Raw genomic sequence first — 72,089 nt, 5'->3', positions numbered from 1 at the left:
GTGTAGGTGGTCTTGCTGGGGGTGGTGTTTCATGGTTTTGGGCAGCGCAGTGGTGTTCGGTTAGTGTAGTGGATCTTGCTGGGGGTGGTGTTTCATGGTTTAGAGCAGTGGTTTTCGGGCAGTGTAGGGCGTCTTGATGGGGGTGGTGTTTCAGGGTTTAGGGCTGTGCAGTGGTATTCGGGCAGTGTAGGGGGTCCTGCAGGGGGGTGGTGTTTCAGGGTTTAGGGCAGTGCAGTGGTGTTCGGGCAGTGTATGGGATCATGCCAGTGCTGGTGTTTCAGGCTTTAGGGCAGAGCAGTGGTGTTCGGGCAGTGTAGGGGGTCGTGCTGGTGCTGGTGTTTCAGGGTTTAGGGCAGAGCAGTGGTGTTCGGGCAGTATAGGGGATCGTAATAGGAGTGGTGTTTCAGGGTTTAGGGCAGAGGAGTGGTGTTCGGGCAGTGTATGTGGTCGTGGTGGGGGTGATGTTTCAGGTTTTAGGGCAGTGCAGTGTGTTCGGGCAGTGTAGGGGGTCTTGCTGATGGTGGTGTTTCAGGGTTTAGGGCAGTGGTGTTTGTGCAGTGTAGGGGGTCTTGCTGGGGGTGGTGTTTCAGGGTTTAGGGCAGTGCAGTGATGTTCAAGTAGTGTAGGGGATCGTGTTGGGACTGGAGTTTCATGCTTTAGTGCAGTACAGTGCTGTACGGGAAGTATAGGGGGTCATGCTGGGGCTGGTGTTTCAGGGTTTAGGCCAGGACACTGGTGTTCGGGAAGTGTAGCGGGTCTTGCTGGTGGTGGTGTTTCAGGGTTTAAAGCTGTGGTATTTGGACAGTGTAGGGGGTCTTGCTGGGGGTGGTGTTTCAGGGTTTAGGGCAGTTAAGTGGTGTTCGGGCAGTGTAGGGGGTCTTGCTGGGGGTTGTGTTTCAGGGTTTAAGGTAGTGGTGTTCGGACTTTATAGGTGGTTTGATAGGGTGGTGTTTCAGGGTATAGTGCAGTGCAGTGGTATTCGGGCAGTGTAGGGGGTTGTGCAGGGAGGTGGTGCTTCAGGGTTTAGGGCAGTGCAGTGGTGTTTGGGCAGTGTAGGGGGTCGTGATGGGGTGGTGTTTCAGGGTTTTGATCAGAGCAGTGGTGTTCGGGCAGTGTAGGGGGACATGCTGGGTGTTGTGTTTCAGGGTTTAGGGCAGTGCAGTGGTGTTTGGGCAGTGTGAGGGGTCGTGCTGGGTCTCGTTTTTCAGGGTTTAGGGCAGTGCAGTGGTGTTCGGGCAGTGTAGGGGGACGTGCTGGGGCTGGTGTTTAAGGGTTTAGGTCAATGTTGTGGTGTTTGGGCAGTGTAGGGGTCGTGCTGGGGCTGGTGCTTTAGGGTTGTGGGTAGTGTAGTGGTGTTCGGGCAGTGTAGGGGGTCGTGCTGGTGGTGGTTTTTTAATGTTTAGGGTAGTTCAGTGGTGTTTGGGTAGTGCAGGGAGTAATGCTGGGGGTGGTGTTTTAGGGTTTAGGGCAGTGCAGTGGTGTTCGGGCAGTGTTGGGGGTCGTGCTGGGGTGGTGTTTTAGGGTTTAGGGCAATGCAGTGGTGTTCGGACAGTGTAGGGGTTCATGCAGGGATGGTGCTTCAGGGTTTAGGGCAGTGCAGTTGAAGAAATCAAAACCTTCTCAGGGGTTTCACTGATACACCTGGTCCTTTTAAACCAACAAAGAAGAGATTGGCAAAGAAGCTGTAATATAAAAGACATCTTTTTATTCACCTCAGAAGATGGAGAAATGTGTCATACAGTATTCTCAAATCACTGTAGGAGACATTTCTAAGGAGTACAGAGAACAAGGGCCTTATATACCCACACAGGGGCTCAAAAGAAGGCGGTACAAGTACACATGAGAAGAGTTATGCACATAGATGGTCATACAGAAAATGCACAGTCAACAAGTAGGAGGAGTAATACGTTGCTGATATCAGTTAGAACAGCCTGACAGTTCTATACTAGGAGCAGGTGCATTCTACTAACTAGGCCCTTCTGTGCATGTGCAAGACTCTGGGAGAGGGAAACAGCAAATGGCCAGCACACAGCTAAATACAATGGCTGCCAAGTACAAAATGGCTTTCAGCTCATGCTAACAGATTCCTGCAATCTTTTAATACAGTGGTGTTCGGGCAGTGTAGGGTGTAATGCAGGGGGTGATGTTTCAGGGTTTAGGGCAGTGCATTTGTGTTTGGGAAGTGTAGGGGGTCTTGCAGGAGGTGGTGTTTCAGGGTTTAGGGCAGTGGTGTTCTGGTATTTAAGGGGTCTTGCTGGGGGTGGTGTTTCAGGGTTTAGGGCAATGGTGCAGTGGTGTTCGGGCAGTGTAGGGGGTCTTGCAGGGGGTGGTTTTTCAGGGTTTTGGCAAGTGGTTTTCTCGCAGTGAAGGGGGTAGTGCTGGGGGTGGAGTTTCATGGTTTAGGGCAGTGCAGTGGAGTTGAGGAAGTGTAGGGGTGGTGCGGAGGCTGGTGTTTCTGGGTTTAGGGCAGTGCAGTGGTGTTCCGGCAGTGTAGGGGGTGGTGCAGGGGCTGGTGTTTCAGGGTTTACTGCAGTGCAGTGGTGTTCAGGCAGTGTACGGGGTGGTGCAGGCCTGGTGTTTCAGGGTTTAGGGCAGTGCAGTGGAGTTTGGGCAGTGTAGGGGGTGGTGCGGGGGCTGGTGTTTCAGGGTTTAGGTAAGTGCAGTGGTGTTCGGGCAGTGTAGGGGGTCGTGCTGGGGCTGGTGTTTCAGGGTTTAGGGCAGTGCAGTGGTGTCCAAGCAGTGTAGGTGGTTGTGCTGGGGCTAGTGTTTCAGTGTTTAGAGCAGTGCAGTGGTTTTAGGCCACTATAGGGAGTAGGGCTGGGGCTGGTGTTTCAGGGTTTTGGGCAGTGCAGTGCTGTTCGGACAGACCAGGGGGTCATGCTGGGGGTGGGGTTTCAGGGTTTAGGGCAGTGCAGTGGTGTTCGAGCAGTGTAGGGGGTCATGCCAGTGCTGGTGTTTCAGGCTTAAGGGCAGAGCAGTGGTGTTCGGGCAGTGTAGGGGGTCGTGCTGGTGCTGGTGTTTCAGGGTTTAGGGTAGAGCAGTGGTGTTCGGGCAGTATAGGGGATTGTAATAGGAGTGGTGTTTCAGGGTTTAGGGCAGAGGAGTGGTGTTTGGGCAGTGTATGTGGTCGTGCTGGGGGTGGTGTTTCAGGGTTTAGGGCAGTGCAGTGGTGTTCGGGCAATGTAGGTGGATGTGCTGGGGTGTTGTTTTAGGGTTTAGGGCAGTGCTGTGGTGTTCGGGCATTGTAGGGGGTCATGCAGGGGGTGGTGTTTCAGGGTTTAGGGAAGTGCAGTGGTGTTCGGCAGTGTATGGGGTCTTGCTGGGGGTGCTGTTTTAGGGTTCAGGGCAGTGGTGTTCGGGCAGTGTATGTGGTCTTGCTGGGGTTGGTGTTTCAGAGTTTAGGGTAGTGTAGTGGTGTTCGGGCAGTGTAGGGGGTCTTGCTGTGGGTGGTGTTTCAGGGTTTACGGTAGTGGTGTTCGGGCAGTGTAGGTGGTCTTGCTGGGGGTGGTGTTTCATGGTTTAGGGCAGCGCAGTGGTGTTCGGTTAGTGTAGTGGATCTTGCTGGGGGTGGTGTTTCATGGTTTAGAGCAGTGGTTTTCGGGCAGTGTAGGGCGTCTTGATGGGGGTGGTGTTTCAGGGTTTAGGGCAGTGCAGTGGTATTCGGGCAGTGTAGGGGGTCCTGCAGGGGGGTGGTGTTTCAGGGTTTAGGGCAGTGCAGTGGTGTTCGGGCAGTGTATGGGGTCATGCCAGTGCTGGTGTTTCAGGCTTTAGGGCAGAGCAGTGGTGTTCGGTCAGTGTAGGGGGTCGTGCTGGTGTTTCAGGGTTTATGGCAGAGCAGTGGTGTTCGGGCAGTATAGGGGATCGTAATAGGAGTGGTGTTTCAGGGTTTAGGGCAGAGGAGTGGTGTTCGGGCAGTGTATGTGGTCGTGGTGGGGGTGGTGTTTCAGGGTTTAGGGCAGTGCAGTTGTGTTCGGGCAATGTAGGTGGACGTGCTGGGGTGTTGTTTTAGGGTTTAGGGCAGTGCTGTGGTGTTCGGGCATTGTAGGGGGTCGTGCAGGGGGTGGTGTTTCAGGGTTTAGGGAAGTTCAGTGGTGTTCGGGCAGTGTATGGGGTCTTGCTGGGGGTGCTGTTTTAGGGTTCAGGGCAGTGGTGTTTGGGCAGTGTATGTGGTCTTGCTGGGGTTGGTGTTTCAGAGTTTAGGGCAGTGTAGTGGTGTTCGGGCAGTGTAGGGGGTCTTGCTGTGGGTGGTGTTTCATGGTTTAGGGCAGCGCAGTGGTGTTCGGTTAGTGTAGTGGATCTTGCTGGGGGTGGTGTTTCATGGTTTAGAGCAGTGGTTTTCGGGCAGTGTAGGGCGTCTTGATGGGGGTGGTGTTTCAGGGTTTAGGGCAGTGCAGTGGTATTCGGGCCGTGTAGTGGGTCCTGCAGGGGGGTGGTGTTTCAGGGTTTAGGGCAGTGCAGTGGTGTTCGGGCAGTGTAGGGGGTTGTGCTAAGGCTGGTGTTTCAGGGTTTAGGGCAGTGCAGTGGTGTTTGGGCAGTTTAAGGGTCATGCTGGGGCTGGTGTTTTATGGTTTAGGCTAGTGCAGTTTTGTTCGGGCAGAGTAGGGTGTCTTGCTGGTGGTGGTGTTCTATGGTTTAGGTTAGTGCAGTGGTGTTCGGGTAGTGTAGGGGTCGAGCTGGGTGTGGTGTTTTAGGGTTTAGGGCAGTGCAGCGGTATTCGGGCAGGGTAGGGGATCATGCTGTGGGTGGCGTTTTATTGTTTAGGGTAGTGCAGTGGTGTTCGGGCAGTGTAGGGGGTTGCGTTGGCTGGTGTTTCAGGGTTTAGGGCAGTGCAGTGGTGTTTGGGCAGTGTAGGGGGTCGTGCTGGGGCTGCTGTTTCAGGGTTTAAGGCAGTGCGGTGGTGTTCGGGCAGTGTAGGGGGTCATGCTGGGGCTGGTGTTTCATGGTTTTGGTCAGAGCAGTGGTGTTCGGGCAGTGTAGGGGGTCATGCTAGGGATGGTGTTTCAGGGTTTAGGGCAGTGCAGTGGTGATAGGGCAATGTAGGGGGTCTTGCTGGGGGTGGTGTTTCAGGGTTTAGGGCCGTGGTGTTCGGGCAGTGTAGGGGGTTTTGCTGGAGGTGATGTTTCAGGGGTTAGGCAGTGCAGTAGTGTTAGGGCAGTGTAGGGGGTCTTTCTGGGGGTAGTGTTTCAGGGTTTAGGTCAGTGCAGTTGTGTTCGGGCAGTGTAGGGGGTCATGCTGGGGGTGATGTTTCAGGGTTTAGGGCAGTGCAGTGGTGTTCGGGCAGTGTAGGGGGTCGTGCTGGGGATGGTGTTTCAGGGTTTAGGGCAGTACAGTGGTGTGCGGGCAGTGTAGGGGGTCATGCTGGGGATAGTGTTTCAAGTTTTAGGGCAGTGCAGTCGTGTTCAGGCAGTGTCCTAATTTTTCTTTCTACCGCAATAACCATAATTTCTATGACAAAATGAACCCCCTCATTTTGTTCCTTTTTAAATAAATGTTTTAAGAGTAACCAGCTTATTCCAATCAAGATGGCTTCAAGTGTGCCATGACTGTTAGCGCTCTGGTTGTTCTTTGGAACACTCTGGGAAGCTGCAGTAGAACACAAAGGTATCAAGTGACAGGCTGCTCTTGTTGAAATATAACAGGAAGATATTTGAGATCACACTTGAAACATGTCCTATTTTTTCTTTCTCTAGCACTAACCATAATTTCTATGACAAAATGAACCCCATCATGTTGTTCCTTCTTAAATTAAATGTTTTAATCATTACCAGTTTATTCCAATCATGATGGCTTCAGGTGTGCCATACGTTTGTCATAAGTAGGACTGTTAACGCTCTAGTTGTTCTCTAGAACACTTTGGGAAGCTGCAGTAGACCACAAAGGAATCAGCTGACAGTCTCTGCCCTTGTTGGATGTACATGATTTACTGAGAATGACAGACTTCATTCTCACATGACTGAGAAAGATAATGTGAATTTACAGAAAATATGCTCTCATTTTAGCTTCAGCTTTCTCTCAAACATAATTCATGATATCCCAGCAGAATGTTTTTCACAGGGTAAAATCACCTTAGAACACACCACAAATCCTGAAATTAGCATGGTACCATCAACAAATGAATTCTAATGTAAATCAGGTCTGTTATCGCCCTTTATAGTTCTCCTTTTGGTAACCCTCAAAATCTTCGATTCACTACAATGCATTTCAATGGGGAACTATCATGTATATTGGTCCCAAGATGACTGCCAGCAATTCCAGGATGAAGTGCTGAGAGCCAATCAGATCTCACGATGAGATGTGTCGTTAGGCTCCGCCCAGATATTGAAACTTTTTCTTTTTCTAATTTCACATGAACTGCTGAATGGATTTACACCATTTAACAAAAAGGGATCTTTCTGAACCAAGGGCTACCTTTTCGCCAAATTTGGTGTAATTTACACCATTTAACAACAAGCATTTGCAATGCAATAGGTCTCGCATTTATGCGAGTTTAGGCTATTGGCATTGTAGATGACACTGCCTTTTATGTATGTTTTAAAAACCAAAAGATAAATAAACGGCATGGCCATTTACAGTGTCAGTAGCTGAAACTTGGGTAAACGTGAGACCTATTGCATTGCAAATGCTTGAATATAGATGTGTTCTGTGCACTTCCTCACATTGTGACATTCAGATGTATGCTGAGAAGTTTAGAACCACGAAACCATCATACATATAATCTGATTTCATTACATAACCTAATTCTGTTTATGATATTTGACTTTCACACGAGTGAAGATGTTAAATGCACTGAATTCATATATGTTACATTTATATTTGCACATTAGTGTATGAAATATTTTGTTCCATTTTTATTGTCCTTGTCCTCAGATAACCCCCTTCTTTGTATTATTTATTTTGATTTGTATTTGGTCAATAGATAACACAATCTTGAATATCTTCCTACTTGTACGCTTACTATACGTCTTGTGTAAAAGTTTGCCATTCAACTTGTTAAAGCATATTTAAAGAAAAGAAGTGCACACAATTGTTAGCATTGCTACGAGGCTGTTTTGCATGAGTATAAGACTTAATATCTTAGATTTGGAATCAAAAAAGTAAATAATGATGTGCTCGCCCCCAAACTAACTTTCCTCCAGCTTCTGCAGATGTGCCCCAATTCATTTCTTGTGTTTGGCCAATCTGAATCTTTTGGTCTCCCCAAACCTCCATGGGCAGCATCTAAGTTTCGGTGCTGGCATGTATTGTGACCCGTGCTCGGGAGCTCTCTTCCGCTGAAACACCTTCTTTCTATCCTCTCGCTCCTTCAAGACTGCTCCCAAGGATCACCTCTTGTTAGGTGAATCGTCATATGTAACCAAACACCAACCTCACGTTCTCACTAAATCGGTCCTGTAACTATATATAAGGAAATATTGTGCGCTGCCTTCTCTGCTAAGCATCGCCCACACATCACCTCCATAGCATTCTGTATGTACTTCCATAGCAACTCATTCAATATCTGTGTATTGTGCAAGCCTTGCTAAGGTCAGCACTATGGTCAAAATGCTTTTGTGGCAACTAGTAAATAAATAATGATGTGAGGGGAAGGCGAAAGCAAGGCGCTTTATTGCTCAATTTGGAGCGTTGTGCAGGAAACCAACAAACAGGAGGTAGATCCCTAGCATTGATCACCTCCAAAGCATGGAATGCTATGCCGTCTCTCACAGGCCCCAAAACAACACGTGCAGCTGAAGATACATTCAGTTGATCCAACACTGTAATATTGAGTATCTGCCTTCACCTTTTTGTGTCTCCCTAATGGTCCGGGAGTAAAAGCACCTGGATATCTCTTGTAGCAGTCTATGTTGCAAAAACTTAAAATGCCTCATTTAGTCAGTTCAATCCCATACAGCTCACTGAAGTGCATGTTGAGGCTTTCTTTTTCATTTATAATGTTCAACAGAAATTACACTCAATTAAAAAAAACACCTGGCTTCAGAGATATCAAGGTTACAATCACATGACATAATATGAGGGCTACTAATAAAAACACGTATTTTCCACAGAAAAAAAACATCAAAGGTCCAAAGAAGGTGAGATTATGATGGGAAAGCAAGAAAAGGGGAGTCCTCTGTCAAGTCACTGGCTCACTACCGAGTCATCCTCGTCACCTCACCTGCACACAGGGCCGGCTTTAGTGCTGGTGGCGTCCTGTGCGACAATGTTTGTTGGTGCCCCCCCAATGACCACCTCCACCAGGGATTCTCTCACTAGCACCCTTTAACAGTGACCAAGTCTCCATAACCACACCCTTTCAGATGCATTGAATTAGTTATATAGCGCCACTCATACCAGTCTAGGGTGTCCAAGCACTTTGCATCACACACACATATTACACAGAGACAATCAATCATACGTGTGAAAATCAGTGTATGGGAAATGTTACATAAGCCAAAGGACTGAAAGTGTAGGAGTCACATGTCATCCATACTGGTAGGCAGTATAGTTTAAGAGTGCTTGGTGTGGAGAAGCACAAACTCAGAGTCGAAAAAGAAACAGCAGAGTTGGGAGTTTTCTTTAATAATAAGAATCGATTTCTAGCCAAATTAACCCTTTTTGCAACATTAATCAATGTTCTAATAATGTATACTTTGCTGTGTGTATGTAGTTCTAGGATGAAAGTTAATAGCTCACTGTTCTATATTAGGACTTTAAGTTATAAATTGCAAGTAACAAAAGGATGTCTCTTTTGAAAGCAGTAACCTGCTGATCTGTTTACATCATACGCACTCTGTAATCTACTTGGTACACGTTCTTTGCCGCAGGCATGTTAACCCTCTGCACTAACTTCACGGAAGTCAAAACCTCAACTATACAAAACGCTCATCTCTCTCCAGGAAGATAATTAATCACACGAGTTATCTTGACATTTATGTGAGGCCTGGTAAATGCGGGGGAAAAAAACGCTGCACCAGGTGCTTCAACAACATAATAAACTTTCAAACACGGCGCCCCCAGGAAGCCAGCACCCGGTGCGGTGGCACCGGTCGCACCGCCCTAAAGCCGGCCCTGCCTGCACACTTACATAGCGTACGGAATGAATATTAAACAAAGCTATTTTATGGTTACATGAGTTATTTCGATTGCGTAACACACAGGACAGTCCCTAACAGCAATGGCCACATCCCGCCGCAGTCACTGAGAAAAACATAACAGGAAAAAGACGTCCTAGGCACGGTGAAGCGCTACTTTCTTTCTGTGATAAATTGCATATTTTTATCGGTCTCCTGCACCTTTTCATTCTGCAAGGGCAGAGAAAGGGAGAGCGGGAGCATGTCTTGGATCAAAGAGTTGTGAGCAAGGAGAACAAGCATTGGCATAGCCAATAGGTCTCGCCTTTGGGACCTTATAAGTGTTTAGCCATGCCCCAGTTGATGCTGCTGTACCAAGGATATTGTGCTGGATAACTAAACACTTATAAGGTCCCAAAGGCGAGACCTGTTGGCTATGCCAATGCTTGTTCTCTGATGCCCTAAACATGTATAAAGATACTTTTTATAAATTGAAAGGAGAAAAAGAAGAATGAGGTGTACTCAATCAGGATTGGGGAGGGGCTGGGCATGGAAGAGAAGCTGTAACTTACCTTTAACATCGACGAATCGCCGCATGATTTAGTCAATTCTGCTCAGTCTGCTGCATAACTTGAGCCATCCCTGCTGCATAATTCCAGTGGACCTTCTTATATTTTTCCATTAAATGACACTGGCCCTTTCACGAGTAAAGCTTCGAAAGTCCACCAGTGAAGATTCGAAAGTCCACCAACCGATGAGGAAAAGGAAACGGCGGTCCGTGTGCAGAGAAGTGCAGGAAATATTGAGCGCTCCTCAAATCAAACAATTTCTCTCTTATAGAGCAGCGCCAAAAAAAGAGTCCCAGACCAGGGCATGCTTGGGATGTGCTTCTATAGACAGCTAGCGGGACAGTACAGTGGGTTGAGCGCTTGCTGTAGCGACATGCAGACGACGGGCTGGAATGTCGCCTGGGGTGTCTCGGCCGCTCATTCCGCTACGACAGATAAAATTTAACACTGGAGTTGATATATTATCACTTATTAAAAATAAAACTAAATTTAAGGTGTGAAGGACATAAACGGCTTTCGCAAGCATTAGTTCACCTTCCCTATACAATAATTGAGAAATGTAAGTTCACGGCGCTGACACCCTCTCCTTACATTTCTCAATTATTGTATAGGGAAGGTGGACGGAGGAGCCGCAGCAGCACTTTACTGCAAGATCGTCAGTCACGCGACAATACTAAAACACAATACCGCACTGAAAGCACTCAAAGGAAAACAACACGTTCACCCCGCACCAGCCGATAGTAACGTTTCATATAGCGCTTACTATCGCGGCCTTGCATCTTTATCGGACTGTAAAGCTCAGGTGCCCATGAACGCAAAATAACTCATTTTATCACATCAGAAAATTGAAAGCTTATGTCGGTCTCACTAATCAAACCGGTGACATGCACGGCGAGCACAGAGCTCAGCCGCAGCAGGCACATTAACTCGCCAAACTACTTTTCCAACAGAACACAAGGCGTGCTCTTAAACAGGGATGGATTGGGATTGAAAATCGGCCCGGGCACGCAAAAAAAAAGTGGCGCAAGGGTAAACTTGCGTGACGCATCTTCCCTGGCGCATCCATGCTGATTTGTAGGGATGCGCCAGGGAACATAAATCTGCCCCAGAATGGGTAAACCCTTCTGATACACCAGACCCTATGTGCACTACCAGAAAATACCTTTGCATTTCTGACATTCGAACCACACTTTAAAACAGTGGCAACGTGTATCCTAAAACTACGACTTAAACGCATTGCTTAGCAATATGCTTATTTGGTTATCACAAACATCGAGTGATAATACGATTGTTTTTTTTTTTTTTGCTTGTCTCGCTTTTACTTTTTTTGGTTGGAGTGCGCTCCCTTTCCTTCATCACTTTAGTTGCTATGCTACGTTGTACCTTGAAAAGATGCATGGTGCGGAGTGCAGCTGCTGGAGCAGGGTTTTCTATTGAAAATTTATTGAGATTTAAACTCCAGTTTATGTTATATGTCATGATTAAAAATACTAATTGATAATCATTAATATTAAATTTTGTTGAAAGTCTTGATTAACCAACATGACTAATGAAGAGAAAATTACACGCGGGAATGCATATATGTTGCTTTATTAATACGTGAACTAAATTGGTGAGCAAATTAATTAAATGAGTGTCGCAAAGTGCTATTTGTTTCGTGTTGGCGCTTTAAAATAACGTGCTCTAATGCTTCTTTGCGTTGCAGAAGGCTAGATAATTACATACACATAAGGGTATTAGTGGGATTAACACTGTATAATCATTATGATGTGGTAACGTTGTTTTGTGTTTCTTTTAATTAAGATGGTCCGTTTTGGCCTAAACCAAGATGGCCGCTATTTGCAGCCTGCACTCGAGTGATTGAAATGTGACGAGAGGCCTTGCTGAACATGGTTGGAAGTCACCTGACCACAGCCTCTGTCTGAATTAAAAGTTTCCGTGAGGACAGCAGCTCCGGGCTTGCTTCCATTTGTCCTTGGAGAAGAATAAAGCCACAATGAACTCTGATAAACTTGCGGTGGCTTCACTATGGTTCCAAGGAAGAGCATTCATGGATGTATCGTTCCCTTAGCTCGAGTTTCCTTCTTCCGTGTTTTTATTTTTGTGATTTTTCTGAGCGGAGGTTTTCTAAATGTTGCAAGACAACATCCTTTCCTGCTCGCTCTGCTCAACGGCTCAACGGACATTCAGAATTTGTTTGTTACTTTTATTTTGCAAGTTTCATTATAAATATTGTTAGACTAGAGAGGGTCTAAGGCCACTTCTTTCTGAACCTATGCTTGTGAGGATCGATGCTGATCGAGAGGACGGCGACTCGGGAGACTTTACTGAGAGACCTGTCCTGACCCATTTAGCTAGAATAGGTAACTATGAGAATAATGATTTTGCTATTGATTGACTTTCATTTGAACTAATTTAGATAAACAACCATTTGTTTGAATTCCAGTGTCGGGTGGTTATTTCTTCGTCATTTATTGAGTTACATATGTATTTCCTATGTTTAAAATCATGACTCAGGACAATTTCTTTATGGTCGCATTGACCTCGCTTTAGGTGCAGATTGGTTTAGGTTTCTCTCCTATATTCAGTGTGGATCGAGTAATAGAATGAATGTTAGTGTGATGGGCCCTAGCGTATGGTGAGTGTATGTGCGTGCGACTGTGGATTTACTCTGTCCGTGGAAGCAGGGAGAATTTATATGCTCCGATCTGCAGCACAGCCTCTTCCTATGTGCAAAGGGCGCCTTTCTAAATCATGCATATGCTTACAATCTCCAGACTGATTGCCGCGCTGGCTCTGTAGGGCATTTATATTCAGCAGCGACAGAGCTCATTCTTTCTTCCCGTTAAAGCTGGTAAATGAAACAAAAAACAGTAACTGAAAACAAGGCCTTTGTGAGTTTTTTTTTTCCACAAGGCAATTCAATTAGCTTCAGAAACAGCCTGCATTAAATGTAAACCTGATTGCCCAGCTCAGACGCTGCCTCTGGTCTCCGGCGCCGCTACCTGCATGGGGCGGCAGGCAGGCCCGCCCTGCTTGAGCGGATGTGCCTCTATGGCGCAATGTACGGAGGGAACCTCACATGCAGGGCTTTAGGTGGGCCGGGTCTCACCGGTGCTGAGCATCGGCAGTTCTTTGAAGGGGTCCTCGAAACGGGTCTCTATCGGGCTCTGTTTTGTGGCCTTGCACAGATGGTCCATTTTTCTGTACCGCAGTGACAGCAGGCAGTGCACGTGCTCACACTGCTCACTTCTCACTAGTGGAGAAGTTACAGCATGATATCATGCCAGGTGAGCTTTCTAAGGGAAGGGAAATCCTTTAAAGAGTCATTTTCTCTCTGGATTTCCCTTCTCTTCTTGAAACTCCAGAGCAGCAACATTGTTGTGGTGTCACCAGGGCTTTAAGTGAAAGCCTTTTCAATATCGTATACGAGCCATAGTTGGGCTTATTTATCTTATGCAACTAACAACTATTGACAAAGCCAATAGTCCTGTCTGTAGGTATGATGTTGCTTGTCTCATTTCTGGATGCAATGACAGAAACAGCAAAATACAAGTCGGGTGGCACACTATGCTAAACACAGATTTTTAGCTTACATGTTTAAAGCCACGCCCTTAATTACATTGGCCTCACCCCTTTCTGAGATTCCCCCAGTTATTTCATCCAATTAAAGCACTGCTCACATGAAATTACTATCCTTTAGACTGAGGACATTTGTTGTGGGATTTAATGTTCTGAAAAGAAAATCTTCTTTCTCTGTTTTCGCATTTGGCACCGCACAGGTAGGGGCATTAAGCTCTCACTGGTGAGACTTCCACACGCAGGACTTCAAAACCTGCCTCTCCCGTCAGGCTCATTAACTGGGGACGCATCAGAGAAGTGACCAGGAACAAACAGCACAGCACGCCCCCTACTCTCTAAGAAGGGATGCAACTCTGCAGCACGACGTGTGCTGTGTCAATAAATATACGGTTTCAATGTCTGTTCACCTTTGTGCGCGCATGTCAGGCGGCAGCTGTAGGTTTTTCCACCCCACGGGGATATATTGTGCTCTTATAAGAACTAATTCTTCAAGAAATTTCTGAAAGCGACTGTTTCCAAATGCCAGCTCATTTCGGAGATTATTATATTGCTACTAATAAGTGCACGCAGCGGTAAGCAGTCAAAATATCGAAAATAAAATTTCGACCTACACTAATATCGAGTTTTAAATATCGAAGGGACAGAATATCGATGTCATTAATATCGATGGACAGAATATCGACCCTAAGGTAAGTATTTTTATATCGATGTTAGTAATATCGAAGTTAGTAATATCGATATCAAATATATCGATGTTACTAATATTGATGTTACTAATATCGATATTTATATTATTGTTATGTATTTTAATATGTATTTAATATGCATGTGTTATATGTTTTTTGTTAAGTGTTTTACTGGTTTCAAAATATATGTATACAATTTTTAGATGTTAATAACGGTTTTTAAGTAAATTTTGTGTTTTAGTACTGTAGCGGGTTGTGGGTTTATAGGGGAATAGGGTGGGAAGTAATTTAATTATATGAAATTAATTATACATTTTTAGGAATTATAAATTAATTTAAATTAATTTTTGCGTTTAAGTTCTGTGGTGGGTTGTGGGTTTATAGGGGAATAGGGTGGGAAGTAATTTAATTGTAATTAAGTAATAATTTATTTTCATTTATTGGTATTGATAACTATATTATTGTTAATTAAGTATTAATTGGTGATTCATTTTTAATAATTGGTAATTAATTTTATTAATTGATTAATTGATAATTATGTTAAGTGTGTTATTTTATTATTGTAGTGTGTTGTGCGTTTATAAGGGGAATAGTCTTGGAAGTAATTGAAATCTTATTAAGTAATTATTAAATTTGTTGTTGGGTGTTGATAATGAATTAATTGGACATTAATTATTAATTGGTAAACATTTTAAATTATAAAAATTTGGTTATAAAAAATAATTTGTTGTTGATCAATCATTAATTGTGAATTACATATGATTAAATAATATGTATTGATATTTCTAATTATATATATTAATAAGTAATTATTAATTGGTAATTAATGTTTCATTATTATTTTGTGGTATAATTTGTGTTAATTGTTCAATATTTTTTAATTGGTAATTACTTTATAACAATTCATATGTTTTTGGTTATGAAAAATATTTTATTGTTTAATATTTATTCTTTAGTAATTAATATTTATTAACTATGTTTTATTGGTATTTATTATTAATTTATTGTTCATTAATTATTAATTGTTAGTTATGTTTGTAATCATAATTTATTGGTATTTGTAAATAATTTTGAGTTATTTAATAATTAAATCACTAATTATTTTAAATAATTATTTTATTTATAAGTATGTTGTTTTTTACTTCTACGCTATCCAACACTTTCCCTACTGGAGTTGGAATAGCAATGTTTATCCCTATGCTATCCAGCACTTTCTGTACTGTTGCACTATCTGGAGTTGGAATAGTAATTATGACCCTTACGCTATCCAACACTTTCCCTACTGTTCCACTCTGTGGAGTTGGAATAGTAGTTTTTACCCCTACGCTATCAATCAATCAATCAATCAATCAAGACATTTGTATAGCGCGCTACTCACCCTGAGGGTCTCAAGGCGCTAGGGGGGGGGGGGGGGGCTACTGCTCGAACAGCCAGGTCTTGAGTTGCTTCCTGAAGGAGAGGTGGTCTTGGGTCAGACGGAGGTGGATGGGGAGGGAGTTCCAAGTCTTGGCTGCCAGGTAGGAGAAGAATCGTCCTCCCTTGGTGGCTCTTCGGATGCGTGGAACGGCGACAAGGGCGTGGCTGGTCGATCGTAGCTGGCGGGTGGGAGTATAGAAGGTCAGGCGGTTGTTGAGGTACCTGGGGCCCAGGTCGTGGAGGGCCTTGTGTGCGTTGGTGAGGAGTCGGAACGTGATTCTCTTGCTGACGGGGAGCCAGTGCGGAGATGTGGCTGTGTCGGGGGATGTCAAGGATGAGTCGTGAGGAGGCGTTCTGGATGCGTTGGAGTCTTTTCTGTAGTTTGGCTGTGGTTCCGGTGTAGAGGGTGTTTCCGTAGTCCAGTCGGCTGGTGACGAGAGCCTGGGTGACCGTCTTTCTGGTTTCGGTGGGGATCCATCAGAAGATCTTTCGGAGCATGCGTAGGATGTTGAAACATGATGATGGGACGGCGTTGACTTGTCTGGTCATCGAGAGGGAGGAGTCCAGGATGAAGCCCAGGTTGCGTGCGTGGTCCGTAGGTTTGAGTGCGCTGCCCAGGGCGGGGGGCCACCAGGAGTCGTCCCAGGCAGAGGGTGATGACCCAAGGATGAGGACTTCCGTCTTGTCTGAGTTCAGTTTCAGGCAGCTGTTCATCATCCACTCGGCTACGTCTTTCATCCCTTCGTGTAGGTTGGTTCTGGCGGTGGCTGGGTCGTTGGTGAGGGAGAGGATCAGCTGGGTGTCATCGGCATAGGAGATGATGTTGAGGTTGTGTTGGCGTGCGATGGCTGCGAGGGGGCTCATGTAGACGTTGAAGAGGGTGGGGATGAGTGATGATCCTTGTGGTACGCCGCAGATGACTTCGGTGGCCTCGGATCTGAACGGGGGGAGGCAGACTCTCTGGGTTCTTCTGGCAAGGAACGAGATGATCCAATCTAGTGCCTTCTCTTGGATTCCGATGTTGCTGAGGCGCTGCACTAGGGTGCGGTGGCAGACAGTATCGAATGCTGCGGAGAGGTCCAGGAGGATGAGGGCCGCTGTTTCCCCGTTGTCAAGCAGGGCTCGGATGTCGTCAGTGGCTGCGATGAGGGCGGTCTCGGTGCTGTGGTTGGCTCGGAAGCCGGACTGCGAGTGGTCGAGGGATCCGTTTGTCTCGAGGAAGGCGGCAAGCTGTCTGTTGACGGTCTTCTCGATTACTTTGGCAGGAAAAGGGAGGAGCGAGATGGGGCGGTAGTTCTTGAGGTCGGAGGGGTCTGCTAATGGTTTCTTCAGGAGGGCGCTGAGTTCGGCATGCTTCCAGCTCTCCGGGAAGGTGGCGGTGGCGAAGGAGCAGTTGATGATGTCCCGGAGTTGGGGTGCGATGACGGAGTCGGCCTTGTTGAAGACGTGGTGGGGGCATGGGTCGGTTGGTGATTCGGAGTGGATGGTGTTCATCGTGTGGATGGTGTCTTCGGTGCTGACCGGGGTCCAGGCGCGGAGGGTGGTGGTGGGGGGCGTTGGTTCGGTGGTTGGGTGCGTGGTCTGTGCGCCGAAGCTGTTGTGTATCTCGGCGATCTTGCAGTGAAAGAACGAGGCGAGTGAGTCGCAGAGGTCTTGTGAGGGAGTGATGTCGTTGTTTCCGGCGCTGGGGTTGGAGAGCTCTTTGACGATGCTGAAGAGTTCCTTGCTGTTGTGTGCGTTGTTGTCTAGTCGTTCCTTGAATGCTGTCCTTTTGGTGGTGTGGATCAGCTGGTGGTGTTTGTGGGAGGCATGCTTGAGGGCGGTCATGTTGTCAGTAGTCGGGTTTTTTCGCCAGGCTTTCTCGAAGGTACGGCAGTTCTTCTTGGAGTTCTTGAGGTCGTCGTTGAACCAGGAGGCTTTCTTGCTGCCGGGTCTGCTGGGATGGTTTTTCAGAGGTGTGAGGTCGTCAGCACAGTTGGTGATCCACTGTGTGAGGTTGTTGGCTGCTTGGTTGGGGTCCGTTGAGCTGGCGGGAGGGTTCTGGCTCAGTGATGTGGTGAGCTGGTCAGTGGTGATCTTGTTCCAGCTCCTGCAGGGAGCCTGTTGCGGGTGGTGGTGAGTCGTGGTTCTTCTGAAGCTGAAGTGGACGCAGCTGTGGTCTGTCCAGTGGAGTCCGGTGGCGTGGCTGAAGGAGATGTACTTGCTGGAGGAGAAGACTGGGTCCAGCGTGTGTCCGGCATAGTGGGTTGGGGGTGTTCACCAATTGCTTGAGTCCGAGGTTGGCGAGGTTGTCCAGCAGGGTGGTGGTGTTGTTGTCTTTGTTGTTCTCCAGGTGGAAGTTGCGGTCCCCTAGGAGGATGTAGTCAGTGGAGGGGAGGGTGTGTGGGCTGATGAAGTCTGCGATGGCTTTGCTGAATTGAGTGCGGGGTCCTGTGGGTCTGTAGATGAGGGTGCCTCTGAGTGTGGTCTTGGGGTCGGTGTGTATCTGGAAGTGAAGATGTTCGGCGGCTGTGAGGGTGTCGTCGGAGTTGGTCGTGATGCGGATGGTGTTCTTGTGGACGATGGCAATGCCTCCTCCTGTCTGGTTGACGCGGTCCCTCCGGGTGATCTTGTATCCGTCCGGGATGGCGATGGCGATGTCGGGTGCTGAGGAGGCGTTCATCCATGTTTCCGTGAGGAAGGCGACGTCTGGATGGACGTCTGGAGATGTGGTGTCGAGCAGGTTCCAGAGTTCCACGGCGTGTCTGTGGACGGAGCGGGTGTTGAGCAGGATGCACTTCAGATGGTTGCTGCTGGTGCTCGGCTTGGCGGGTGCGGTACAGGTCCGGATGCAGGAGAACTTGCAGGATTGGCAGGTGAATGGTCCGTGGGTGCGTCTTGGGGTGGCTCGGTAGCAGCCGGGGATCCGGCCGGTGTTGAGTGCGATGAGGGTGGCGGCGTCGTAGGTCCGGCGGGTGGGCCGGCGTCTGCGGGGGCCAGGGGGTCTGGCGCTCTCTGGAGTCGGAATAGTAATTTTTACCCCTACGCTATCCAACACTTTCCCTACTGTTGCACTCTCTGGAGTGGGAATAGTAATTTTTATCCCTACGCTATCCAGCACTTTCTGTACTGTTGCACTCTCTGGAGTTGGAATAGTAATTTTGACCCTTACGCTATCCAACACTTTCCCTACTGTTGCACTCTGTGGAGTTGGAATAGTAATATTTACCCCTACGCTATCCAACACTTTCCCTACTGTTGCACTCTCTGGAGTGGGAATAGTAATTTTTACCCCTTCGCTATCCGACACTTTCCCTACTGTTGCACTCTCTGGAGTTGGAATAGTAATTTTTACCCCTACGCTATCCAACACTTTCCTTACTGTTGCATTCTCTGGAGTGGGAATAGTAATTTTTACCCCTACGCTATCCAACACTTTCCCTACTGTTGCACTCTCTGGAGTTGGAATAGTAATTTTGACCCCTACGCTATCCAACACTTTCCCTAATGTTGCACTCTCTGGAGTGGGAATAGTAATTTTTACCCCTACGCTATCCAACACTTTCTCTACTGTTGCACTCTCTGGAGTTGGAATAGTAATTTTTACCCCTACGCTATCCAACACTTTCCCTATTGTTGCACTGTCTGGAGTGGGAATTGTAATTTTTACCCCTACGCTATCCAACACTTTCCCTATTGTTGCACTCTCTCGAGTGGGAATAGTCATTTTTACCTGTACGCTATCCAACACTTTCCCTACTGTTGCACTCTCTGGAGTTGGAATAGTAATTTTTACCCCTACGCTATCCAACACTTTCCCTAATGTTGCACTCTCTGGAGTGGGAATAGTAATTTTTCCCCCTACGCTATCCAACACTTTCTCTACTGTTGCACTCTCTGGAGTTGGAATAGTAATTTTTCCCCCTACGCTATCCAACATTTTCCTTACTGTAGTTTTTTTTGGAGCTGGAGTAGTAGTTTTATTGTCTGTGCTATTTAATATTTTTTGTCTTATTTTGGCTAATGTAATATATAATTAATTTTGAGAATATTCAAATTGAATTTAATTTTTTAAATGTGTTATATATAATTATTTAATTTTTATTCATGTTATTGTTTTATGTGTATGATGTATTTGTAATGTATAGTTTAGTTTAGTTTAGTTTAAAGGAGCTTGTAAAGCGCCTGGTGACGCCTCCCGGCGTGTCCCCGCGCTGAGGAGAGAGTGAAATAAGTAGAGAAAGAGCCTATCACAGATCGAAGAGGAAAGTTTTCAGTTTCTTCCTAAAAGAGGTCTCATTCACCTCTAGCCTGATGTCCATGGGCAGGATGTTCCAGGACTTCGCTGCCACTGTGCGGAAAGATCTACCTCCCATTCTGGCCTTTTTAGGACGGGCACTTCTGAGCAGCCCTGTACCTTTGGATCTAAGGGTTCTGTTAGGTTCATATGGCGAGGCCAGATCCGACATATAGGCAGGTGCCTTGTTATGGAGGATCTTGTGACACCATAGCAGAGCTTTAAAAGTTATCCTCTGCTTGATAGGCAGCCAATGGAGAGTTGCCAATGAGGGTCGAGAAGGGGCTCTGCGGGGCAGTCTTAATACTAGGCGTGCTGCCGTATTTTGTATGACCTGTAATTTCTTTATGTTTTTCTCCGATGTGCCTAAGAGTAAAACATTCCCGTAATCAATCCGGGAGGTAATTAGTGCCTGCGTCATTGTCCGTCTGGAATTGAGAGGCAGCAAGTCAAGGGTGCGGTTGAGAGTCTTCATCACTCCAAAGCACTTGCCTACAGTTCTCTTTATGTGGCTATCAAAAGATAGCTTATTGTCAATCCATACTCCTAAGTTCTTCGCCTCCCGACTGGGAGGGGGCAGGGGACCTAAACAGGTAGGCCACCATTCTTTAGTCCAATTGGTCTCATCACCTCCAATGATGATGACCTCTGTTTTGGTTCCGTTCAGTTTTAGACAGTGCTCTGTCATCCAAGATGCCAGCTTGCTCATACAGTTGTTAAAATTAGCTGCTTCCATGGAAGGGGCTTGCGTCAAAGATATGAGAAGCTGCTTATCGTCGGCGTAGGAGACAAGCTCCACGCCGAACGATTGCACCACTTCAGCCAGGGGGGCCATGTATAGATTAAACAGGGTGGGACTCAGGGCCGATCCCTGAGGCACCCCCTGTTCAAGCCGCACGCTGGCTGAGAGGAAAGTCCCTCTTTGGACTTGGAAGCTTCTATTGATCAAGAAGGCTTTCAGCCAACCCAATGCTCTGTTGGTTACTCCAGCTTTGTTTAGACACTGTAGCAAGATGGAGTGTGCTACAGTGTCAAACGCGGCACTAAGGTCGAGCATGATGAGGGCCATGGTCTTGCCCTCATCTGCTCCCTTGCGTAGGGTTTCAGTGGCCCTGAGGAGAGCCGTCTCCGTGGAGAAGTTGGATCTGAAACCCGACTGGGAGTAATGGAAAACATCATGTTCTTCCAGATGTTCCATGAGTTGGATGTTGGCAATTTTCTCAGCTAGCTTGGCTAAGTAAGGTAGCAGGGAAATTGGCCGAAGGTTGTCCATAATGTCTGGGCTGACATTCGGCTTTTTCTTGATAGGTAGTACAACTGCCTGTTTCCAATCCGCCGGCAGGCAAGCTGTGGAGAATGAGATCTGAAGGAGATGTCTATAGTGAGGTTCTAGAGCAGGGAAGGCTTCAGCTAAAATTTTCGGAGGCGCCGGGTCTCGGGGAGAGCCCGATTTGATTTTATTACATAGTTTAGACAGGGCTTCGTATGAGGGAACTTCAAAAGATTTGAGGCACTTTAGAGTCTTAATAAGACTGTCATTCTCTGTGAAGTCGAAGGCCGACTCTACATGATTGGCAAAGCTAGTATATATTTTATTGATTTTACCAGAGAAGTACTGTGCAACTTCATTACATGACTCCACAGAATCATTGTGAATGGAGGAGTTAGTATTTACTACAGATATCTCTTTGTAAATCTGAAATAATTCCTTCGAGGAATTCCCTGCTTCCATGATACGGGAATGATAGTGTTCTGCCTTGGCCAACCGTACAGATTTGTAGTACACTCTTTGAGAGTTTTTATACTTTATTCTGGTTTCTGCGCAGAAGTTCAGGCGCCAAGCTCTCTCTAGTTTTTTGCAGGTGGTTCTCATGGTCTGCAGTTCTTGGCTAAACCAGGGAGCAGCTTTTTTTAGTCTCCTAGCATTAGTCATGATGCGACTGGGGGCAGTGATATCGAGGGCCTTGGTTACGATATTATTTAAATTATTATTAGCTGCTTCACAGTCTTCCCCTTTGGGAGGGCCCTCCTCCTGAGTAATTTTAATAAAAGATTCTATAGAGAAGCTCCTCCATTTTCTGCGTTTATATCGCAGAGATTGATGTTGAAAATGCTCAGTTCTGTCCAGTTGCATCGTGATCGGAATAATGTGGTGATCCGACCAGGGTATGGGTATAGACTGTGAGGTGTGGACTCCCTGCCAGTTCCCAAAGATAGGATCCAATAGGTGACCTAATCGATGAGACGGTTCCTTGTTTTTAATTTCAAGTTGAACTGAGAGAAGCTGCGTTTGAATCTCAACGGCAGCATTGTCTAGGGGATCTTCAAAATTAATAATTTATAAATTACTAAAACAATTATTAAAACTGATTAAGTAAGTATATATATTATATATTATATGTATATGTTTAATTAGTGTTTGATTACATTATATATATTTATTATTAATTTTAAACATTATAAAATATATTTGATTATCTTTATTTTTTTTTATAAGTATTATTTGGTTTATTTAACTAAAAAATACCCTATATTTTTAAAAACGATATTTTTGACATTCTATATTTTATCTTCGATATTTTTGTACTTACCATGTTGTAGATAGGATGTCGATATTCTTGACATCGATATTTTAGCTCCGATATTTTTGTAGGTCGATTTTTTGACCTTCGATATTTTGTCAATGATCCGCACGCACCAGCAGGGGGAGGGGGGAGAGAGGAGGGGGCCTGCCGATTCACTTGCGGGATCGAGCGGCTGGCGCCGCGATTATTGATAACATATGGCGCCAGCCGCTCGCTCCCGCAATTGAATCTCCAGACGTGCACGCGTTGCCATTGAAGGCAATGGAACGCTTGCATGTTTTTGGCTTAAAAGCCCAAGTGATGGCTAAAGGTCTTTTTGCCTATGCAGCGCATGCGCGCTGCTAGGCGAGACCTAAAAAGGGATCTTTCTGAACCAAGGGCTACCTTTTCACCAAATTTGGTGTAATTCCATTGAGCAGTTTGGGCTGTAGCCGTGTCTAAAGTTTCCTACGGGAATTAACATGGAGAAAACATGTTTTGGGACCCCCCTTTTTTCTCGGCCCCCGCTTCCTGAATCACCCCGACACTTTTAAGATAGGAGCTGACCGGAGCGCCCCACAAGTTTTGAAAATTTCACGAAGATTCGTCAACCGACGCCAAAGGTATTGCCAGTAAGTATGTTGTATTATCTATATGAATAAGTGAGGTGGTGTGTGTATAACTGTATAGGTAAGTAAATGGAAGTGTGATTGATTCTCTGCATGACTGACTACGTTTGTGAGTAACTCTGTGGATGAGTGGTGGTGTGTTAATGTCTGTATAGGTGTATGAGTGCATATGATAGTGTTGTATTGATGAGTGACTGTTTAATGTTTATATGAATGACTGTATGGGTGAACGATTGGATGTGTCTGTAGACCCAGGAATCAGTGAGTAGGTATGTAGTAACTAGTATTGGTGTGTCTATGGTTTCATAAATGGTAGTCTATATTTTAGAGTGGGTGTATCAAAGGTTATATTCGGGTGTGAGGAGGTGCATCAGATTATCAGTGATGTCATTTGAGAAATCATCATTTATGTCATCAGTGATGTCACTGACCATGTCAGGAATGATGTAATATGTAACGTCATCAGAAGTGCATTGAGTGAATGAATGAAATAGGTATTTATAGAGCGCAGCGTTCACTCCAAGGAGCATCTTGGAGCTATGTGACAGAGACTGAGGGGAAGATAGGAGGGAAAAAGGGGAAAGTGCAGAAAGGATGAATGCAGAAGGATCAGATTAGTGCTAAGATTTCCTGATCTGAGGTGCTGAAGATCCAAGTTTTTAATAGGTTTCTGAACATGGGTTCGTTGTTGGTGTGTCTTAGCTGGGTGGGCAGGTGATTCCAAGCTTTTGCTCCTAGTGTGGCTATGGTTTTTCCTCCTCGGGTTTTCAGTTTGAAGTGGGGGTTGATGAGCAAATTCTCATTGGAAGACCGCAAAGTTTGTTTAGTTTTGTACGGTCTAAGATGATTTTTCAGATAGTGTGTCCCACTACCAGTGGTGGCTTTATAGGTGATGGTTAGGATCTTGAATAAGATCCTTTTATGAATTGGTAGCCAGTGGAGGGTTTTTAGGGCATCAATCGAGGATGACCGTTTGGGGAGACCTAGTACCAGCCTGGCGGCGGCATTTTGAATCACCTGTAATCGTTTTATCACCATTCTTTTTGTTCCTGCATATAGACAATTGCCATAATCGAGGCGAGATAAAATCAGGGCCACTGCAACCGTTTTTCTAGTGTGCAGGGGTAGCAGATCAAAATATTTTCTCAACATTCTTATGATTTGGAAACAGGTACCTGCAACTGTGAGTGCCTGTTTGTGGAAGGAAAGCGTGGGGTCAAATTTGAAACCTAGGTTTTTGGCTGTGTCCACTGTGGCAGGCGGTGGGTATGAATTTCTGGGCCACCACAGGGTAGGGTTGAAGTTGTTAGCTTTTCCAAACAACATAATCTCTGTCTTGGAGCTGTTACACCTGAGATGGTTTGACTCCATCCAGTTCATGACTGAGGTGAGGCAGTGATGACATTTTTCTTCTGCCGCGGTGGAGTTTTTATCCAGGGTCAGAATCAATTGGGTGTCGTCTGCGTAGCTGATTGCTTCAATGTTAAAGGAGTCAATCAGTGTGAGCAGTGGGGACATGTATAAGTTAAAAAGGGTCGGACTAAGGGAGGATCCCTGTGGGACCCCTGAGGACAGTTGTTTCCCTGTGGATTTATACCTACCTAGAGTGACGACCTGGTTCCTGTTTCTAAGGAATGCGGTTAACCATTCATGGGCTTTCTCAGTTATTCCTATTTGTTTCAGTCTATTTATCAGAAGGTTGTAGGAGACCGTATCAAAGGCCGCGGAGAGATCCAACAGAATCAGCACTGCCTCTTTACCCTGATCTAGAGCCCATTTCAAGGTGTCTGTGGTGTGGAGCAGTGCCGATTCTGTTGAATGCCCCGCTCTGAAACCTGATTGCTTGGAGTGAAGGCAGTTGGCACTTTCCAAGTACTCGTTTAGCTGAGTGTTCACCAATTTTTCCGCTATTTTACTCAGACATGGGAGAAGAGAGATGGGTCTTAGGTTGGAGAGTACGGTGGGGTCTGATAGTTTCTTTTTTTGGAGGGGTTTGACTGCGGCTGTTTTCCAAAGATCAGGGATTTTTGCTGTTTCGAAGGTAGAATTAATAATTTGATTTATGACCAGGTTCACAATCTCAATTAATGCGTGAAGGATTTTAGGCGGGCAAGGATCGAAAGGGGATCCTGATTTACATGACAGGATGGCCTTCTTCGAGTCGTCTAGGCTAATTTCTTTGAAACAATTGAGTTCTGCTTTTGAACCTGTGTTAAGGGCAGGGGGGTCTTGGGCTATACAGTCAGAGAAATTGTTTTTTAGCTCATTCATTTTGTTTTCGAAGTACTCTTCGATGTCGTCACACAGTTCATGTGAAGGGGGTATTTCCAAGTCTAGGATAGCAGGGTGAGTAAAAGATTTAACTATAGAAAAGATAGATTTTTGGTTGTCATCTGCCCTTTCAATAAGGTGCGTATAGTGCTTCTTTTTTTCCACCCTTATTTGTAGGTGGTAGGAGTTTAACCCTAATCTAAAGGATTTCAGGTCTTCTGTTTTGTTGTGCTTTCTCCATATTTTCTCTAGGTTCCTGCACTTATCTTTCATGGTTTTTAGTTGGGGTGTGAACCAGGGAGCTGACTTTCGTTTTGCGTTCTTGCCCTTCTTCCATGGTGCAAGCGTATTAGCTATTGATAGCATCCATTCATTGAACAGAGTATTGTCCGTTTCTGGATCATTTGTGAGGGTCGGTTTGGTGGATTCTGCTAGATGTAGTAGATTGGGACTGGCTAGCATGTTTTTCCAGTTGCGGACAAGGGGGGTGGTGGTGTCATGCCCTTTTATAGGTCCATTTTCATAACATATATTAAAAGGCACCAGTTTGTGGTCGGTCCAGGCGAGGGTAGAGGGGGGTGGGTGTTGTTATGTTGGTAGCATTAGAACATATCCCATCGAGAGTATGCCTGGCTTTATTATGGATTTTGAGCCCGAGGGAGTTGGTAATTTCCCTGAAGTTTCTGGTATTTGGGCAGTTCTCACTTTCTAGGTGTAGATTAAAATTGCCTAGAACAGTAAAATTGGCATAACGTATTGCCATGGGGCTTAGAGAGTCACCAAGAGTGTCTAGGAAATGGCCCATAGGGCCGGGGGGTCTGTACACCAGTACTCCCGCAAAGGTTGTGTGATTGTTTATTTTAATATTGAAACAGAGGCTTTCTGCATCCTTTTGTTCAGGGATGAGTGACGTGATACATTTTAGGGGCTGCAAGTTATAGTTGACTCAACTAACTATCACAGCCAAATTTTTCTGGTTTTTTAGGAGTGAAATGCCCAACTAACTATAATGTCCCTGAAACCTCTGTTTTTTTGATAAGTTTGTAAGGTTTTTTAAATGCTAGTTCCTAACTATAGCGTCCCTGAAACCTCTGTTTTTTTCAGTGAATTCAATGGTTTTTTAAATGCTTATTTCTAACAGTAACGTCCCTGAACCTATGGTTTTTGCAGTGAATGTTAAAGGTGTTTTACATGCTAATTTCTAATTATAACACCCCTAAAACCTATGTTTTTTTTCTGTGAATTATTAAGGTTTTTTCAATGCTAATTCCTAACTATAACATCCTTGAAACCTCTGTTTTTTTCAGTGTATTTCAAAGGTTTTTTAAATGCTAATTTCTCAGGTAGGACATGTATAGAAAGAGGAAAAAAGGCACAGAAAGTAGCAAGAGAAATACCGAAAGAGGCAATAGAAGTTCAAAAAGAGGAAGAAAGGTGCAGAAAGAAGGAAGCGATATGCAGAAAGAAGCAACAGAGGGGCATAAAAAGGATTGCAAAGTGATCCTGTGCCCTCAACTTTTTGCTGACTACTAGTAGTGGTAACTGACTCTGACAAATCAGGCCCGGAGCCAGTGCTATGCTTAAAGACACTTAGAATATAGTGAAAAAACCTACATACACTAGTGTACACTATGGGTTGGGCTACCTCTGTGATTGGCATGACCTCCCCTGTATGGCCCTAGTACATAACAGGGCAGGGGGATTAAAACCACCTCTAAGTAAGAGGTGCAGAAAGAGGCAAGAGAAGCTCGGAAACAAGCAACAGAGGTGCCGAAAGAGAGAAGATATGGCCAGAAAGAAGCAAGAGAAGTACAGAAGGAAGCAACAGAGGTACAGAAAGAGGCAAGAGAGGTGCAGAAACAAGCAAGAGAAGTGCAGAAAGAGGCAAGAGAATTGGTGAAAGAAGAAACAGAAAGAGGTAGGTGAGGTGCACAAAGAGGCAAGAGTGGTGCAAAAAGAAGAAAAAAGCAACAGAGGTGTTAAAAGAGATACAAAGGGTGCAGAAAGAGGCAAGAGAAGTGAAGAAGGAAGCAACAGAGGTACAGAAAGAGGCAAGAGAGATGCAGAAACAGGCAGGAAATGTTCAGAAAGAGGGAACAGGGGTGCAGAAAGAAGCAAGAGATGAACAGAAAGAGAGTAGAGGGGTGCAGAAAGAGGTAAGAGGGGTGCAGAAAGAAGCAAGTGAGGTGCACAAAGAGGCAACAGAGGTGCACAAAGATGCAAGAGAGGTGCAGAAACAAGCAAGAGCGGTGCAGAAAGAGGCAGATGAGGTGCAGAAAAAAGCAAGAACAGTGCAAAAAGAACCAACAGATGTGCAAAAAGAGGCTAAAGGGGTGCAGAAAGGGGTATGCGAGGTGCATAAAGAGGCAGGAGAGGTACAGAAAGAGGCAGGAGGGGTGCAGCAAGAAGGTAGAGAAGTGCAGAAAGAAGCAACAGAGGTGCTGAAAGAGGCACAAAGGGTGCTGGAAGAAGCAATAACGGTGCAAAAAGAAGCAAGAGAAGTGCAGAAAGAGGCAAAAGAATTGTTGAAAGATGCGACAGAGGTGTGGAAAGAAGTAATAGAAGTACATAAAAAGGCAAGTGAGGTGCAGAAAGAACCAAGAGCAGTGCAGAAAGAACCAACAAAGGTGCAAAAAGAGGCAAGGGGGTGCAGAAAAAGGTTAGGAGAGGTGCACAAAGAGACAAGAGATCTACAGAAAGAGGCAGGAGGGGTGCAGAAAGAAGAAAGACAAGTGCAGAAAGAAGCAACAGAGGTGCTGAAAGAGGCACAAAGGGTGCTTATAGAAACATTCCAAAACAAAAAATGGAAGGTGCACTATAATAGAAGTCAAGAATATAAAATACACTGGAAATCCAAGACGATTCTTCTTTTATTCATAGTTGGCACACAACCAACGCGTTTCGTCCCCTAGTGCCACGGGAACTTCGTCAGGGCTGTAACAATCACAAAGACATTTTTTACACATAGATATACATATATATACATTTAAAAAATCACAATACTAAAGACCAATCCACAATACAACACATTAGGAAAAATAAATGTTCATACAAACATATAAATTTGGAAGGAACATAAAAAATTACACAAGAACAGAATGAGTTTCCCAGAACCACAACAAACAATAAATTATAAAAAGTCACGTATTATAAATAGAAAGCAAATCTGTACATTTTAATTTCACGAAGTGAAAACATATAATCCTGAGTATTAAGTCCAAAAAGTGAAACTAAAGAGATAATAAGGAAGAAAAAATGAAGAGAAAAGGAGCATAATAGAAATAAGGCTTAAGATAATTTAGAAAAGGGGAAATAAAAAATAGTGAAAAAGAGAACATCTCACCTCACTAAAGGTAACCAAACACTTTCAGAATACGCATAAAGATTCAATTTCGGTGCTTGTGGCGTGTGAAAGCACTAATACAGAAAATCCGATATGACCAATTAAATGAGGTTCCTGAAGGAATATATTTATTGTTACTGTTTTTCTAAAACAGATTATTGTGGCAACATTGATAATACATACAAAAAAGTAACAATGCCAATAACGTGGCAAGACCGAAATATAAAATATAAAATGCCTCACCTGGAAAATAAACCAGTAGAAGGAAATAGTCAGCTCAAATCAAGAAAGCGTTCCTATCAATCAAAGAAAAGCAGAGGCTTCTATGGCATACGAGACTCCCCGAAATAATTAAGTTGAGTAATTACCCAAAGGGCCAATATGTAATAAAAATAAAATACAAATATGAACCATTGCGATTACATGTCTGAGATTGATCGACAATTAAGTAATACTCTTTGCTATGAACAAATTAACAGTAATCCCATTAAGAAAGTTACAACTATGATCAATATGAGATTATGCGAATGGAGAGATGTTGGCTTACTGTCCGAAGATGAGTTCCGATACCTTAGGATTGAAAATCCGAAATTTCCTTGCATTTACATCCTACCTAAAATTCATAAGGGCTGCACTTTTCCACCTGGCTGCCCTATTATTTCAGGAATTGACTCTCCGTCTGAAAAACTTTCAGAATTTGTTGATCGCAAACTTCAAAAACGTGGTCTAGACCTTCCCTCATACATCAGGGATAGTAAAGATATTCTGGTGAAATTTAACGACTTCCAATGGTCTGATGAACTTTGCTTTGTCACTTTTGATGTTGAAAGTTTGTACACGTGTATACTGAAAAACTTTGGAATATTGGCTGTACGCTCTTTTCTGGATAGAGAAGGTGCAGATCATTTTGACCACAACGAAATGTTGTTAGAAATGATTGATATCATGTTAAGCAATAACTTTTTCTTACATGGCAATTCTTGGTTCCATCAGATACTCGGGACTGCCATCGGTTCAAAATTTGCTCCCTCTTACGCATGCCTCTTCATGGGGTGGTTCGAGTGGGAGTATCCCCTGTCTTTGAGGGCCATTCGTGATCCTCTCTTGTTCAGGAAATCCCTGAATACCTTGCTGTTTTGATGAATTTCGTGGGATGGTTGCCTTTTTCTGTTGTTAGCGCCGGGACACTCCCGAGTATCTGTGCTCTCAATAAATTAAAATAACATAACATGACATAACATAACATAGACGTGCCTCCCCCTGGACCGAACATATCGTGTTCTGGGGGAGGTACATTGACGATATTATCGTCTTGTGGTCTGGATCCATTGAGTTGCTAAATGAATATCACACCTACTTAAACGACAATACCTTTAATGTAAAACTGACTATGACTTATGACACAACGAAAATTAATTTTCTGGACGTACAGTTTTACGTAAAAGAAGGGGTTATACATAGCACTCTTTTCAGAAAAGAAACTGCCTGTAATGCAGTCCTGCATGCCGAAAGTGCACATTCACGATCTGTTATCAACAATATTCCCTACGGGGAAATGATACGGCTAAGGAGGAACTGCAGTGAGGAGAATACCTATCATGAGCATGTGCTTGACTCAAAAAGCAGATTCCTGAAAAGGGGCTACAATCCAAAAGTACTGGACAGGGCAATTGAAAGGGCTCAAGAACTCAAAATGGAAGATACTTTGCGTGACAAACCTAGAATAAATGTTACTGTTATTTCATTATTTCCTCACCAAGAGAATGTTATTTGATAATTGTATATTACAGACCAGATGTTATCCTACGAAGCACATCAACAGTATCTTATTTCTGTTCATTTTGCTCCTTCTGTCCCAATTCTGGCTTTTTTCATATAGTCCTCCATTATATGTCCATGGCGAGAGGACAGCTTGAGCAATCTCATGTTTTATGGCTACATCACTTATACACTACTAAATACATCTTTACAGTGTATAAAGCCTTTTTCTATTCGTACATAAGATGATCATGGTCCATCTAGCTAATTTCGTGATTAGATACCCTCTTATGGCCATATCACACAAACACCATCAATACATTCTTTAGTATAAAGGTTTTTTTTCTACTCGCACAGAAGATGGTTGTGGTTCATCTAGTTAATTCTTTAATAGATACCCCTTTTGGTGAAACCTCATATAGGTCTGGCATTTGACCCTATTCTTATGTTCCCAGGTTCGTCCTATCATATTTCTTTAATATGTATTGCTCTTCATTTAATTGGGACATACTCCCGTGCATTTGCGATTGTATTCCCATCTTTCTGTTCATTAATTGGCGAGTTTATACTCTTTACATCGGACTTGCAATCGTAATTGGAAGTCGTTCATTCTGCTATTACCATTTAGAATGGACTACTCTGACACTCTAATATGGCCGCCATGATATGGACATTCCCTGATTCAGATCTCTGGTCCTTGATTCATGGCCATATCTGTTTAAATTATGTTTACATTACGATTTTGACAAGCACGTATTTCTTAAACTGAATTCGTAATTGCGACGTTCCCTGTATTAATCCGTACCGCCCTTAGGTATTGGGTTGTCATTAGTGAGAACTAATTTTCTGATACACCAATATGGCCGCCATGGTATGGTTCTTTTCTATTCTCGGTTTGCGGTCCTTTGTTTATGGTCACAATTGCCCGTAGCGTGTTTACGTCACTAACCCTGACAGCGGGCTCTTTTTAAACTGAATGCCAAATGGCGGTTTTCTCTGTACTGATCCGCGTCGCCTACGGTTATCAGACTGTTCGCGTGCTCCTTACTGATAAGGTAAGCTAGGGTATATTGGGTTTTACTTCAGACACGCGACCTCCTTGCTCCGTTACATTTGCATGGTTATTTTCCTCATTGCTCCCTTTCTAATCCGATTGTTATGTACCATGCTGCTCTGTTTATATTTGGTTATTTGCTTAGTACATTTAACAACGGGCTGGTTGTCACGTTGCCAATCTTATTCGTGTCTGCATTATTATTAAATTTGGCTATTGGCAAATGTCAGCCTTGTGTGGTAAAATAGACGTGCTGCCTTTATTATACTTAAACACTGTAGGTCAATGCCTCCAGTGCCCAGCTTTTTAATTGCGCGTTACATATCCAACTGACTTTATGTCTTCGGATTTCTGAGCGATGTATTTGAAAACAGGATACCTTCTCGCCTGCATTTCTATTTTGCGACTTTCGTGGCATTTGACGATGTTACAATATCCAGGAACCTTTTTTTCTTGTAAGAACACCTTGACTTCATAGCTGTTATTTACCATGCTTAACCTTGTTTTAAAAGAATGGGACTATTGATTATATGTGCAACATTGCACTCTTACTCATAATATGTTATATGTCAACTTTGACTACTATTGAGGAGAGAAAGATCGCATAATATTGTTTGTGTTAGAATGCGGTAAGGGAAACCTCAGATATTGTGTCTTTTATCTTATATTTTTATCCTCGGGGTATTTATGAATTATGATTCATTAGGGTTCTAATAATTTCCCTATTGACCCCATCACTTATCCTTTTAATATTCGAATTGTCCATCGTTGGGTGATTCGGGTTTTAGTGACTGATTCTGTTTTTCTTTCAGAAATCTGATAGTGGGCATTTACTAGTCTTCTATCATCATTAACTGAGCGATTATTACCGCTCCTGTATTGGCAACTTACTCAGTACCGTATTCCCCCTTTATTAAGGTGAGGTTTTCTGTCTTATGTTTCTGGCTTATGTATATTTTGTGAAACGAATTTGTATTTTATTTTTATTACATATTGGCCCTTTGGGTAATTACTCAACTTAATTATTTCAGGGAGTCTCGTATGCCATAGACGCCTCTGCTTTTCTTTGATTGATAGGAACGCTTTCTTGATTTGAGCTGACTATTTCCTTCTACTGGTTTATTTTCCAGGTGAGGCATTTTATATTTCGGTCTTGCCACGTTATTGGCATTGTTACTTTTTTGTATGTATTACCAATGTTGCCACAATAATCTGTTTTAGAAAAACAGTAACAATAAATATATTCCTTCAGGAACCTCATTTGATTGGTCATATCGGATTTTCTGTATTAGTGCTTTCACACGCCACAAGCACCGAAATTGAATCTTTATGCGTATTCTGAAAGTGTTCGGTTACCTTTAGTGAGGTGAGATGTTCTCTTTTTCACTATTTTTTATTTCCCCTTTTCTAAATTATCTTAAGCCTTATTTCTATTATGCTCCTTTTCTCTTCATTTGTTCTTCCTTATTATCTCTTTAGTTTCACTTTTTGGACTTAATACTCAGGATTATATGTTTTCACTTCGTGAAATTCAAATGTACAGATTTGCTTTCTATTTATAATACGTGACTTTTTATAATTTATTGTTTGTTGTGGTTCTGGGAAACTCATTCTGTTCTTGTGTAATTTTTTATGTTTCTTCCAAATTTATATGTTTGTATGAACATTTATTTTTCCTAATGTGTTGTATTGTGGATTGGTCTTTAGAATTGTGATTTTTTAAATGTATATATGTCAGGCGCTGAGCAAGGCGCCTACCGAAATTACAGTTGGACCACAACTCCCAGACATCTCGGCGGGACGGAGGCGTGGTCACAACTGTTAAGTACGGGCACCGAGGACCAATCGGTGCGCGTAATACTGCCTGGTGGGATTTGTTTTGGTGGAGGCTGGAAGCGGCGAGGAAAGAAACGCCGGAGCTCGCACGAGCACGAGAGAAACAGCCGTGTGCCCCGCTAGACCGAGGATTCGTCGGGGGGTATGAGAGGCCCGAGTATCGGTCTCCACACAACTTGGTTTGCGGGACGCTGACGTAAGCGTCACCGCGTTTGAAGGTTCTGGGTGCAAACATATCCCTACTCGCGGAACGCTGGACGAGCGTGGCCGCGTTGTCTAAACCCTGGACCAAAGAAGAAGGAGGAGCGGACGCTCCCTACTCGGAATACGGACCGGTGAGGTGGGATCACCGGAGACACCGCCACCGCAACGTTCAGGTAGCTCAGCAGGAAGGAGGTGCAGCACTGTGCGGGACAATAGTCAGTGGTTGGAAGATACCACGAGTGTAGGGTTCAAGGGGAGAGCGTGACTGTATCCTTACTCCCCGCGCACTTCACAATATCAGTTGGGGCCTACTCTCGAGGACCTTAGAATAGAGTAGGTTCAGGTTTCGTTTGGCGAGAGAGGTCCCTTGTTTTTCACCTTTTCTTTGAAGGGAACATAGGGGGCTGTCAAGTAGCACGGTCCTACCGGTTGTAAATTGCTGGAAGGGGAGCGATCTTCTGTTATGTCACATTGGTTTTGAAGGCATGGTTATAGTTGCCTGAGTATGTTTTGGAGAGACACACTGTTGAGGCATACCTAGTGAGACCGAACGAGTGTAGGTTGCCTTATGTGTACCGTAACGTGTGTTATGATTTATGTTATGTTACAGGTATCCCTATCCCTGCTGTTCCCATCCTAATTCCCTTTCCCTCGCCTGATTGCCCTGGCACTCTGTTTCCCTATTCAGAGCCGGGGACGTCGGGGGATGGACCCCTTGTGCTTCACTCGACTCAGCGGAACAAGAGAAAAACGTGACAGAATTACGAGCCTAGGAAATAGTTCTGTGTGGGTCGAGTCAAGCACAAGTATGGCCTCTCTAGATGAGGTGTTACAAGCCCTCATGTTGGTACAACAGGAATTGGCCGCATCTAAGATAGAAACCGCAGCCCTAAAAGACAGGGTAGAAAGGCAAGGGCGCAACCCATTTGACGCCTCGCAGTCATCGAATCCTATACATGTAAACGTTTCACCACCCATACCCCTGGCAAGCCCGGAGAGGTTCTCGGGTGACCCCCTCAAAATCCAAACCTTCCTCACACAAATAGCGTTACATTTTTCATGTAAACCCGCTTCATTTCCGACTAACCATTCACGAGTGGCGTTTGCTATATCGTATATGACGGGGGACGCGGACAATTGGGCAGTCCCCTTGGTCAAATACGACGATCCTCTGCTGTCAGATTGGAACGCCTTTAGAAGCGAGTTTGAGCGGGTGTTTGACAGGAGGGCCACCACCTTATCAGCGGATAGAGAATTATTAGCACTCCGACAGGGCAAACATGATCTGGTAACGTATTTGACCCAGTTCAATCGTCTCGTAGCGGAAACAGAGTGGCCTGAGGAAAAGCGTATGTCCCTATATTACCAGGGCCTGAGGGAGGACATGAAGGATGTACTGGCGCAAATTGATCCGCAGCCCACTACGTACACAAACTTGATGAACCTTACGCTTAGGTTAGACCATAGACTGGCAGAGCGGAAGGGAGAGAGGGCTTATGCTCACGTCGAGAAAGCCGAGAGAGGACCCGGACCCGCAGGGGCATCCCCGGACTCTCATGCAGAACCTATGGAGGTGGGTGCAATCAGAGCCCCGTTATCACGGGTCGAGAGAGAGAACCGCAGACTAGCCGGTCTCTGTATGATTTGTGGCAAGAAAGGCCATTATGTTCGTGACTGTCCCGTCAAACCCAAAAGAGGGGGGTACGCAGGTACGAAGAAAGTGGCAGTAGCCACAGTACAGGCATCACCTGCTGAAGAACGGGCCTCTGTCACTCCGGATGAAACACCCACCTCTAGGGTCTTGCAGTTACCTTCTTTAGCCGTCGTAGAGTCGGTTGCCTCCGAATCACACGTTGTATTAAACATGCGAGTAACGGTGGGAACTAGAGAGCACGAGATAGGAGTGATGATTGACTCCGGTGCCACCGGAAATTTCGTCGATAGTGGGTTAGTACAGCGGCTTGGGTTAAGGCGCATCCCGAGAACAAACCCCGAGGTAGTCTGGGCGGTGGATGGAAAGCCTCTTAAATCAGGGCCCATCACCGAGGTTACGGAATCTCTAACCCTGACCAAACCTGGTCCCTTGTGGGATCATGTAGAACAGGTAGCTTTTTAACATTATTGAGGCTTCACAATATGAAGTGATCCTCGGCATGCCTTGGTTGGCGACTCATAACCCCTCCATTAACTGGAAGCAGAAAACGGTAGAGTTTGACACGGAGTACTGTAAAGAGGCGTGTGTCAACGCGCATCGGACTCACCTTCTGGCCCTCACTCAGGGGTATCACCTCAGTACCGCAGCAGAGAAAGAGACGGTCCTCCCAGCAGCCTACGACGCTTACCGAGAGGTGTTCAGCGAAAGTAAGGCTGAACTCCTGCCACCGCATCGCAGTTATGACTGCCAAATAGACTTAATCCCAGGGGCAATCCTGCCGTCTTGTAGAGTCTATGCCTTGTCTGAGCCAGAAACCGAACATCTGCGAAAATACCTAGAGCACTACGTTGAGATAGGGTTCATCAGGCCTTCCCGTTCTCCGGCTGCTTCGCCCCTTTTCTTCATCAAGAAAGCCAATGGCGACCTGAGAACGTGCATCGATTATAGGGCATTGAATAGAAACACCGTCCGCAACCGCTACCCTCTTCCTCTCATCCCTGTCTTGCTGGATCAGGTGAAGGAGGCGACCGTATACTCTCGATTGGATCTGAGAGGGGCATATCACCTGGTCCGGATAAGGGAGGGGGATGAGTGGAAGACGGCCTTTAAGACGCGGTACGGGCTGTTTGAGTACAGGGTAATGCCCTTTGGGCTGTGTAACGCCCCGCCCGCGTTCCAGTATTTTCTCGATGACGTCCTCAAAGAGCTCATTGATAGAACAGTAGTGGTGTATATCGATGACATACTGATATATTCCACAGATCCCAGGGAACACGTCACGCACGTCTCACAAGTGTTACACAAGCTAGGAGCGAACAATTTGTTTTGCAAGTTGAGCAAGTGCGAATTCCACGTAGAAAGGGTAGAATTCCTGGGGGTGGTCCTGAGTCCTTCAGGGTTGAGCATGGCTGAACGAAAGGTGGCAGCAGTACAGGAGTGGCCCATACCCAAAACTGTGAGAGATGTGCAGTGTTTTCTGGGCTTTTCAAATTATTATAGAAGGTTCATCTCTCACTTTTCCCAGCTTGTCTCGCCTCTCACTCGTTTGCTACGCAAGGGTCATCCGTTTTCCTGGACTCCGGAGGCTATGCAGGCATTCCGCGAGTTACAACAGGCCTTTACCACCGCTCCCATTCTGCAACATCCACATTCTGAAGTACCTTTCGTTGTAGAGGCGGACGCTTCTGACATCGCCGTGGGAGCCGTGCTATCGCAGAGAGAAGCTCTGACCGGACAATTACATTCAGTAGCCTTCCTGTCCCGGAAGTTAACAGCAGCCGAAGCAAACTACACGATTGCCATAAAGGAACTACTGGCTGTTCACAAGGCGTTCCAGGAATGGAGACACTACATGTGGGGGGCTAAGCACACCGTAACGGTTTATACCGATCACAGAAATTTGCAGTACTTGAAAACGGCTAGGCATCTCACGCAACGGCAAATGCGTTGGATGCTGTTTTTTGCAGGCTTTGACTTTGTCATTACGTATCGACCTGGGTCAGAGAACCGGAAAGCGGATTCGCTATCGCGACAAGAGGGGGGACAGGTACATCGGTCAGAGGTGATCAAGGCCCTCATTCCCCCGGAGAAAGTGGTATGTGTGGTTCGGGCTGACACATTTCTGAACTCCATAAGAGGGCACCGCACATTGGTGCAATGGCTTCAATGGGAGGAGCAGGAGGCGGACAGGCACATAAAAGAGGGGTTGCCCTTTTACCGAGATCGTCTGTTCGTGCCTTTGGAGGAGCTGCAACGCCAGGTCTTCGTGTGGTGCCATGAATCACTGGTTGCAGGGTATCCAGGACGTACCAAAACACTGCACCTTATGAGACGACACTTTTGGTGGGCTTCCATGGACAAGAACGTTCGGCAATGGATCCAGCAGTGCGAAGTCTGCGCTAGGGCGAAAGGAGACCATTCCAAGGCTAAAGGCAAGTTGGTCCCGCTACCGACTCCCGCAGGGCCCTGGCACAACATAAGCATGGACTTTGTGGTGGGTCTACCACTGGACCAGGGATATGATGCCATCATGGTGATAGTGGACGGCCTCACCAAAATGGGTCATTTCGTCCCGTGCACGAACTTACCCTCAGCCAGTCAAACCGCCCAGTTGTTGTTATCTCACGTGGTGCGACAGCATGGATTGCCAGGAGTGATAGTATCTGACAGGGGTCCGCAGTTTGTTGCCCGGTTTTGGAGGACTTGGTGTAAAGCCTTGCAGGTGGAAGTGGCCACGTCCACCAGCTTCCACCCCCAGACGGATGGCCAGACCGAACGTCTTAATCAAACGCTCAAGATGTATCTCCGTTGCTACGCAAGAGAAGCCGGTACGTCGTGGGTGTCCCTCCTGTGGTTGGCCGAACTCTCCTACAACAACGCTTGGCACAGCTCCATCAAAGAAACCCCTTTTCGGGCTAACTACGGTTATCATGCCAAGACGCTCCCCTTATCATTCCCAGCGGAGACGCGCAACCAGCCTGCTCTTGCAGCTCAGTTGCAGGCCCTGGGGGACGTCTGAAAACGAACCTGGAGAGGGCCAAGATCTTGTACAAGACCTGGGCGGACCGCCATCGTCAGGACGGCCCCGTGTATCAACCGGGCGACCGAGTGTGGTTGTCCACAAAGAATCTCCGTTTTAAGTTGCGCAGCATCTTCCATCCTCGTTTCATTGGTCCGTATCCCGTGGTGAGACGAGTGGGAGCAGTGGCGTACAGGCTGGCCTTACCGGCCTCACTGCGGATTCATCCGGTGTTCCACTGCAACCTCCTGAAGCCGGCGCGGGGGGCTCGGAGGGTGGCCGCTCCTCCGGTAATCAGGGAGGGCCGGGAGGAATACGAAGTCCGTAAGGAGGTGGATTCACAGTTTCGGAGGGGTCGTTTGTGGTACCTCATTGCTTGGAAGGGGTACACGGCGGATTAGGATTCTTGGGTTCCATCCTCGGATGTGCATGCTCCTGCTGCCGTGAGTTTATTTCACGCCCGTTTCCCGGCCAAGCCTGGTCCTAGGAGGCGCTTGGGCGGGGGGCATACTGTCAGGCGCTGAGCAAGGCGCCTACCGAAATTACAGTTGGACCACAACTCCCAGACATCTCGGCGGGACGGAGGCGTGGTCACAACTGTTAAGTACGGGCACCGAGGACCAATCGGTGCGCGTAATACTGCCTGGTGGGATTTGTTTTGGTGGAGGCTGGAAGCGGCGAGGAAAGAAACGCCGGAGCTCGAATGAGCACGAGAGAAACAGCCGTGTGCCCCGCTAGACCGAGGATTCGTCGGGGGGTACGAGAGGCCCGAGTATTGGTCTCCACACAACTTGGTTTGCGGGACGCTGACGTAAGCGTCACCGCGTTTGAAGGTTCTGGGTGCGAACATATCCCTACTCGCGGAACGCTGGACGAGCGTGGCCGCGTTGTCTAAACCCTGGACCAAAGAAGAAGTAGGAGCGGACGCTCCCTACTCGGAATACGGACCGGTGAGGTGGGATCACCGGAGACACCGCCACCGCAACGTTCAGGTAGCTCAGCAGGAAGGAGGGGCTGCACTGTGCGGGACAATAGTCAGTGGTTGGAAGATACCACGAGTGTAGGGTTCAAGGGGAGAGCGTGACTGTATCCTTACTCCCCGCGCACTTCACAATATCAGTTGGGGCCTACTCTCGAGGACCTTAGAATAGAGTAGGTTCAGCTTTCGTTTGGCGAGAGAGGTCCCTGGTTTTTCACCTTTTCTTTGAAGGGAACATAGGGGGCTGTCAAGTAGCACGGTCCTACCGGTTGTAAATTGCTGGAAGGGGAGCGATCTTCTGTTATGTCACATTGGTTTTGAAGGCATGGTTATCGTTGCCTGAGTATGTTTTGGAGAGACACACTGTTGAGGCATACCTAGTGAGACCGAATGAGTGTAGGTTGCCTTATGTGTACCGTAACATGTGTTATGATTTATGTTATGTTACAGGTATCCCTATCCCTGCTGTTCCCATCCTAATTCCCTTTCCCTCGCCTGATTGCCCTGGCACTCTGTTTCCCTATTCAGAGCCGGGGACGTCGGGAGGTGGACCCCTTGTGCTTCACTCGACTCAGCGGAACAAGAGAAAAACGTGACAGAATATATGTATATCAATGTGTAAAAAATGTCTTTGTGATTGTTACAGCCCTGACGAAGTTCCTGTGGCACTAGGGGACGAAATGCGTTGGCTGTGTGCCGTTTTTAGTAAAACAACTATGAATAAAAGAAGAATCGTCTTGGATTTCCAGTGTATTTTCTATTCTTGACTTCTATTATAGTGCACCTTCCATTTTTTGTTTTGGACTGTTCTATTGATTGGCATCTCTCAACAGCGGATGCGGGGAGTTGTTGCACTTAATTTTTGACACACAATATTATTGGAATTGAGGTGCTTGACCTTGGTCAGCTGTTGTTTTCTTATTTCCTTTGCTTATAGAAACAATAGCAGTGCAAAAAGAAGCCCGAAAAGTGAAGAAAGAGGCAAAAGAAGGGCAGAAAGAAGTAACAGGGTTCCAGAAAGAGGCAAGAGAGGTGCAGAAAGAGGGAGGAGGGGTGCAAAAAGAGGTAAGATGGATACAGAAAGAAGCAAGAGAGGTACAGAAAGAAGCAAGTGAAGTGCAGAAAGAGGCAAGAGAATTGTTGAAAGAAGCAATAGAGGTGCGGAAAGAAGCAAGAGCAGTCCAGAATGAACCAACAGAGGTACAAAAAGAGTGATGAGAAGTACAGGAGGAGGCAGGAGGGGTGCAAAAAGAAGGAAGACAAGTACAGAACGATGCAACAGAGGTGCTAAAAGAGGCGCACGGGGTGCAGAAAGAGGCAAGAGAAGTGCAGAAGGAAGCAACAGAGGTTTAGAAAGAGGCAAGAGAGGTTCAGAAACAGGCAGGAAAGGTGCAGAAAGAGGGAAAAGGGGCACAGAAAGAGGCAAGAGGGGTGCAGAAAGAAGCACGTGAGGTGCAGAAAGAGGATTCAGAGGCGCAGAAAGACACAAACGAGGTGCAGAAACAAGCAAGAGCAGTGCATAAAGAGGCAAGATAATTTCTGAAAGAAGCAAGAGAGGTGTAGAAAGAGGCTAGAGGGGTACAGAAAGAGGTAGGAGAGGTACACAAAGAGGCAAGAGAGGTAGAGAAAGAAGCAAGAGCAGTGCAGAAAGAAACAACAGAGGTGCCAAAAAGGCTAAAGGGGTGCAGAAAGTGGAAGGAGAGGTGCACAAATAGGCACGAGAGGTACAGAAAGAGGCAAGAGGGATGCAAAAAGAAGGTAGAGAAGTGTAGCAAGAGGCAAGAGAATTGTTGAAAGACGCAACAATGGTGTGGAAAGAAGCAACCGAGGTGGAAAAAGAAGCAGGAGGTGTGCAGAAAAAGGTAGGAGAGGTGCACAAAGAGACAAGAGAGGTACAGAAAGAGGCAGAAGGGGTACAGAAAGAAGGAAGAGAAGTGTAGAAAGAAGCAACAGAGGTGCTGAAAGAGGTGAGAAGGGTGATGAAAGAGTAATAGAGGTGCAGAAAGAAGCAATATAAGTGCAGAAAGAGACAACAGGGGTGCAGAAAGAAGCAAGAGAGGTGCAGAAAGATACAAAAGAAGTGCAGAAAGGAGCAACAGAGGTTCAGAAAGAGGTAAGAGACGTGCAGAAAGAGGGAGGAGGGGTACACACATAGGCAAGATGTGTGCATAAAGAAGCAAGATAGGTACAGAAAGAAGCAAGAAAAGTGCAGAACGAAGCAACGGGTTTCATAAAGAGGCTAGTGGAGTGCAGAAAGAGGCAAGACAAGTGCAGAAAGAAGCAACAGAGGTGCAGAAGGAGGCAAAAGAACTACAGAAAGAGGCAAGAGAGTTGCAAAAACAGGCAAAAGGGGTGCAGAAAGATGGGACAGGTGTGCAGACAGAGGCAAGGGAGGAGCAGAAACATGGAAGAGGAGTGCTGAAAGAGGCAAGAGGGATGCATCAATTTGAAACAGAGGTGCAGAAAGAATCTAGAGCAGTGCAGAATCAACCAACAGAGGTGCAGAAAGAGGTAAAAGTGGTACTGAAAGAGGCAAGTGAAGTGCAGAAAGAAGCAAAATAGGTGCATAAAGAGGCAAGAGAACCACAGAAAAAGGCAAAAGAGGTGCAGAAAGAGGAAGTAGAAGTGCACAGAGAGGCATAAGGGATACAGAAATAGGCAAGTGGGGTGAAGAAAGAAGCAAAAGAAGTGCCAAAAGAAGAAACAGAGGTGCTGAAAGAGGCAAGAGAGGTAAAAACAGGTAGGAAAGGTGCAGAAAGAAGGAACAAGGGTGCAGAAAGAGGAAAGAAGGATACAGAAATTTGCAAAAGAGGTGTAGAAAGAAGCAAGAGCAGTGCAGAAAGAACCAGCAGAGATACAGAAAGAGGCAAGAGTGGTACAGAAAGAGGGAAGAGAAGTGCAGAAAAAGTCAAGAGAGGTACATAAAGAAGAAGGAGAGGTGCAGACAGAGGCAAGGGGGTACAGAAAGAGGCAAGAGGGGTGCAGAAAGAAGCAACAGAAGTGCAGAAAAAAGCAGCAGAGGTGCAGAAAGAGGCAAGAGGGATGAAGAAAGAGGGAAGAAGGGTGAAGAAAAACACAAGAGAAGTACAAAAAGAGGCAAGTGAGGTGCAGAAGGAGGAAAGATAACTGCAGGAAGAAGCAAGAGATTTGTAAAAACAGGAAAAAGGGGTGCATAAATATGGAACAGGTGTACAGACAGAGGCAAGAAAGGTGTAGAAAGAAAGAAGTGAGGTACAGAAAGAGGCAAGAGGGATGCAGAAAGAGGCAAGAGAAGTGCAGAAAGAAGAAACAGAAGTGCACATAGAGGCAAGAGGGGTGCAGAAAGAGGGTAGAAAGGTGTAGAAAGAGGCAAGAGAGTTGCACAAAGAGGAAAACAAGTGTAAAAAGAAGCAAGAGGGGTGCACGAAGAAGCAACAGAGTTAGAGAAAGAAGCAAGAGAAGTGCAGAAAGAAGCAAAGCGGTGCAGAAAGAGGCAAGAGGGGTACATAATGAGACAACATAAGTGCAGCAAGAAGCAACAGAGGTACAGAGAGAGGCAAGAGAAGTACAGAAAGAGGCAGGAGAGGTGCAGAAATAGGGAAGAATTATGCAGAAAGAGGCAAGAGAGGTACAGAACAAAACAAGTGTGGTGCAGAAGGAAGCAACAGAGGTACAGAAAGAGGCAGGAGAGGTACATAAATGGGGAAGAGGGATGCAGAAAGAAGCAAGAGCAGTGCAGAAAGAACCAACAGGGGTGCAAAGGGAGGCAAGAGAGGTGCATAAAGAGGTAGGAGAGGTACACAAAGAGGCAAGAGGGGTACAGAAAGAGGCAGGAGGGTTGCAGAAAGAAGGAAGAGACGTGCTGAAAGAAGCAACAGAGGTACAGAAAGAGGCAAAAGAGGTGCAGATTAGAAACAGGCAGGAAAGGTGTAGGAAGTGGAAACAGGTGGCAGAAAGAGGCAAGAGAGATGCAGAAAGAGGGAAGGGGGTGCAGAAAAAGGAAAGATGGATACAGAAATTTATGAAAGAGGTGCGGAAAGAAGCAAGAGCAGTGCAGAAAGAACCAGCAGAGGTACAGAAAGAGGCAAGAGTGGTACAGAAAGAGGCAAGAGAAGTGCAGAAAAAGGCAAGAGGGGTGCAGAAAGAAGCAACAGAAGTGTAGAAAAAAGCAGCATAGGTGCAGAAAGAGGAAAGAGGGGTGAAGAAAGAGGGAAGAAGGGTGAAGAAAGACACAAGAGAAGTGCAAAAAGGGGCAAGTGAGGTACAGAAGGAGGAAAGATAACTGCAGAAAGAAGCAAGAGATTTGTGAAAACAGGAAAAAGGTGTGCATAAAGATGGAACAGGTGTACATACAGAGGCAAGAGAGATGTAAAAAGAGGTAAGTGAGGTCCAGAAAGAGGCAAGAGCGGTGCCTAAAGAGGCAAGAGAAGTGAGGTACAGAAAGAAGGAACAGAGGTGCACACAGAGGCAAGAGGGGTGCAAAAAGAGGGTAGGGAGCTGAAGAAAGAGGCAAGAGAGTTGCACAAAGAGGAAAACGAGTGCAGAAAGTTGCAAGAGGGGTGCATGAAGAAGCACTAGAGTTAGAGAAAGAAGCAAGAGAAGTGCAGAAAGAAGCAAAGCGGTGCAGAAAGAGGCGAGAGGGGTGCAGAAAGAGGCAACATAAGTGCAGAAAGAAGCAACAGAGGTACAGAGAGAGGCAGGAGAAGTACAGAAGAGGCAGGAGAGGTGTAGAAAGAGGGGAGAATTATGCAGAAAGAGGCAAGAGAGGTACAGAAAGAAACAAGTGCGGTGCAGAAGGAAGCAACAGAAGTACAGAAAGAGGCAGGAGAGGTATATAAATGAGAAAGAGGGATGCAGAAAGAGGCAAGATGGATGCAAAGGGAGGCAAGAGAGGTGCATAAAGAGGTAGGAGAGGTACACAAAGAGGCAAGAGGGGTACAGAATGAGGCAGGAGGGTTGCAGAAAGAAAGAAGAGAAGTATTGAAAGAAGCAACAGAGGTACAGAAAGAGGCAAGAGAGATGCAGAAAGAGGGAAGGGGTGCAGAAAGAGGCAAGATGGGTACAGAAAGAAGCAAGTGAGGTACAGAAAGAGGCAACAGGGGTGCAGAAAGACACACAAGAGGTGCAGAAACAAGCAAGAGAAGTGCAGAAAGAGGCAATAGAATTGCTGAAAAAGCAACAGAGGTGTAGAAAGAAGCAAGAGAAGTGCAGAAAGAGGTGCAGAAAGAAGCAAGAGCTAGTGATGTACAGAAAGAGGCAAGAGAGGTGCATAAAGAGGGAAGACAAGTGCATAAAGATGCAAGAGGAGTGCAAAAAGTTGCAGGAGAGGTACAGAAAGAAGCAAGAGCAGTGTAAAAGAACCAACACAAGTGCAGAAAGAGGCAAAGGAAGTGCAGAAAAAAGGAACAGAGGTGCACAAAGAGGCAAGAGGGGTCCAGAAAGAGGGAAGAGAGTTGTAGAAAGAGGCAAGAGAGTTGAACAAATAGGGAAGAAGGGTGCAGAAAGATGCAAGAGGGGTGCAGAAAGAAGCAACAGAAGTAGAGAAAGAAGCAATAGAGGTACAGAAAGTAGCAACAGAGGTACAGAAAGAGGCAAGAGGGGTGCAGAAAGAGGCAGGAGAGGTACACAAAGAGGGAACAGGGGTACAGAAAGAAGCAAAAGAGAAGCAAAAGAGATGCAGAAAGGCGGAAGATGTGTGCAGAAACAGTCAAGAGGGGTACATAAAGAAGCAAGTGAGTTGCAGAAAGAAGCAACAGAGGTGCAGAAAAACACAAGAGAGTTGCAGAATGTGGAAGAGATCAGCAGAACGAGGTGAAAGAAGTATAGAAAAAGAAAGAAAGGTGCAGAAAGAAGCAATAGAAATGCAGAACGAGGCAAGTGAGGTGCAGAAAGAAGCAAGAGTGGTTTGCATACTATTATTACCAATTTAATACCCTGATTTAGCAATAAGTAACATGTGACCATTCTAGGTTTGCAAAGGTAATAAGGTTTTTTTGGTTCAAATATACAGATTTTGCAGCAGATAAAGGATTATGTGGCAAATGCGGAAAATGTAAAATTGTGCAAAAGTCTGTGCAGCCAAACAGTCACATAATTCCAGTGGCCCTGCTCATACCTCTGAGTAGGTCCAGAAGTGCTCCTCAGTGGTTCCTTCTTATTTGTCTCATTGATATGAGGAAGACTAAACTTGAGGTTACCACTCCACAACACAGACTACCATACCACATAATTACTCAACATAACACATAATGTCACTCTACATAATTCCTATACACTATATACCATATGATTTCTATCCACATCAAAGTCAAAGTCTATTCACATACTTTCAGTGCACATCATAACACATAATTCCACTACACACAACCTACATCCACTCCACTCCAAGAAACATTAGTAAAGCACTTTTACATTTGCAGCGCCATAGCTCTAACTCTCTCAAATATGAAACCTATGACATTGCAAATCCTTCTTTAACTAATAGTCGTGTATGCAGAGAGGTGGAGAAAGGGGGCTGGGCCTCCGTCCAGCGCTCAGGAATTCCACTGTGTAGGACTTACAGGAGGTAACAGGAGGGCTTCTTGGCCCCAAGGTCCTTCAGGAGCAAAGTGTACTTCATCCCCTAAATGGTAGTGTGTCAGGAGGGGGACTTGCAGAGCGGTGGAGGAAGGGGGGCACAGCCCCTGAAAATGTCTTACTAATACCACTGTGTGAGACTTACTGGAGGTAACAGGAGGGGTAGTTGGCCCCCAAGGACAACCTTGGGGCAAACCACACCTTCTATTACCTCCAGTAAGCCCCATACAACAGCATTGCTAAGTTCTCATTGCAGGCCACGCCCCCTTTTCCCACCACTCTGCAAATGCACCCCCTGGTGGGCTCTTGGATGGGGATTAAAGTCCACGTCACTGCTTGGTGTCCTTAGGAGCCACCAAGCCCACCTGATACCTGCAGTATGTCCCAGGTAGTGGGATAGCTGACAGGTGGACACAGACCACACCCTCTTTCTCCGTCACTCTGCAAACATGACTCCTGGCATGTTCTGGGTTGGGGGATTAAGTACCCTTGCCTCCTGAGGGTCTGTAGGGGCCAACTAGCCCACCAGGTACCTCCTGTAAGTCCCACATTGCTGAGAGTGGTCCGAGGCCACACACACTTTTTACACCACTCTTAAAATGCTCCTACTGGCGCACTGCTGCCCGGGGGATGAAGTCCACTATAGTCCTGAAGTCCTCAGGACACAAGAGGACCTCTTCGCCCCACCAGCAACGACCTTCTCAGGGGGTCCAATTGGGAACTCCAGGTCACAAAAAAGCATAGGGGATGCACATCCTGCCGAAAATGTTAAAAAACAAAGCACAGTATATTGCGCTTCATTTTTTTTAAGCCGCTGGGTTGGCAGTTCCCGGGGAAAATTATAATGAGATAAACGGAGGCCTGTTTGGGCCTCTGCAGCCCTGGGTACAGCCATCTCCCCAGGCGATGTTTATTAAGTGCGGGGGAGCCATGCGGGCCACCAGCAGCCCAAGGACCACCACTTCCCTGGGGCTTTTAAAAAAAATGCATGTGGGCCTACTTCGGGCCACATGCAGCCACGGACACCTCCACCTTCCCGTTCTATTTATGTTAAATACGGGGGGCATGCGCTCCCCACAAACATGGGAACCACAACCTTTCCAGGGCTATATCTTCAGGCCCCTCACGCAGCTGTAGTGTAGGAGATGCACTATATGTTTACCCACCAAACTGCCTTGAACAGTTAAAACTCTTTACTTACTCCTTACTTACTTGCTCAAGGTAATCTTCTGCGTCTGTGCTTAGTTTCATGTGATGCGCCATTAAGATGTTGTCTCTTCATCTGGTAAACATAAGCTGGCAGAAATCAATTGCAAATGGATGTGTTTCCATCAGATCACACAGGGCTTGTCAAATTGTCCTCGGGAGCTCAGGATGAGAGGCATTTCACATACAGTGATACCTACTACTTGTAGGAGCCCTTAATTTACATTAGTAGACAGAGGAGATTGTTAGCTTACAGTGCTTGAAGCTAAAGTGCTACAGTGCAAAATCATATTGTCCTAATTCATTGAAGCAACATGTACTGTGCAATTTTGCAGGCCCAGACCCTGTGATTTGCAAAATCATAGGGTTTGCAAACAGTTACTTACAATGTTAAAAAAAACACTTTAAGATTCACAAAACTTCTCTCTATGTTTATAATTGCTTTTGTGACCCACACCAAATGACAATTTGGAAGGGGCATGAAAGGGGTGTTCATTCAAAATTGTGATGTATTCCTTGTTTACAACACCAATTCCGGTCACAAACAAATGTACAGTTAAGGACACCAGTTACCAACACTTCAAAGTAGGTTTTAACCTTGGGTCCCCTTCAGATTTGGAAATCAATCCCTTCCCATCAGGTACTCTTGATGGCAGCCTCAGAAGGAGCACTGCCAGTGCCCCATGATATTTGTCCAAACAGAATCTTTCTTAGTTTTTGAAAGCAGCACAAATTCCTTTGATGAAAATGGGCTGTTTTCAACACCGGAAATGCAAACATAGAGCTGTCAGTTTCCATGAAAAGTGTTGGTAGCTATAAAACATTGGATTATTACTTGGGGTGGATGAGTGCCCACCTCAAAAAATAATAACAACTCTTGTGATCTCAGAACCCTCAAAGTCACAAACTGAACCTGAGGTCAACTCCCTTGTCGCTACTGCACCGACCAAACAGACTTAACTTAGGGCAATCTGTGAAGTATTGATGCCGCACTGTTAACATCCAGGATCTCTGATTGACACAGGTAAGGACTTGTGTCAAGCAGGGATCACTTCTTCCAGTCAGGGTAAGGGGTTACACTCTAACAATAACCCCTGCTCACCCTCTAGGTACCTTGGCGCAAGAAGACAAGGCGTTATCTCAGGTGTAATGGTTAAGCATTGGTGACCACATACAATTGTAGAAGTGGACCTCAGCTAGGCCTACCAGTGCAAGGGGTTCGCCCTTCTCTGCACAGAGTCCTCAGACCAATAGGAAGAATTTGGCACAGAAACTGGAATAGAAAATAAAAAGTTTAATAAACCTCATGAGGTGGAACTACATTCAAACAGCACCCTTCGGTATTGAGTGAAGTAGCACACTGAACAGAAAGAGCATGGTCCTTTTATACCCACACAGGGGCTGAAAAAAGGCGGTACAAGTATACATGAGAAGAGTTATGCACATTGATGGTCATACAGAAATGCACAGTCAACAGGAAAGGAGGAGCTAGCAGGTGCTGACTCTGGTAAAAACAACCTGACAGCTACAGACTAAAAACAGATGCATGGACAGTTAGACTCTTCTGCGCATGTTCAGAGTAGCAGAGTCTAAGTATAGCCAGTCCTTTAAACAGAGCACAAGGGAAAACAACAGTGAAGAAGGAAACAGTTCTTGGTGAGCACATGGCAGGCAAAATGGCTGCCAGAAATACAAATGGATTCCACAAAATGGACAAGATAGCCTCTAAATACGAGATGGATTCCGCTACTGCTAATCCAATCGCAGCCAATTTACAACAGACGACCCTTTTAGCATTAGCTGAAAACATCTGTTCCTCTGGGGTAATCTAAATATGCATCCCGTACATCTATTAGCATTATTTCAGCCACTTCTTTATTCAACATTTGTTGGGCCTTTGTCTCTTTTGACAGGTATACAGACAGAAATGCAAATAGAGCAAAGCATTGGACCACATTGGATACATACACAGCATGTAAAAAGTATCAAAATAATTATACACAGGATAGTTAGTAACTTCCAGCCCCAAGCAGAAACGAGAGTCCAAACCATCCAGCCAGAGTCCAAGTACCAGTCTCTGGATGAATTTCTGCAGCAATCTTATGCAGCTTTGATATTGCGTCATATACTGAAGGCGAGTGATCCGATATGAATACACAACAGCTGCTACCGATGATGCGACATGCACCACCTCGATCAGCAGAACTACATCTAGGACCATTCGGTTCTGGAGAGCTACAATCCTTGCAATTTGCAGCTCCTCCGTAATGTTGCCGAGTGCCATAGCTGTCTGATTGGTAACAGCTTCCACAACTCTAGTTAATCGTCTTACTTTCCTACTGTTTAATGCAGCACCCACAAAGGAGAACAAACCTAAATTAAAATCGACATATTGTTGCAGAGTGGTATCAGTTTGGTCTACTTCGCCAACACTTATTGTCCTTTTGTATCTATTCCTAGAGATATCGTCGAATAATTTAAGGTCACGGTGGTAGGATGCAGGTGCTAGAAACACAGGGGGCAATAGAAAGGACACATAGCACACGCCTGACCATCCAGCAGGTAGTTGATAATATCCGTGGCTACCACAGATAAAATAAGTATTGTGTGAGGCTATGAAAGTGCTTTTGTTTATACCTTCAATAGACAGAATTACAGTACATTCACTTTTCCCCACTGGAATTCTTACAATACTGCTTACACATAAATCTGCTTTAGCTCTAGTAACAGAAATCACAAATTGTTTATTACTGGTAAAAGTTCTCATATTTGTGAAGATATATGGCGTTGAAATATTTTCCGGTTGATACTCTTCCCATTCCCATTTGGTCCCTTTGGCTTGAAGATAACCATCTTTATCTTGATAGCATAATTTATTGAGGCGAAAAAGAAGCCCGCCTACTGTGCGTCTTCCAGATGCAAACAAAAGCGCATACCAAGCTTGACAAGAACCATTATGAGAAAAGGGAAGAGGAATAAAAGGGGTTCCTCCTTTCTTTTGATGTGCAGGTATCATCCCACACACCCAACAGTTGGTAGTATTTGTGGCATTGTGAGTATGATGCAACATCTGGATAAAGGTATTATTTAAGTAGGATTGTCAATGCTTCTGCTCATGGTAGGGAAGCAAAAAGTAGAGGTGTTCAACTGATACTGGAGTAGTAGAGATCAAAAGTTCTCGAGCAGGAGCCACTTTCTCAATGAACCAGGTTATTACTGCTACAGCCACCATAGCAACAACAAACCCTATAGCACAAATGATCTTTCTCTTAGCAACAGTTGATCTCATTGTGGACATGATCAGCTTATTGTTGAAAACAATCGTTGGAGCTCTTATCCCTGGGCAGCCGTTGATTTCTTCACCGAGGGTCAAGACGGGTGTCGCTACACTATACAGAACTGATCCTCTCCCCTTGCCACATCGGCATTCCGTTTCACAAACCCAGGGAGGTTGCTCAACCAGTCTATTTCAGCAATGCAGGCTCTTTCCGTTTTCTCAGTTGGTATCGGGATACTCCAGGAATTGTGTGGTCCGGGAAGACTTCCTTAGGTTCGTCAGGTGATATGGCTTGGCCTTTCTCTGTATCCAGGATGTCCCGATGGTCGATCAAAGCAACAGGATCCACCAAGGTAGACGCCACTTTCTTGCAGTGGGTGGAGTGCACCCAGTTCCTCCTGTTCGTCACTCGATCCGCAGTTCTCGTTGAAAGGAGCACCTGCTCCGGGTAGCATCACCTCGGTTCCAAACTGCTCGACCTCTGGAACGATCGGATCATCACCTGGTCTCCAGGCCAAAGTCTATGGCCTTCACCTGCAGACCTATCAGGAAGAGCTGCCCGAACCTGTTGATGAATAGAGACCAAACTGTCAGTCAATTTTGATAGGTAGTCACTCATCAATACACATGGCACATCATGTATGGGACGTGGTTTAGGAATTCCCCAAATGTTCATAGGCCTCACAAATACCACCTCATAAGGTGTAAGACCAGACCGCGAATGTGGCACTGATCTAATGGACAACAGTGCCAAAGGTAATGCGTCTGGCCAATTCAAGGATGTGGAGGCTAGTATTTTCGCCAGTTTTAATTTAAGTGTGGCGTTATACCTCTCCACTAACCCTGCTGATTGTGGATGAAAAGCAGCGTGAAACTTCTGCTTTATCCCTAACCCCTTCAGGACATATTCGCCAACTTTCCCAATAAAATGGGGTCCGTTATCACTCCATAAAAGCTTACAAACACCAAATCTAGGGAAAAATTCCTTCAAAAGCACCTTTGCTGTAGCTAGAGCTGTATTGTCCTTCGTAGGGTATGCCTCTATCCATTTACTAAAGGCACATACCACTACCAAAACATACTTTAAGTTATTACAGCGCTCAAGCTGGATGTAATCCATTTGCAAAACTTCAAAAGGTGCGGTTGGCGTAGCAAAGCCTCCTGTAGGAGTTTGTGTCCCTTTACCAGGATTATGCTGAAGACAAATCAGACAAGACTGCACCATCTTTTTAGCTGTACCGGCCATTTCTGGATGCTTCCAAACGTGCGTGAGCAATTTCGTTATCGAGGAGGCTCCAACATGTGCTGGCCCATGTGCGATATGAATTATAGGTTGTAAATAATCTGTCGGCAATCTCCACTTGCTCATCTCTTTATTCCTCCAACAGCCCTCATCATCCAATGTTCTCTCCTTAGACCATTGCTCAATTTCTTCTGCAGAAGCAGATCTCTGCATATCTAGCACTTCCTGTCTGGTATCATGCCAGCGTTCGGCCTGTGACTTCACTACGTACATAGACGTGGTGCTTCGCTGCATGGCAGTTCCACGGGCTGTTTGGTCTGCAAAAGCATTGCCTTGTCCTATCTTATCAATTATTTTCTTATGTGCGCTACATTTAACAATTGCTATCCTCTTCGGGTATGTTAAAGCAGTCAAGAGATTATGTACTAATTCTCCATGCATTATTTGCACCCCGTGGGATGTAAGAAAGCCCCTCTCCTTCCAGAGTAGCCCAAAATCATGAGCCACTCCAAAAGCATAGCGGCTGTCTGTATAAATGTTCACAGATAAGTCAGTACTAAGTTCACACGCTTGTGTCAACGCTATTAGCTCAGCTGCCTGAGCTGACTTCTGTGGAATACGAGCTGTCTCAACTACCGTCTGAAGTGTTGTAATTGCATATGCAGCTGACGTTGTACCATCTGGTAACTTCAAACCGGACCCATCAACCCATTGTTCCCCATCAACACTTGAAAGGGGCGTGTCTTGCAAATCGACACGACCCTTTGTCTGTTCCTCAGTAAGGAATATACAATCATGAGACTCCTGTGACTGAGACTGAGTCGCCGGGTATGGCAACAAAGTGGCTGGGTTTAGTATCGCACATCTCTTTAGTGTAATGTGAGGGGCCAACAATGTCAATTCGTATCCTGTCAGACGAGCACTAGTTAAATGCTGCGTCTTCGTCTGATTTAAAAGGGCATCAACCGCATGGGGTACTAGCACCAACAGTTTATGTGACAAAACTATCCCTTCACTCTGACGTATTGACACAGCTGTTGCTGCAACTGAATGGAAGCATCCAGGTAACGCACGAGCAACAGGGTCAAGTACTGCTGAAAAATATGCACAGGGACGCTATTTGTCACCGTGTGTCTGTACTAAAACTGACAATGCGCATCCATCTTTCTCGTGTACAGATAATGTAAAAGGCTTCGTATAATCTGGAGTACCTAACACTGGTGCTGAACAAAGAGCTTGTCGTAACTGTCGGAAAGAAGTCTCACATTCATCTGTCCATGGGAGGGGCATTGGAGTATCTTTGGTCAAAAGTGCTAGCAAGGGTTTAACAATGTGAGAAAATCCTAATATCCATTGCCTACAAAAAGAAGTGAGACCAATTAATGCACGGACATCGTTCTGAGTACGGGGCACTGGTGTGTCTAAAATAGCTTGAATGCGATCTGGTGTGAGTGCACGGCCCTCCTTAGACAGAAGGTGACCTAAGTAGGTCACCTTCGGTCTACAATATTGCAATTTCTTTTGTGATACTTTGTGATGATGGGAAGCAAGAAAAGACAGCAATGACAAAGTACATTTTTCACACTGCTCAGGGGTGTCGGCTGCCAACAAGATGTCATCGACATATTGTATGAAAGCCACTCCTTCAGGCAAAATGAAAGAATCAAGTTGTCTTTTTAATTCTTGACTGTAAATACTAGGACTCTCAGTATAGCCTTGAAGAACTCTACAGAATCTATACGATCGATTATTCAAAGTGAAACCGAACAAATATCGGCTATCAGGATGAATAGGGATCGAAAAGAAAGCATTCTTCAAGTCTGTCACAGAAAATGTAGTCGCTTTCGGGGGAACCAAAGTAAGAAGTGTCGTTATGTCAGAAACCACGGGGTATTGTGGTACTAGAATCTTATTAACTTCTCGCAAATCAATAATAAATCTGTAAACCCTAGTGTCAGTATCTTTTTTCAGAAAAGGAAGAATCGGACTATTACAAACATTGTAAGGAACTTCCTCAACAACCCCCACTTCAATGAGATCATGGACAATACGTATGAGTGCTTCTTCACCTTCCTGTGAAATTTTAGATTGAGGCAAACGTAGCAGCACAGCGCCCTCCTTGACACTAATGTGTACTAGTGGAATAACCATTCGCCCTACATCAGTGTCTGAAGTAGCCCACAAACTACTAGGGAGTGAAGCTAATGCAATATCCTCTTTAACAAGACAAGCTCTCTCCATCACAGGATGGTTGTCATTCAAGATAACACGTACACCTTCTGGAGAACATCGTATCGTAGCCCTGAAATACTTAAGCATATCAAGACCTACAATGTTGTCTGGTGTATTTGGGGAAAGCAAAAATGGACATGGAGAAGTAAATTTATCCACATGCAATGCAAGTGGTTGCGATAATGGGCTAAGGGAAGGGGTTCCATCGAAGCCTATCGATGTAATGGTTAAGCCAGACTGGGGAGCCCTTGGAACCAATTGTTTAGACAAGGCGCTACGAGTAGCTCATGTATCAACCAGTAACTGATCAGTGGAGCCCAAAACATTTGCTGTAACATAGGGACCCATCTGATCTACTGGAACTTCAACTGATTCCTTACCCCATCCTAGGCAATCCTATGCATGAGTAGAATCTTGAGAATCAGATGGCACATAGTCAGACATTTGATATTGGTTCCTTCTATCAAAAGTGTTGAACCCATCCTGCCCACGTATATTAGCATCAAACCTAACACGATCACCAGTGCTTCCTCTAGGCCCTGAATATCCTGGACGATTTCTCATTTGTCCACTACCACGATTCATCTGCCTTTTGCTTACACGATGCTAAAATAGTCCAATCTATCTTTTTAGGGGGAATAATCGTTTTTAACTTAACTAATATAGCTGCGGGAAGATCTAAAATTAACTGACATGGCTTCTGTGCGGGTTCCCTTTCTACATCCATTTGTTCTAAGTCTCTCCATAATGCCCCAAAAGCTGCACGATCATCAATTTTACGAACAGTTCTCCACATATCAGGTGGTAATATCAATCCGAAAAATAAATCAATATCAGGCAAAGTCATAGTGCAAGAGCTAATAGCACCCTCAATTTCCTCATAAAAAGCGGCTGGATTTTTCCGCGGATCAGGCAATGCAGTTTTAAGTGCCATAACATCCGTCCTATTCCAAGGAGTGTAAACCCAATTATAAATAAAATAACCCTTCGCATCAATAGAGGCCTTATCATCACTTGTACCCTGTCCTTTAGGAGGAACATACAAAGGTGCGGCCTCCCGCATAGGTTTCGCATGAACTATTATAGTCTTATCTGTTCCGGAGGTAAAATCTTGTGCCATGCCGGTCTGAGATGTCTGTGCAGCTAGTTCTGCAGCCTTTTTCTCCTCTCGCAAATGGACTGCATCAACACGCAGTTTAACCAAACGCCTGATTGTATCAGCCACCTGTGAGAAAACAAAAAGACCATCACGCATTTGTTTATAATTATCTGCTATATCGTCAGGCTCTAACTCCTCAGAATATTTCCTAAACAGCTCAAGGACCTCTGCGGCAAACACCTCAGTAAAATACAGCTGCTCCCTTTCATACCACCCTCTCATACTATCTAGAAGTTCAGAGGCGGGGGCAGTGCTATGAACTGCTTAACGAGCAGCAGATCGGAGCTGGGACGAACGCGCAGCAGTCTACATAGAATGAGTTTCTCGTGCCTTATCTTCCTCGGAACTAGAGTCCTCATCTGACTCATGAGGGGCAGACGGAACAGTATACGGAGGTGGAGGGCGATCTAATAATAAGGAATCATCTTGTGGTTTATTAAGTATAGGATAAAGGGGCCGCCGAACAGCTTATTGGCCAGTTACCTGTAAATTGAGCTCCCTATCTTCTCTCTCTTTTAACTCTTTCATTTCTTTGTTCTTCAGCTCTAATGTTTTCACATAAATGTTCTTTCGCTGTTCTTTTTCAATCAAAGCTTGCTCACGCTTCATTCGTTCACGCACTTCTTTCTCCCACATTCGTACACAATCAAACATATCTTGCCTAGTCTTTCGCTTACACAGACATTGTTCCACATACTCAATCTTTCGTAAATCAAATGACCCATACATAGGCCAACGCAACTCAGGATCCTTACGAGTGTATTTATTCCATAATGTGCTGTACATTATAGAAGAAAGACCATGCTTAATATACATTTCCCTATTAGGTGTCCCCTCCAGGGGGGCCGGTTGTGCTTCATCAAGTCTCAAATTGGTACCACTACAAAAGCAACACGTCCTATGAAGTGTGCTAAAAACAGGCATGCCAAAAATAGTGCAGAATATGCAGTATTATAATCAAAGTAGCACTTAAGGTACCTTTAGTACGATGTGCCGTTCAAATCAATTCAGATAGAGAAAATTCTCCTCATTTCCTGCATATATAGGTTGCAACTTATATATATATATATATCTCATAACAAACCAAGTTGGCCAACACTAAATGCGCAATCCAAAAGCCACAGTAAGTGTTACTAAACTACCTTACCAATCCCAGGCATCAAAACCAACAGCAAGCGACGCAGAGGGCCACTTACCAATCACTTGGTGTCCAGGTTCCAACTGCCAAGTTCTAAAATCGACCAAATGGTCACTGCACGGCGGGTAAACAGAAGAGATCTCAGTCGAGGACCGGCACCACCTGGATGGTCAGATCAGAAAGAAAGGAAAAACACCGTGGTTGCCAAGACTCGGGTCTCATCGGGCAGCGATCGCGTCCAGAGCGAGATTCCAATCCTTCGTCGCGACCAACCCTTTGGGCATCCGAGTCGCCGATGAGCCCCACTGGTTGGGCGCCAATTTGTTGAAGTGGACCTCAGCTAGGCCTACCAGTGCAAGGGGTTCGCCCTTCTCTGCACAGAGTCCTCAGACCAATAGGAAGAAGTTGGCACAGAAACTGGAATAGAAAATACAAAGTTTAATAAACCTCATGAGGTGGAACTACATTCAAATACCACCCTTCGGTATTGAGTGAAGTAGAACACTGAACAGAAAGAGCATGGTCCTTTTATACCCACATAGGGGCTGAAAAAAGGCGGTACAAGTATACATGAGAAGAGTTATGCACATAGATGGTCATACATAAATGCACAGTCAACAGTAAAGGAGGAGCTAGCAGGTGCTGACTCTGGTAGAAACAACCTGACAGCTACAGACTAAAAACAGATTCATGGACAGTTAGACTCTTCTGCGCATGTGCAGAGTAGCAGAGTCTAAGTATAGCCAGTCCTTTAAACAGAGCACAAGGGAAAACAACAGTGAAGAAGGAGACAGCTCTTGGTGAGCACATGGCAGGCAAAATGGCTGCCAGAAATACAAATGGATTCCACAAAATGGACAAGATAGCCTCTAAATACGAGATGGATTCCGCTCGTGCTAATCCAATCGCAGCCAATTTCCAACACAATAACTTAATGATACCCCACAAATGGACTCCACACTGGGTTTATCAAAAATATGTGTTTTTTATATAATCAGGCTTATCACAAGACCCAATAACGTTTTAGATGGGCCCACAATACTTTGCACAAGGAAAAGAAAGAATTCTTGAGGTTTAGCGTAATGTTCAGGTTCTGTGCGCATTGGCCCTCTTTGTACACTTCGTACGCGGTGAAAACAATGCTTGAGACCGGGTCTCACACACAGTACCTTTATCTTGGATGAGGTCGTCACAGATGCTGCCTTGAAAATAAGCGCGGGGTCCATCGCGGTGTCCTTCTGTAGTGGGGGCGTACTATGGCACTTTGGGCCTTGGGTCGCGGCTGCTTGAGGGGACGGTGCGGAGGTCCAGTGCGCGGGAGTTCTGTGGCGGCGTACACGCCGTACCGTAGGATCGGCACCCTTCTTGGAAGCACAATGTGGAAGCGAACAGTACGCTCCGCTCAGGGGAGACGTACACAGCTACTCTACGCACCACAGCCCTTCCGAGCAGGGGAAAGGAGCGTACGCTGAGTAGTACGGTCCGTAGGAACTATAAGCAAATACGATGCACAGTCCGTCCTTTACGTTGTACGCTATGGCTCGCAGGAGCCTCTTAGTCGCGTTGCTCAGGCCGGACAGGTCCTTCCTTTGCGTTGCGAGCAACGGCTCGTTGGGGACTTCTAGGCACGTTGCTCGGGCCAGACAGCAGGGTCTAGGCTTCTGATGGTACGCTTCGATCATGGAGACGTACCCGGCAGTTCGCTTCTTCATTACGGGGAAAAAGGCAGTTCTCCGGTGCTCTCTTCACGGCGGTGAAGTCCACTGGTCCTGGGACTTCGTTCAGGGGCAAGCTCACTCACAAGCCCTTGGAGATCTTCAGCACAAGTCAAATAAAAGTTCCTTTAGTCTTTTCTTCCTCTTCTTCAGCAGCAAGGCAACCACTGCAGGCCAATCCCCCAGGTCAGGGACAGTACTCTTCCATGCAGCTTTCCAGGCTCCTCCTCGTCGAACAGTGGTTTCTTCTCCACGGAGCATTCACCTGCCACGCCTGCAACTTCACCTGCACCCGATCCTGCACCGCACCCACCAAGCCAGGCTCCAGCAACGACCACCTCAAGTGCATCTTGCTCAACACCCGCTCCATCCACAGGCACGCCGTCGAACTCTGGAACCTTCTCAACACAACATTACCAGACGTCGCCTTCCTCACAGAAACATGGATGAACACCTCCTCAGCTCCCGACATCGCCATAGCCATCCCGGATGGCTACAAGATCGCCCGGAAGGACCGCGTCAACCAAGCCGGAGGAGGCATCGCCATCGTCCACAGAAACACCATCCGAATCACGACCAACTACGACGACACCCTCACCGCCGCCGAACAACTTCACTTCCAGATACACACCGACCCCAAGACCACCCTCAGAGGCACCCACGTCTACAGAACCCCGGGACCACGCACACAATTTAGTGAAGCCATCGCAGACTTCGTCAGCCCGCACGCCCTTACCTCCTCAGACTACATCCTCCTAGGAGACCTCAACTTCCACCTGGAGAACAACAATGACAGCAACACCGCACCCTGCTGGACAACCTTGCCAACCTCAGACTCAGGCAACTGGTGAACACCCCCACCCTCATCGCCGGCCACACGCTTGACCCCATCTTCTCCTCCAGCAAGCACATCTCCTTCAGCCACTCCACCGGACTGCACTGGACAGACCACAGCTGCGTCCACTTCAACTTCAGGAAAACCACGATCCACAACCACCCTCAACAGGTTCCCCGCAGAAGCTGGAGCAAGATCACCGCCGTCCAGCTCACCACCTCCCTCAGCCAGAACCCCCCCACCAACACGACAGACCCCAACGAAGCAGCCCGCAAACTCACACGGTGGCTCACCAACTGCGCCGATGACCTCGCACCACTGAAGAACCCCCCCAGCAGACACGGCAGCAAGAAAGCCTCCTGGTTCACCAACGACCTCAAAAACTACAAGGAAACCTGCCGTACCCTTGAGAAAGCCTGGTGCCACGACCAGACTACAGAAAACATGACAGCCCTCAAGAACGCCACCCACAAACACCACCAACTGATCCGCACCACCAAAAGGACCACATTCAAAGAATGACTGGACAACAACTCCCACAACAGCAAGGAACTCTTCAGCATCGTCAAAGATCTCTCCAGCCCCAGCGCCTGCAAAAACGACATCACACCCTCGCAGGACCTCTGCGACACACTCGCCTCGTTCTTTCACCGCAAGATTGCCGACATACACAAAAATTTCGGCGCACAGACCGTGCACCCTACCACCGTTCCGGCACACCCCACCACCACCCTCCGCACCTGGACGACGGTCAGCACCGAAGATACCACCCACACAATGAACACCATCCACTCTGGCTCCCCAACCGACCCCTGCCCACACCACATCTTCAACAAAGCCGACTCCATCATCACACCCCAACTCCGGAACATCATCAACAGCTCCTTTGCATCCGCCACCTTCCCAGAGAGATGGAAACATGCCGAGCTCAGCGCCCTCCTGAAGAAACCCACCGCGGACCCCACGGACCTCAAGAACTTCCGCCCCATCTCGCTCCTCCCCTTTCCGGCCAAAGTCATCGAGAAGATCGTCAACAAACAACTCTCCGCCTTCCTCGAGACCAACGGATCCCTCGACCCCTCGCAGTCCGGCTTCCGAGCAAACCACAGCACCGAGACCGCCCTCATCGCAGCCACCGACGACATCAGGTCCCTGCTCGACAACGGGGAAACAGCTGCCCTCATCTTCCTGGACCTCTCGGCAGCTTTCCACTCCGTATGCCACCACACACTGATACAGCACCTCAGCAACATCGGAATCCAAGGAAAGGCCTTGGAATGGATCATCTCATTCCTCGCCGGCAGAACCCAGAGAGTCCGCCTTCTCCCATTCCGGTCCGTGGCCACCGAAGTCATCTGCGGCGTCCCGCAAGGATCCTCACTCAGCCCCACCCTCTTCAATGTCTGCATGAGCCCCCTCGCAGCCATCGCACGCCAACACAACCTCAACATCATCTCCTGCGCCGACGACACCCAGCTGATCCTCTCCCTCACCAACGACCCCGCCACAGCCAGAGCCAACCTCCAGGAAGGAATAAAAGACGTTGCGGAATGGATGAAACTCAGCTGGCTGAAACTGAACTCAGATAAGATGGAAGTCCTCATCCTGGTAACATCCCCCTCCGCCTGGGACGACTCCTGGTGGCCCCCTGCCCTGGGCTCCGCTCCAAAGCCAACGGACCATGCTCGCAACCTGGGCTTCATCCTGGACGCCTCCCTCACGATGACCCAGCAAGTCAACGCCGTCTCGTCATCCTGCTTCAACACCCTGCGCATGCTCCGAAAGATCTTCCGGTGGATCCCCACCGACACCAGAAAGACGGTCACCCAGGCCCTCGTCACCAGCCGACTGGACTATGGAAACACCCTCTACGCTGGAACCACAGCCAAACTACAGAAAAGACTCCAGCGCATACAGAACGCCTCTGCACAACTTATCCTGGAAAGCCCCCGCTTCAGCCACATCTCTCCCCAGCTGAGAGACCTGCACTGGCTCCCCATCAGCAAGAGGATCACATTCAGACTCCTCACCCACGCACACAAGGCTCTCCACGACATGGGACCCACATACCTCAACAACCGCCTCACATTCTACACACCCACCCGCCACCTCTGCTCCGCCAGCCTCGCCCTCGCCACAGTCCCGCGCATCCGAAAGACCACCGCCGGAGGAAGATCCTTCTCCTACCTGGCAGCCAAGACATGGAACTCCCTCCCCACCCACCTACGACTGACCCAGAACCATCTCTCCTTCAGGAAACAGCTCAAGACCTGGCTCTACAAGCAGTAGCGGATCCCCCTCCCCCCAGCGCCTTGAGACCCTACGGGTGAGTTGCGCGCTTTACAAATTCATTGATTGATTGATTGATTCTTGGCAGGACAGGATCTAGTTTCTTAGGAGCAGGACTCCTACATTTATACCACAAATCCTTTGTTCTCCCAGGCCAGGGGGGCCCTTGCCTAGTTCAGTCCAGTTCTGGAGAACTTTGTTGATGCGATGCAGGCTTCTTTTTTCAGGGTGCAGGGCAGAGCCATCAGACGCTCCACAGTGGGCGGAGCCAGCATTGTGGTGGCAGAGCACAGCCCTATTCAGAGTCCAGGTGTACTCCTCCCACCCATCTATGTGTCAATCTTTCTATTCACCACCAGGCTACCTAGCCCTGCCCATCTGAGTTTCCCCAGCCCTGTCACTCACACAAGCCAGACAGCAGATACACATCACACAGAGGCGGGCTGAAATGGTTAGGCAAGCAAATGCCAACTTTCTAAAAGTGGCATTTGCAAACGCGGAATATTAAAATAACCCTTACTGAAAGGTGTACCTTATTATTCTGAGTTCAGGCATACTAAACTCGAGTTTCTACCATGTTCCCTGGGCATGTTAAGATCATAGGATGTAACAATCTTAACAGCCCAGTCTGGCCTATGAGAACAGGGTAGCCTTGCAATAGTGAAAAACGAAAATGGCTGTAATTCACTATTAGGACATGCCACACACATCAGGGCTTGTCCTACCTTATGCTACAATGCACCCTGCCCTTGGGCCTACCATAGGGGTGACTAACATGAAGTTAAGAGAATGTTTAGGGACTGGCAAGTGTGTGCACTTGCCCAGTCAGCATGACAGTACCAGACTGCACGCAGGTTCTGCAATGGCAGACCTTAGACACATTTTAACAGGCCGCGTCTGTGGGTGGCACAACCAGTGCTGCAAGCCCACCAGCGGCATTTGTATTTACAAGCCCTGGGCACTCCTGTTGCACTTTACTGGGGTCTGATAGTAAACAAAATAAGCCAATCATGGAATCCAACCAACATATACATTTTACATAGGGAGCACTTGCACTGTGGCACTGGTTGGCAGTGGCACAGTGCGCTGAGCGGCCAACACCATCAAAACACATGAGGCACTGCGACAAAAAAGTGGAAGGGAGACTCACGCCAAGGTGCCAGGTCTAACACGCACTAAATCAGTAACAAATTAAAAACAAAAAACAAGAAACATCAAAAACCACATAAAGAACACAGAATAAATTCTCATAAACAAAATTATATTAACTTGACTAAATCTAATAGGGGGACCCTGATACATGAATTGTTAACGTTGTAAATAAAAGAAGGACTGGTAAACACTAAGCAACAATTATAACCAAGGGTTGAAGCATACAGGCCTTTAGAAACAATTCCGACTTAAGGCAATGGAGCCTGGGTCATATATATAGCTACAAGTTTGTCCTGGTCATTACTTTTTCCGTCTGACCTAGGGTCTGGTTTAGAGTTTGGCAAATGGGTTGCCCCTTTGTATTAGAAGTACCATTATAAATAATGCACTTGTAATGCAGTGGGCAGGATATCCAGTGTCAGCAATCCACCACACAAGTACACTTATAAGGCCCCAAAGACCTCAGGGGAAAGACTCTCATAGTATCAGGCAAAGTCCAACAGCAAAGTCTACTCCAAATCCAGTAGTAACTAGTCAGCTGTGATTTTTAGGAAAGATACAATATTCCAGGCGTTTTCCTGAAGTTCCCAGGACTCCCTAGGACCTGCTCATTTTGGATGACCTAAACTGAGTGCTTGGTGTCCAAACTACTACTGGACACCCCCACAGGATATGTCAGTGGGTTAGAACAGCTAGCTGTACACTACCGCTACCATCCCCTGTATCTTACAGTGATGTAGGTAGCTTCTGGCAACCACTGAACATGACAACCCTGATTCCTCAGGAATCATGGAAAACAGTACAGTACGTTTCGCTCAGAGACTTTTGCTTGCTTTCTCTCGGAAAATACACAAGCTGGTGATTAGGATGTTTCAATAAGTATTTATTGGTCCAGGGACAATCTGGTGTAAAACATATGTGCTGTGACAATCAGGAGACAGAAGGATACAAAAGAGATTCCAAATGTCAATGTAGTGAATAGTAGATACATTTATTACCACAGTGCTAAAAAGATGAACATAAGCAGTTCAGATAAAAACAGTAGCACTTGCATATTTCTAAAATGTACACCCCAAGTAATTTGCCTGACTGTACCTAGCCCAGATATGCATGTGTAGCATGCATGTGCGTGTATGTAGCCAAGAATCTCCTAGGGAAGCATCATCTCCCTCACCTGTTGGTTTAGAATGAAGGACCCTGTCTCTGCTTCAAGGATGACATCCTGCAAGGGATGTCCGACTGCTGCATGTCAAAGATTCAGCATGCAGGACCCATTGTCAGCTTGGAAGGAATTCTCCTCTGATTTGTAAGGGGGAAAAGGGTCTTTTATACTAGAGTGGTCACTCCAGCGTTTTTTCTAGAATCAATATGTTTTTTAAACAACCATAAATGTTTTGGAAACAATCATGAGTGTTTTTCCAAACAAATGCAATCATGCACAACTGGCTGTTGACCAAGGGTATAAAAAAGTGGTGACCCTTGTTGGATTTGGCCCTTTTGGCAGGTTCACCCCTAAACTTTTTGCCTGTCTCCTAGCCTTTTGCCTGTGTAGTGTTGGTGGTGTTAGGCCCCTATGCACTTTAGCACTGTGGTCCAGTGTAAAGTGAGTGCGCTCTCTGTGTTGCATTTGAAAGGTTGGCCTACCCTCCCATAGGAATGCATTGGGGATTCCCTGATCAGTGTGTGTCAGAGGTAATTACTGTTAGGAGCGGAGCAGTGTGGTCAAGTCTGGTATGTATGAAATTGTGTGAATAAATGCTGTGCAATGGTGTGCGCAGATTTATTGTGGTTATTTTAGAAATGCCAATTTTAGAAGTTGGCATTTCTGTGTGCTATGTGTCTGCCTGCCCGATGTGAATTGCATGTCTGGCTTTTGAGTGACAGGGGCTGGTGAGGTGTGAGTGGCGCCAGGAGGGGCAGGGTGAGTCAGTGCTAGGCTGAATGGGACATCTACATTTTGAGTAGTGGGATGAGAAGTCCCAGGTCCCTGAATAGGAGTGTGCCTGCCCTAGTGAATGCTCGCTCTGCCCCCAGTGGTGCATCTGAACACCTATCCCCCACCTGACAAAGGAGAAGAGGAGCTTGGAAAACAAAGTGGTCCAAATCCCCCCTGAACCAGTTGCATCTGGTTCCCCAAGCCCTACACTACAAACAAAGGAGAGAAGTTGTATAAGTAAAGGGGCTGTGACCCCATGAAAGGGTGCTGTGCTTGTGCTTAGTTGGAGAAGACCCTCTGCCCGGAGGGACCACCGCGGGACCCAGCTGCTGTCTCCTGGGGGTCCCTGCGTGCTGGCCTGACTGGCTGCGCTGTGCTGTGGTCTTCCCAGCACAAAGGACTTTTTCTTTCTCTGACTGCTGGATTCCTACCCAGCCTCTGCCATGGACATTCTTTCTGGGCATAGCGCCTCGTGAGCACTGTGTTTCCATTGCCCCAGAAGTGAAGTACTGGGTTTTTCAGACCCAACCCAGTGGTGCCAGGGGACACACCCGAAGACTTCGAGTTCTTCCTGTTTCAGACTACAGAAACACAGAGTCTTCTAGGTGAAGTCAAAGATCGTATTTATTGGCTGCAGACCAATCACAGGTATCCAAGAAGTACAACACAGTGTATGTTCTCAGGAGACTGCTCCCGAACCAAAAACAAATCTTCTCTTATATACAAAATATTACGCTTGGGGCAACACCGCCCCTCTTTTACAAGTGGTTATTCACATATTTTACTACAAACGAAAAGACAGAGTCATGATGACGATCCCACATTTCAGTTCGGCCAGCCCACAATTATTTACCCAGCGAGGCTCAGAACCCTCATCAGATTTCAGCGGACCCCAATAAATGGGCACCTCCTCCTCATAAAGTAAGCCATAAAGTAGGAAACAGAGTCCGGTGTGAAAGAGATTAGTCAGGGTTTGTGTGGGAAGAACGACTTTATGATGTGTCAAGCCCTGATGCTAATCCCATTTGGCTGCAGTAAAAGGAACCGGCCGGACATGAATGACCTCGGGCATTGGAGTCAGTTTGCACAGGTCACAAAGAAGTCACCAGAAGGTGTACGTGTCCTTTAGGCCTAGGCATGGCCTTAATGCACAGCCTATGTGAGGGCAACCACAAAATGGCTACCGCTCTAAAGTGGAACCCGAGGATACTATATAGTATTGTATATACGGTGAATTCATCGGTGAAACATGACGAAAAACACTCATGCATACTGTGTTACTCATTTGCGGTTCGCTGATACCAAAATCGTGCATGGTGGGACCATGCCAACGACATGGTTCCGAAATTTACAGAACCACAGAAGAGAGTGAGGAGCTGCCAGGAAGAGTGGGTACCCACCCCGCGTTTATGCCACGTTTTTCCTCTTTCAATTCACGGGTGCCCACCCCGCATTTTAGTCACCTTTCTAGGGTGCCCACCCCGCATCTTTGACTTTTTGTTTCGATTACACTTAGCGGGTGCCCGCCCTGCAAGTATCTTCACTTCAAACGGGAGCCTACCCCGTATTGCCCCACAGAAAAAGACCTGCGGTGACCCGGAAGCCAGGCACGAGCCACCTGGTTGGGGGTGGAGCCTCGCGCCCTGTGTGGAAGTTGCAGCGATTGATTCGCAGGGCTCCCATGTGGAAGGGAGAGCACATCGGCCAGCAGCGGAGTCAGTGTCAACGGTGCAGGAGGGCCTGAGGCACATTGTCGGTGCCTGCCCCGCTGCACCAGAGGAGACCAGAGGGGAGCTTGATCGGAGTCGGAGCCTCGTGGGCTCCGTGTTGCAGACTACTCACCTTGCCCCCAGAGAGGAAAGTCTCCCGTTGGAAGGAGGTCCAAGAAAGGAGGAGTCCAACAGAGAACCCCTGTGAATGGGGCTGTGCCTTGGCGTTGTTCTGGGTGCCTGTTGCACCCGAGGAGTCCCCGCAAAGGGGGGGCTTTCCCAGTAGCGTTGATGCCAGTGCTTATTTGTTGCCTCCAACTGCCCCACATGACAGTGGGCAGCTGCAACATTTTGGGGCACTTATTTTGTGAAGTCCTGGAGTGGGGCTTCACAAGGGTGCAGTGGTGCTGATTGGGCTACATTCAGTGGGAGAGCCCCAGAGCATGGCCCCCAAGCCCAGCGCCATTTTTCCAGTGAGTGGCCACATTGTTGCTTGAACAGCTGCACCACAATTAGAGGGCAGCTGCTACATTTAGGCCAGTGCTTTGCACACTTTTTGGATGTTGTTGCATTTACAGCTAGGCCCTGACATTGCTGAACAACAGGCATTGGAGCCCTAGAGAATGCCAGTTGGCCTGGGGACCGTTTGGCGACATTAGGTAGAGTACCAGGCTCTACAAACCTGCATAATGTGGTTATGCCTACTATGATGGTTGCCCAATGTGATTAATGCCTTTAATGTATTTATGCTGGGGATGATCTGCATAATGTGGTTATGCTAATGAGGTTTGGGCCTAATGTGGATATGCCTAATGTCATGTTATGATATGTTAGGATGTGTCTAATGCTAATGTTATAATGATGAGTTCATTATTATACCAGTAGTTACTGGTTGTCTTTTGTAATTATTTACTTACCTATTCTGATGGTTCTGACCGTGGCCCGATTGGCCTGGTACTGTATATAATCCCCTGTAAATATTGCCCAGTGTCAGTTGGCACAGTGTATATTGTTTGATTACTATTCTAATGTGTTTTATGATAAAACAAAGGCTATTTTTGATATGACCTTGTGTGGAGTTCCTTTTGTAGTGTGCCTAGTATGTTGTTGCTGTGTGCGTGTTGCGCAAACGCTTTACACATTGCCTCCGGGATAAGCCTGACTGCTGGTGCCAAGCTACCAAGGGGGTTAGCAGGGGTTATCTTTGGCGTGTAACTCCCTTGCCCTGACTAGAGTGGTGGTCTCTGCCTGGCTTTGGCACAAGCATTAGCCAACCAGAGATCCCATTTCTAACAACCCTTATACAGAATAATTATACCTTGCCTGCGGCTTTATGATAGAGTACCGAGAGCCTGGTATCGAAGAGCCGGTAGCAAGCTACTAGGTAAAAGGTCACCTGTATAGAATCATTATTGTAATGTGGATGGGACAATATATGTACAAATTGGGTATACATGATAGGCCTATCCTAAAGGACATGACAGTGGGAGACCACAAAAGCTTGAAGCAATGCCTTCTGGGCCAAAGCAGGTAAGAGATATCCTGTAGGAAATAAGCCTGTGTCTGCAGCAACCAGACAGGGGATACACAAGATTTGTCTTGGCATCCAGCTCTCTCAAGTTACATGTGGATCAACAGACCTTCAGGCATTGACAGTGTGGTGTCACAGGATGGACACAACCTGAACACAATATGGCACATTCCTGCATTTTCGCAATGCTGGTACACAATGTGCTGCCTGGTGGCAATGCAAGCACCCTTTCACCATCATAAGCAAGATTGATTTGTGCAGAAAGGGACACCAATGAAGATATTTCTCCTCGCTACACCCCCCATGGAAGGGTTGAGCATTTTATCTCATTCCCAGATCTCTCAGTAATGGTAAATCTGTGAATGTGTCAAAATCCATGGGTTTTGCTTGATAACACCCACGCACCACCCAGGGAACTCCTCCCCGGGGCAAAGTAACACAAGGCAGTGAATTGTGCTGCATTGCGTAACTCTAGATCTATCAAGCCACTCGGCCACACAAGTTGCACTTGCCTTGATGTTTACATCACTTTTGACAAATATGGCCCATTGTTTCTTAACTAATGTAGTCTGACTTATTTAATATATACATTATAGGTGTTGGTATTTTAATAGTGATATAATAATGTATTTGTAAATGTAATTACTAATTTAAAGTAAAAAAGATGGAAAGGTAATTCAAATATAAAAAATTTGAACTTACATTAATTAGTAATTAGGTTTTTAATTTGTGAATCAGTTAATTAATTAATAAATTAATTTATTACGTTTTAATTATTTTCTACATTTGTACCCATTGCATTATGTATGTGTTTTCTTTACATTTGTAATAAATGTACTTCCTGGAGTGGGTGAATGCTCAGTCATAGCGCTATACAGTGTGTTGTCATCTCCTGCTTACAACACTGGAGAGGGCCAGCAGCTAAATGAAAGAAGAATGAAGTACGGGTGGCTACTTCAGATTATAACAATGAGATCATTGAGGATTTTTCACCACCATAAGGTAGGGCAGAATCTATATTTCTTGAAGAGTGCTATAGCAAGTTAAGCCTGATTTTGCAGGTTCAGTAGCAACCAAGTCTCAAAGTCTTATAGCAGATTGGCTGCTTATCCTAACAAAGCCACCACCTGCAAACTTTACCCAGCTCAGCTCTTCATACTGCCACTTCACATTATGTAACCCACGTAATAGCCATTCCCAGCTCAGGAGCTATTCCTTCTTCATGAATAACAATGGCTGCCCATGTTTGGACATAATTGTTCAGGAGGGCCATCCACGACCCTTGGATATACCTCACATGATGGATAATAATTGGGCTTCAAGTACTATAAGGCCATGGGGCTGACGGTCAATACAGTGTGATGGGGCAGGGGCTTGAGCTATATTGGGTGTTCTACCACTTTATGGGCAGAAAAGGACAAAACGGAAATCACACAGCATTCCACTGGCTCTACTAAAAGAGAGGGTTCAACGTTACTGTTTGCAGTCAGGTTATCATGACCAGAAGGGGAGGTTGGTATGTTTTTGGGTACTTTTTGTAACTCATTGCTCAGAGACTGCATTGTTATAAGGTTCGGAAACTCAATACATATGAGAAATGTATTATTTGTTTCTGAATGCCCTGATATTAAGCATGGCATTATCACTGCTCTGAGTATCAAGGGATGTTCAGTTCCTAACAGGGAGTACTGGGGAGAGGGAGGCTTTTCTTCTTGGGTAGTGCACAAGATGGTGAGTTTAAAATAAGTCTGGAGCAGTCCTTTTCAAATATAATTTATTCACTAAGGTAGTTCCAGCTTAATTAAAATATTACAAGTCCTAAGTGGGTGCAATGTTCCTAAAGGGCTATCGCAGTGTTGTGGGTCAACATGTTTCTTGCCTGTTCTGCCCCTAGCGGGTCAAGTGGCACTTCGTCAGGACCAAAAAGTGAGTGGTGCACTACCATAGGTCTGATTCCCTATATATGGTATGATATCCAGACGTGGTAGAGTACCCTAGTAGACTTATACTGGGGTAATGTAGACCTAGGGAAAGGGAGAGAGGGAGAAAAAACAACAACAATGAAAATGGAACATTAAAAATGACAAACGGCGTGGTTCTATTAGTAAAGTGAACTAGTACTGCCTGTGGTTTATTTGTCAAGTGTTTTTTTGCGGTGTACTCCTAGAAGGCTCAGTTTAGGACACCGTGTCAAAATGATACTTTATCAGTATCATGGAGCCAATAGAAGTGAAGAGTGGCAGGATTTGACGGATATCCATTCACACGGTGTGTGGTGTTTATACAAGTGCATATAAGGGTTCTCACGGACAAATAGAAATGCCCTTGAGGTCACTATGTATGTATTTAACCTCAATAGCCATCTTCATTGCAGACTATAAGTAGCGCATACAATATTACCGCTAGGGTGTACTGGCTAGTACTTATGCGAGTTATAGCACTCACAGAGTGGTAGCTGGTTTCCAAAATAAACGTGTATTTAAAAAGTGTCTCAGGTAGCGTCAGTAAAAGGAAAGAAAAAGTTGACCCAAAGATTATAGTGGCACATACCATTGGTATGTACGTAAGTATGAGACAACTCACAAGTGTGCTGGAGGCATATTCTAACTGCTCAGGGCGTCCCTCGTGCCGGGAATGACTCTTGTGTATACACGTAAGTGAGAGAAAAACTGTCGAGTGACTCGGGGCTTGACAGACGTGCCCGGTGTCAGAGGCTCCCTGGGGGGTTACTGTTAACAATATAGCCATCATTCATACAAACCAAAACAAGCACACAGTGGTGAGTCGCCGGAGGGGCGGTATGGAGACAGAGCAGCACAAAACAGAGTCAACTCACCCCCAGTATAGGAGCCTACATCTTACGGAGGAGGCAGAGCACGTCGTTGCTCTGAGACTGTAACAAAAGTTAATTTTACAGCGTCACAACTTGGTCAAATACATCGCTTACAAGTAATAGCCATGGTGCAGGTATCTACTCACGGAATGGAGGCAGGCAACTAGCGTGTTCCCTACCCTTGCTCCGGGCCCCGAGGCTGCTGCTTCCGGGGCCGGGGTATTTGTCAACGTAGCGTACGTCAAGGCATCTGAACGCTAGAGCAGTCACCCAGGCGGCCATTTTGGAAGTAAAAATCTCAATGAAACTTTCTTGAGTCGCGCTGTTATCATGAAGTCTGGGCTGAAAGCGTTATAAAATTCCTAATATAGATTGAAACTGTGGATTTGATAATGGTGCGTAGTCACATCAAAAACGCTACGTGTTATTTACTGTTCTGATGGTTAGAGAAGTTGCACCAAAGTTAGGGTGCATAGGTCGAGGTGTGCATAAAGTCCGAGACCTAGCAACCCCAGTTTGTGTTGGTGGGTGGGTGGTGTCACCCACCCTCTTGTGCACTACCCAGCCCTCACACCCGCAAGCACCCTACGGCTTCTTCAAAAGATCTCCGCCAAAGAGCCCCGTTTACGGCAGCCCGTCGGGCATTGCAGCTACAGCCCGACAAGGAGCATGGCCCAATGATGAAGCATGACATACCTTGGGGTTGTGTGAGTGCATCACGAAGAAAGACCTCCCTCTCCCCAGTACTCCCTGTTAGGAACTGCACATCCCTTGATACTCAGTCCCTTCCAGGAGCTAATGTGAAGGACCTGTTTAAATACAGCTCCCGGTCCCTCCCTTTCTTTGATATTATCACTGCTCTGCCTCTGGGCTATTTCTATAACCCCCCTTCACAATGTGAAAAGATTGTCTTAATGTATGCTGTGACTTCTCAAGCTGCTCCAGCCCCTGACAAAGCTACCAACATCTGGCAACAGGAAAAATGCAACTAAGAAACAGATATGAGACCTTATCAAATCTTGTGGGGAATGACTGACTTAAGCGCCCCACCAAAGAGGACTTGACTATTAGAGGGTATAGAATCTAAGCCTCTTTTGGATATCATTGATCAATATATTTAGCATTATATTTTTTAGGAAATCTGAGCTACTGTACCATTGGTTTGACAATGTGCATTAAACTGTCTCTCAATGTAGCAGCTAGGATTGTGGAAACGGGGAGCACAGAAATTACGATTGCACACATCAAAAGATTGTACAGTTTTCCATTATTCTAATGAAATTTTGAAAAAAAAGAATTTTCAACTTGATTATTCACAGTATTGCTGCTTTGTTTCATTTTGTTACAGATCTTAAAGACATAGATAAAGCCTTCATGCATAAGTGCAATTTGCTTGTATCTGGGGATTCCAATGCTGATTGGGGTGTCTGTTTTCTTGTCATAAAGCTAACTATCACGCATGACCTATTTAACACACTTGTTGATTGTGGGGCTAACCTTGTACCCTCATTTCAGGGACCGTGTTTAAACTTAGTAATTGTATCTTTTTTCATGATTCTTAGTTGTTTATCTACAGCGGAAGGACATTCTGGCATTGTGTTATGGCAATCACAAGCATTTGGGGCTTCGCTTAACCTCCAGAATCGCAGATTGAGCTGAGCCGCAAACCACATACCTTACCCTCACCCTCAGCTTTGGAGTCTTTGACTTTCTTCGCATCTTATGAACCACAATCAGTTGCTTGCCTTCTTGCTCAACAACATCCTTGACCTCTTTTCAGACTACCTTATTGAAATGGGTAGTGGTGAGTACATCCCTTGCTCTTTTGAGAGAGTGCGTGAGAACATGTAGCAATATCCCTCAGTGGCTTTATTCAGAATGTTCCTTTGCCAACAGGTGGGTGCACAAAGCTCTAATGGCTGGACCTAGAAGTTCTAAACAGATTGCCATATACGTCAGCGGTGGAAAGAAGGACAAAATAGCTACACAATGGGAATTGGGAGTGCCTCGCAGAAAGAATCAAAACAACTTTTTGTCTACTGTAAACCACATGAGCTGTGATATTTCTGCCAAACTGTAGGTGACCCCTTTTTTGGCACTTTATTGCTCACTAAACAACTCTTCCTCACATCTTGATTTATCAGTCTCTTTGAAATCCGTATCAATCCACTTCTCACAATATGTGGTATCTGAAGCTATTCATCAGAGCCCTTTAGGAAAAACCCCTGGACCTGATACCAAATGATCTGGTGAGATGCAATATTGATGCAATATGGGGGGGTGTGGTCTCAGGGCCAGAGCATCCTGTGATTCTGTGCAAATCACAGAAATGATGTGACCTTGTGTAACGTAATTGGTGGTCATGTAAAGTGTTCCAATACCTTCGGGT

The 72,089-nt window shown here is 46.0% G+C and overlaps 1 long non-coding RNA gene across 1 annotated transcript; it reads left to right on the top strand.

Moving 5' to 3' along the window:
- Positions 1-31,102: 31,102 nt before the first annotated feature.
- LOC146829846 (uncharacterized) lies at positions 31,103-71,811 on the top strand. The gene is made up of 5 exons (XR_014962302.1): positions 31,103-31,199; positions 32,011-32,116; positions 32,230-32,328; positions 71,263-71,504; positions 71,597-71,811. It is a non-coding gene; the product is annotated as an uncharacterized LOC146829846 (long non-coding RNA).
- The last annotated feature ends 278 nt before the right edge of the window (positions 71,812-72,089 follow it).

This window comes from Triturus cristatus, chromosome 5_2 (genome assembly GCF_964204655.1).
Source record: "Triturus cristatus chromosome 5_2, aTriCri1.1, whole genome shotgun sequence".
Taxonomy (NCBI): domain Eukaryota; kingdom Metazoa; phylum Chordata; class Amphibia; order Caudata; family Salamandridae; genus Triturus; species Triturus cristatus.
Note: the sequence above shows the minus strand (reverse complement) of the source record. Positions and strands in the feature narration are given on the sequence as shown.